Source organism: Jaculus jaculus, unplaced genomic scaffold (assembly GCF_020740685.1).
Source record: "Jaculus jaculus isolate mJacJac1 unplaced genomic scaffold, mJacJac1.mat.Y.cur u25, whole genome shotgun sequence".
Lineage (NCBI taxonomy): Eukaryota > Metazoa > Chordata > Mammalia > Rodentia > Dipodidae > Jaculus > Jaculus jaculus.
Genome location: NW_025423515.1, coordinates 6,136,226 through 6,208,314, shown reverse-complemented (window position 1 = coordinate 6,208,314; position 72,089 = coordinate 6,136,226). Strand labels below are relative to the sequence as shown.

The window sequence follows — 72,089 nt, the reverse complement described above, 5'->3', positions numbered from 1 at the left end:
CTCCAGCCACTACAAACAAACTCCAGACATGTGTGCCATATTGTGCATTTGGCTTATATGGATACTGGGGAATTGAACCTGGGTCCCTAGGCTTTGAACACAAGTGCTTTCACCACTAAGCTATCTCTCCAGCCTACTTAGGCATTTTGACATCTGTTTTATAGGTAGGAAAACCAAGCCCAATCATGGATAGATAGCATCAGTCAGCAAAGTTTTGTTTCTAGCCTACCATACTTCCAAATATCATGTACCTGACTCATGCAGAGGGTGCTGAAGCCATTGGCTTCCTTTAGTATATTGGTTCACATCAAATAATTTAAATATTATGAGGTAGCATCATCACAGTTAGAAATATGCAATGGCTTTCAGGAACTCTTCCAGTTGCAAATGAGTATGGCTGACAAATGAATCATTCATTTCAGAAGTTAGCATCAGAGCTGCATAGAACACATAGGTTGGAAGACTTAGAAAGTCTTTATTTGGAAGGGCAGATGGTGAGTGCTATTTTGATCTGGGCTAGAAAGGGATTCTTTTATTTATTTGTTTGGTTTTTGTTGTTTTGTAGTAGAATCTCCCTCTAACTTAGTCTGAACTGGGGTTGCTGAGATTTCCATGGAACCCATGGTCACAGACACCCTAGGCAAATGTTCTACAGCTCAACTCTCCACTACTCACAGGAGAATTTTACCCAGGTTCTTTACTACTGACTTGTATTCTTGCCCTTGGGTCTCACTACGTATCCCAGATTTGCCTTGAACTTTTCATCTTCATGTTCAGCCTCCTGAGCACCTGGGATGACAGATCTGAACCACAAGGCCTTGTTCTTGATGCCCTGCCATTTTCAATTGCATCTACCCAGCACTTCCCAGACTACAAGATTCCATGTGAGGCCAAAGGCATCATAGAAAACCCTTCCCATGATGAAGCCCCTTAAATCTTGGCTCCTCACAGTTTGGGACATGCATACTAGGATCTTTTTTAATCAATATAGAAACTGAGGCCAAAGGTGACTAAATGATGTACCTGTCAGAAGATGTAGCAGGATGGGACCTGTCCCCATGGAGTCAAAGAGAGTATCTGTTTCCAGGTATCAGAGCTGCCAGAATTAGGACCTACATTTGGTCCTGAGTGAAGGAAAATGATATCACCTGGAACTCTGGGGGAATTTGTGGGACTTAAGCAGGCTCAGTGATAAAGATAGGATCAGAGAGTTGAGCCACACTCCATGCACTTAGGGTATCCTTCAGTGCCAGTCATACAAGGTCCCACTAAGGCCTATGCACATTTCCCATTTTTTATGATACTGTGAGAACAACAAAATTTCCAGGTCCCCAGCTTTGCACAGATTCTGTTTTATCCAGAGTCTTCTTTGTGGTGCTATAACAAGCAGCCACATTTTTCAGGTCCTACAGTCCTGGGAAGTACCTTCTTTTCTCCAAATGGATCCCCTGTGGATGGTTTCCTTCTCACTCTTGCCCCATGATACTGTGAGATGAGTTGGTCTACGCCATTGTCAAGGGGGTGTCCCAGGTTCCAAAGATGCAGGTGGGAACCTCACACACTGACTGGGTGATTCTAGATTGAGATACTCTTGGCAGTGCCTCTGTAGGCCCAGAAGTCTGCATCACAGCCTTTGATAATATTATAGAAGAGGATATAGGCACATCCACTTTCACAAAGCTCCACCTGCCTTCTCCCACACCCTCATATGGGGAGGCTCTGAAAGGCTGTGGATCCATCCTCAAAACCTGAACAGAAACATCACTGTCCTTGGTCATCAGCCTGTTCCTGGGTGGGGAGGGAACATCTCATCACCCAGGGTCACCAAAAGCCCATGATGATTTGAAGGAATAGATTGAGCCTAGCTCGGGTGTTGAGCCAGTATCTAGGGTCCAAAGGAGGATTCCACTGGGCTCTCTGCTTCTCTGCTCTGCTAGAACATTCCCCCATTTTCACTTACATTAGGACACTGCCACAGGACTTGACCTCCATGGTCAGTCTAAGGGCCTGCACTATAACTAGCTATGGCCATGTCCCATTCAGACATCCCAAGCTAAGCTGGTCATTCCTGTTCCCAGACCTGCCGCCATCCATTCTGGTAACAACTGGCTTTGTTCTCTCCCCTCAACCTGGCTCTCATCAGCATTGTTGTCTCTATGCTGACCTGTTGTTCCCTCTCCTTCTCAGTACCCATGAGCCTCCTGGGGACTGCAGCCTTACCCTCATTCACCTTTCTTCCTCTCAGTTCTCCTCTCTTGCCCAATTCCTACTTCACTAGAGTGCTTGCTAGAATCCTCCACTGAGGGGATGCACGTTACTCAGTAGTAGAGCACCTGCCTAGACTCCCCCAGTGAGACATTGTGGACATGGCTCAGCAGTAGACTTCTTGCTTAGAATCCATCCATGAGAGGGTGAGGAGGTGTCTTAGCCTGCTTAGACTATCCAGTGAGGGGCTGGGGCATGGTAGAGTACTTGACTATTTGTGCAAGGCACTTGGCTCTATGCTCAACACAAGGAGAAGAAGACCAAATGGAGAATGAGGAAGAATAAAAGATTCTGATGTCCACCATGGGCCTTAATACCCAGGATCTTCCTTGTATTATTGGGGACACTGAGGCCCAGATAGAGGAAGGTGCATGTCCAAGGTTTCCTGGGATCTGTGCTGAAAGCAGGTGACCTAACAACTCTTATCCAGACTGCTTTCCTGGTTCTGCCGCTCCTCACCCACTCACTGTGGACCTGGGAAGACTCACCATGTCATAGAGTCAGAGGTGTGTGTTTTCCCACAGCATATAGGACCAGCTTGTTGATGGCCACTAATGGCTTGGGGTTTGTGTTTGTTTCTTAGTTTGGTTTGATTGAGAAAGAGTCTTATGTAGCCCTAGCTGACATCAAACTCAATATGTACCTGAGAATGACCTTGAATTCCTCAGCCACTTCCTGAGTCATAGGATTACACACGAGCCACCACACCTGGCTTAATGCCTAGGTTTTGATGAACATTAATGGATGAAGACTAAGAACCTATTTGAGTTCCCAGCTCCAGGTTGGCCTCATTCCCATTTGGTCCTCTTCAGACCCAGTGTACCCAGGTACTAGAAACAATACCTCAACTTATCACACACTTTCCATTCCTTGCCTGAGGCACCATTAATAAGAAAAACAGGATGTAACCATCCCCTGGACATCCAGGGTGTCCAGATCCTCACATGTGATTGAGTCTTGATGTCCCTGTCTCCTCCACGAGGCTGGGTCAAAGTCTTCTATGCCTCGCCCACCAGACTGGGTAGGTATGTCTCCTCTGTGTCTGCCTCATTACATTGGGTCAGGGCCCTCTGTGTCTCCCCCATCCAAATGGGAGCACAGCATTGGCTTCTCTGAGCAGGTGTTAGGAAGCTGTCCTCAGCCCTGCAGCTCAGGTCAGGTGGAGTTGGCCCAGGGCTCCAGGACCTCCCAGGTAGACCGAGCAGAAGAGTCCAGGCCTCTAACCCGGTGAAGCTGGAGTGGTGCACTGGTCTTGATCAAAACTGAGTGGGGTCTCTGCCTCCAAAGCCACAGTACCCCTGTTTTCATCAACTAGCTGAAAATTCCAGTTTCTGAAGAGGCCTTACTACTGTGGCTGGTTCCTCAGCTTCCTGAGGACCAGGTATCAGTCTCTAGCTCTGGCACAACTGTGGGACAGTCACCTCAGCCAGTCAAACCCTCCCTTCTCCCTCTTCTCTGAGCACTGTGAGTGTCATAAAATAGCGTGCATACCGTCTTCTTGCCATTGCAGGGCATCTCATGGCAACATTTCCTTATCCCAATTAGAGGGCAAGTCAGTGCCCACCTCCGGGCACCCCTGCTGCCCTCCTAGCTGCTAGCCTCTCCCACCAGCATCAAACACAACCCTGACCAAGTTTGTGTAACACGCTTAGCAGATTCCAGGTTGCATGTCCCTGAAAGACTAGAGAGAAGCTGCCATACTGTAGTCCTCACTAAGGCCCTGGGTCACTGCTCCAGCTTAGACAAGGCCTGAGCAGAGCATCATGAACGTTAAGCTTCTACTTTCCCGTCCACAAAACAGGCTCAGGGCCTTCAGAGATGGAAGGAAGGAAGGAAGGAAGGAAGGAAGGAAGGAAGGAAGGAAGGAAGGAAGGAAGGAAGGAAGGAGGGAAGGAGGGAAGGAGGGAGGGAGGGAGGGAGGGAGGGAGGGAGGGAGGGAGGGAGGGAGGGAGGGAGGGAAGGAGGGAGGGAGGGAGGGAGGGAGGGGGGGCGGGGGGGGGGGGGGGAGGGGGGGAGGGGGGGGGGGGGGGGGGGGGGGGGGGAGGGAGGGGGGGAGGGAGGGGGGGGAGGGAGGGAGGGGGGGAGGGAGGGAGGGGGGGAGGGAGGGGGAGGGGGGGGGGAGGGGGGAGGGAGGGGGGGGAGGGAGGGGGGGAGGGGGGGAGGGAGGGAGGGTGGGGAGGGAGGGAGGGGGGGAGGGAGGGGGGGGGGAGGGAGGGAGGGAGGGAGGGAGGGAGGGAGGGAGGGAACGAACTCTCCCCTTCCTATGAGTACCCCATAGGGTTTCAACTAACTCCTCTTCTCCACTGGTACACACTCACATTGGAGCAGCCGGAGGGCCCTCCTCACAGGCTATGCGCCCAGCTCCGCCCTGGGGGATTCTAGACAAAGTCTCCCTCTGAGCCCCACCCAGCGCTGAGCGCAGCAGTAACGGGAAGGGGCAAGCGTTCAGCCCCCGCCACGAGCAGGTGGAACCGACGTCACAGGGCTGCGCCAAAGGCAGAGCACGCTTAGGGGGGCTGTGAGCTTTAAAAAGGCAAAAGGCGGGAGCGCTGGTTTCTTCCTCCTGAGCGTCTCTGCAGCGGCTAGGCGCGGTGGGGGAGGCGGCGGCCGCGGCGTGTCCGAGGCCCGGGAAAGCACTCGGCAGACTGTAAACTGGAAGGCGGGCGGCGAGAGGCGTGCGGGCCGCCGCGGAGCTCCTTCTCCCGAGAGCGCACGGCGGAGGCGGCCATGGCGGGCCGGAGCGCGCGGGGCGGCCGGAGCCAGTGCGCTCCCGGGCAGGTAGGAGGACCGCGGGCCTCGGGCGGGCGGGCCGCGGCCCACGCCCGGCTCCAGAGCTCTGCCCTGGAGCATGAAGCCATCCACACGGACCACACACGCGCGCACACGCACACACACACACACACACACACGCACACCCTCGCCTCCTACCCCCAAAGCCGGGTGCGGTGCGCTCCTGTAACCCCAGTGGGAGGCTGAGGCAAGAGGGTTAAGGGTTCAAGGCAAGTCTGGATCATGTAGAGACCCTGTCTCAAAACACAAGAACAAGGGCTTGAGAGGTGGCTTGGCGGTCAAGACACATGCCTGCGAAGCCTAAGGACCCCCGTTCGATTCTCCAGGTTCCACGTTAGCCAGATGCACAAGGGGGCGCACGCGTCTGGAGTTCGTTTGCAGTGGCTGGAGGCCCTGGCACGCCCATTCTCTCTCTCCCTCTCTCCTTCTCTCTGTCTCTAATAAATAAATACAAGTAAAATCGTTTCAAAAAAAAAAATAACACAAGAGCAAAAAGGAAAAGAGAGGGAGATAAAGGGAAGAAGGGAAGGAAAGACTAAAGGGAGACAGGAAGAAAAACGGGCTAAAAGAAATTGTGAATAAAAGGAGAAAAGGAAGGAAGGAAAAGAGGGAGAATTGTGAAGAATGTAGGAAAGGAATGAAGGTGGGAAGGAAAAAGAAAGGAAGGGAGGAGAAGGAAAGAAGGGAAAGAGTAGCAAGGGAGAATAGAAGAAAGGTAGAATAGAAGAAAGGAAGGAAAAGGGAGAAGAATGGAAAGAAGAAAGTAAAGAAGGAACGTGGGAATGAAGGAGCGAAACAAGGAAGGATGGAAAGAGGAATGGAAGGAATGAGGCAGAGTGGAAGAGAAAGAAGGAACAGAGAAAAAAGGGAAATGGAAGATGAGGAAGGGAGGGTGAAAGGAAGGAAGAGCAAGGGAAGCAGGGCAGGGCTGCAGAACCCAGGCCTGAGTGCATCAGTCCCTGTGGGTTGACCATAGTGTTTGAGGCACACACAGTGGGCATGTGGAATCTTCTGGTCAGGAGTCACCTTGTCCCATGAGGCCTCCTCAGGCCCCGGGAATCCTGCATCTGCTCTGTGGCTAGGTGGAAAGAAAGAACCCTGTGAGCTGCTTCAGTACAGCGTCCCACTCTCTTCTGCAAGCCACCCTCCAATTAGGAATGGTGAATACATCTGCCTCCCTCCTCATGCCTGGGGCAGATGGAACAGCCTGTGATGTCACAACGTTGCAGCTCTACCAGAACATTGGGCAAATTGTAAACTTAAGTCGGGGAGATGCAAATGGTGTGGATGTAGTAGCAGAGTTCAAGTTCCTGGGCCTCTATTTGGTGAGATGATGGTGGAGGAGGCGAGCATGGTGATCTGCTTGCAAATCAGCATCAGGTAGGACGGTCAGGCCAGGTAGAGGGGCCATGTGGGCTCCCCAGTGGAGCTGTGAGGACCCCTGGTGATAGGCTTGGCCACAGTCCAAAGCCAGCTCCAGTGTCTTCACCTCTCCATGCCGATTTTCTAATAACAGTGTGGTGTGCTTACAGACGCTGCCTTCGTTTTCCTGTGAATATGGACAGAAAGTAAAAACAACTGTGTTAGATACTAAATGTTAGAAGGAAAAGCAAGAAGGAGAATAAGTGAAGTCTTGGCTTTACTAGCCTCTGGCCTTAACTCAAAAATTTAAAAGCTTTAAGGGTGTGAGAAATGAATATCCAACACTACTGAGTGAGGTTAAATAAATTTTGAAATGTCCTAAGTTTAGTAATCTCATTCTTATTTGGGAAAAGGTAGGTATGAGGTACATATGGTGATAGGCAGACAGAGAATGTTAGAGGAGTCACTAGACCTATGAACAGATGGTAGTTTGGGAGGGGCAGGCTGGTGTCAGGAAATTTCTGACACTTCATGAAGGAAAGGGTAGGTTAGGTACTTAATCTAAAAGAAGAACAGGGTATTCCAGGCACAGAGATGCTTAAGCTGTTATTTGAGTGAGATCTTCAGATTGGTTGGTTCATATGATACTTAGGCTGTATATAAGAATTTGGAAGAAGATGACATTAAAGAAAGAAGTGACATGATTCAAGTATCTTGTGTATGTGTGGACATGTGCATGCCAAAGAGTACATGTGGAGGTCTGCGGACAAGTTCCACTTTGCTGGACACAAGGTTTTACTTATATTACTAGGTATGCTGTTTGTTTTTTGCTGCTTCATGTGAACCATGTTCATTGACGTACAAGTGTCTGGGTTCTCCTGTCTCCACTTCTGATTGCCTTGTAGTTGGTGTGCTGTGTGCATGTGCCTTTATTTGGATGGTGGGAAATTGAAATGAAACTTAGAAGCTTGCAAGGAAGTACCTTAAACCATCTCCTTACCCTCCTCATTTGGTATGTGGATATATGAGATCTATTCAACGTCCTGAAATGGCACATATCAAATCTCCCTGGACAAGGATATTTTCTGTGATACAGTCTATAATGTGGCCTGAATAATATAGCCCAAGTATTGATCAGATTGCCCAGGCATTTGTCAGTCTTGTTTATAATTTAAAAAAAAAAAAAAAAAAACAGATGTTTGTCTCATCAATTTAAAAAATTTTTTTTTTAGTTTCCAATTCATCAATTTATTCTCTAATCTTGATTATTTCTTTCTGTCTGGACCTCTTTGAGATGGATTCTCCTTGTTATTCCAGTGCATCTAGGTGGACAGTCAGGTTATTAATTTGGTTTCTCTCTGTCATTGTAATTGTGGTGGTTTGATTCAGTTGTCCCCCATAAACTTAGGTGTTCTGAATGCTAGGTTCCTAGCTGATGGAGATTTGGGAATTAATGCTTCCTGGAGGCAGTGTATTGTTGGGGGCTGGCTTATGGGTGTTATAGCCAGCTTCCCCATGCCAGTGTTTAGCACACTCTCCTGTTGCTATTATCCACCTTATGTTGGCCAAGGTGAGATGTCCACCCTCTGCTCATGTCATTGTTTCCCCCTGCAATCACAGAGCTTCCCCTCAAGCCTGTAAGCCAAAATAAACCTCTTTTTCATAGAAGCTGCTCTTGGTCAGGTGATTTCTACCAGCAATGTGAACCTGACTGCAACAGTAATGAAGGCACATAGGGCTATGAATTTTCCCCCTTATAAGTGTCTTCATTGTGTCCCATAGTTTTGGTAAGTTTTGCTTTTTTTAATTATCCTTCAATTCTAGGAATTTTACAATTTCTTTTTTCTTCCATGACTCATTCATTGTTTGAAAGTAAGTTGTTTAGTCTCCAAGAGCATGTGGGGTTCTTGGTGTGTCTCTTGTTTTTAATTTCTAGGTTTAAAGCATTGTGATCTTACATGATGCAGGAAGTTACTTCAGTTTTCCTGTATTTATGAAGGTATGTGTTATGACCTAATATATGGTCAATTTTGGAGAAGGTTCCTCATGGGCTGCTGAGAAGAATGTGTATACTGTAGAGTTGGGTGGAAAGTTCTGTAGATATCCATTAGGTCTAGATGATCTATGATGTTAAACTCTATTATTTCCCTGTTGATTTTCTGCTTACATGATCTGTCTATTGATAGTAGAGTATTGAAGTCTCCAAATATGATGGTGTTGGCATTTATTTCTGTTTTATTGTCGAGTAAATTTAGTTTTATAAACTCTCCTGCATGTGTGTTTTGTGCATATATATTTATGATTGTGATATGAGATTGTCTTTGATTGTTGTGAGTTGTTTCTCTCTTGCTGCTTTTTACTTTTTACTTGCTGCTTTGTTTTTGTTGTAAAGAGTTTTAACTGTGATGTGTCTTGGAGAATTTCTTCTTTGGTCCTGTTTATTTGGTGTTCTGTGGTCTTCTTGTATCTGGATGTGCTGCTTTATGAGAGAGTTGGAAGATTTTCTTCAATAATTTTGTTGATCATGTTCTCTATTCCTTTGGCCTGGATTCCCTCTCCTTCTGATATACCCATGATCTGGATGTTTGCTCGTTTTAAGGTATCCTACTGTTCCCTTGTATTCTCTTCACTTGATTTTTTTTTTTTTCTATTGAAGTTGAACTTTTATTCCAAATGACTGTAATGTCTAGAAAGACGACAGCTAACACTCAAAACAATGTGCTTAGTTGAAAATGAAAATCAGGGCTGGAGAGATGGCTTAGCGGTTAAGCGCTTGCCTGAGAAGCCTAAGGACCCTGGTTCGAGGCTCGGTTCCCCAGGTCCCACGTTAGCCAGATGCACAAGGGGGCGCACGCGTCTGGAGTTCATTTGCAGAGGCTGGAAGCCCTGGCGCCCATTCTCTCTCTCTCCCTGTGTCTGTCATTCTCAAATAAATAAATAAATAATTTAAAAAAAAAGAAAATGAAAATCAGTTGATTTGCAGCAGAGGGAGCAACAGGGTGCTAGCCTAGCTTACTGCTGCTCTGGTTCTGCCCAAGAAAGCTAAAAATGACCTTCATCTTTCGGACACACAATCTGGATGCACAGCATTTACCGTGAGTGACATAAAGAGCTGGAAAGACAGGAAAGGGAAAGAAAGAAGAAAACATACCACAAAATCCCAAGCCTCAGAAATCAATATACACTGAAGGACAGTGGTAAAGGCCCACAGTAGCAAAAATCTCACAATTCTTAAAATGGGAGTTGTCAAAAGTTCTTTAGGTTCAGAAGCTACAAGAGAAGCGAAGGGGGCGGTCACACTGGCTCGGAAGAGCTGCTGCCTGCGGCGAGCACGCAGTCAGTCCTACTTCCAAGACAGCGGGGGGCTGCTGAGCCTGGTGCCCCTGAAGGAAGAGACGGGAGGCTGACACCCCTGCGCGCAGGAGCACGCTGGGCCACGTCGTCCTGAGCCGCGTGAGCCGCACCCACTGCTGCTCCTGGCTGATGCCGAGGCTGCCTTTCTGCACCTCCAGCTCCTCCGCACTGACCATGGACCGCTCGATGGCGGCATATTTGGTTCCGTGGAATTGCAGCAACTGTATCTGCACATAAAGGTTGGCCTCCGCACTTCTGCACAGGTAGGGGAAGTTGCCTCCTGTCTTGAGGTGAGCTCTCCGGGCATTAGGGTACAGTTTGTACATTTCTTCCTTGGCTTCCGTTGAAAGTGCGCTCTGGTCAAACACATCCATAATTGTTACAGGGATGTCCCGAATTTTTTGAGGCTCCACATAAGAATTCTGACAGTTCAGGGTTAGTCTTGAAGCCAGTTCACTCTGACCCAAACTTTCCAGCCTGTCCACCATGAAATCAATGGCATCAGCCATCATAGGGTCCACAGGGCCAGAGGAAAAGTTTCCAAGAACTATTTTTTTGAGCATAAATGATGGCATCTACCAAAAGCTGTTTGCAGTCCACGTTTGGTTGAAGATGAAGGTGTCACTGAAGGCAGAGGATGAGGGAGTGCACTCTGGGAGATTTGTGAGTGTACTCAGCAAATTTCTGAGCCAAAAAGCCGCCCAAAGAAGCCCCAAATGGATGGACTTTATCTACCTGTAAGGGGTCTAAAAGTTTTCTGAATCCATCACAGAATTCAAGGTGGTCCCAATAAGCTGGATCCTGCAAAGCTATGACCCGGAAACCCCATCCAGTCAAAGCCAAGGTCTGCTGGAAGAATGCATCTGCAGTTCCACTGACGGGGGAAGAAATATGAGAGGACATCTGATACTTCTGGGGCCCGCATCCTAGAGCGACCAGATCTGACTGTCATCCTCATCTACGATACTCTTCTTAAGGGGAACTGTACTTCTGAACCAGTTATAATCAGGAGAGACTTTGATCTCTCCCATGATTAGCTCAAGTGGAGGTTAACCCTGCCATGGCTCTGGCGGCTCGCCTTCGCTAGGGGCCGGCCGCGGGCGCTGGAGGCGCTGGGCACGGGTGGACCAGGGCCACTGCCCACGGGCGCTGGGGGGGGGGGGACGCTGAAGGAGGGGCTGCCGAACCAGCAGGGGTCGCTGCCTCTCTTCTCCCCCTCCCCCTCCCCCTCCTCCCCCCTCCCCCTCCTCCTCCCCCTCCCCCTCCACAGTGCGCAGCGCCTGCCTCTTCACTTGATTTTTACAACTCAGCAAAAGTTTTTTGCCCCTGATCAATCTCTTCTGTCTCGTCTTCCAGGTCAGATGTTTATCTTACACATGAGTCAGGGCTTCTAAACATGCTTTTATGATTTCTACTTGATTTTGGTTTTCTGTTGTGTTTGTTTGCATTATGTGCATCTATTTTTTGAGGTACAATTTCCATTCAAGTTCTGATTTTCTTTTTTTTTTATTTTTGGTTGATTTGTATTTATGTATTTGAGAGCAACAGAGAGAAGGGGGGGGGAGAGAGAGGAGAGGGGAGAGAGAGGACACCAGGGCCACCAGCCACTGCAAATGAACTCCACATGCATGCACTCCCTTGTGCATCTGGCTAATGTGGGTCCTGGGGAAATGAGCCTTGAACCAGGGTACTTAGGCGTCACAGGCAAGGGCTTAACCACTAAGCCACCTCTCTGGCCCAAATTCTGATTTTCTTGATGAAGACTCTTTATTCTGTTGAGGAGGAAGCAAGTATTGTATGTCTACAATAATTTTTATTTACAACCACAGTGCCAGGGAATGTGCATGCATATCATACATAGGAGCCATGAGAGGCAGCCTGCAGAGAGGATGGAGGATTGAGGAAAAGGACCGGAATATGAGAAGAGTGCCCAGGAGGAACAGTACATTCACTGATCACTTATGATTTGACAACATAATCTGTAAATAGTCATCCTTGCTTTAACAGATAATGAAGATTTGAGATGTGCCTCAGTTGGTCAAGTGCTGGAGTAACATACACAAAACTCTGTAATGTAGTCACTGGCTGGCCTTGGACTCACATCAATCCTTGTATCTCTGCTTCCCAAGTGCTGGGATTAAAGTTGTGTACCACCATCCCTGGGTATTTATTTTTTAAATATATTTTAAAATGTTTATTTATTTATTTGCAAGCAGAGAGATATAGAGAGGGGGGAGACAGAAAGAGACAATGGACACACCAGGGCCTCCATACACTACCAACCAACTCCAGATGCATGCACACCTTAAAAGAGTTGGGCATTTTCATCCCTGTCTCCCTTCCCTGCCTCTAATTCCCTCCATCTTAAACACACTGAGGTTGGGACCCAAATGCCATTTAGAGGAATGGTGCACATGCTTTCACAAAGTATGCAGAATCTTCGGGTGTTTTGTTTCTTCTTTCTTTATTTCCTTCTTTCTTTCTTCCTTTTTTGGAGACAGGGTATCAGGTAGGGCAGGCTCAAGCTCACTATGTATCCAAGGATTGCTTTGAGCTTTATTTTATTTTTTAAAATATTTTACCTATGACAGAGAAAAAAACAGAGAGAATGGGTACGCCAGGGTCTCTAGCCACTGCAAGCAAACTCTGGATGCATGTGCCACCTTGTGCATATGGATTTACATGAGTACTGGGGAATCAAATCTGTTGTTAGGCTATGAGGGCAAGTGGCTTAACTGCTGAGCCATCTCTAGCCCCCCTACCATCATGTTAATTGTTTACATGTGGAATTACACTGAAAGCATTTCAATTGTCTCCGTAAGAGGTGTTTTTTTTTTTCTCCTCTTAAAAAAAAAAAAAAAAAAAAAAAACATGGGCTAGAGAGATGGCTTAGCGGTTAAGCGCTTGCCTGTGAAGCTTAAGGACCCCAGTTCAAGGCTCGGTTCCCAAGGTCCCACGTTAGCCAGATGCACATGGGGGCGCACACATCTGGAGTTCGTTTGGAGAGGCTGGAAGCCCTGGAGCGCCCATTCTCTCTCTCTCTCTCTCCCTCTCTCTCTCTCTCTCTCTCTCTCCCCCCCTCCCTCCCTCCCTCCCTCCCTCTCTCTCTCTCTCTCTCCCTCTCTCTCTCTCCCTCTATCTGTCTTTCTCTCTGTGCCTGTCACTCTCAAATAAATTAAAAAAAAAAAAAACAGCAAAAATCCACTTTTGTGTCTTTGTCCTTGTATTGATGTCTGTGTGTAGAGTGTGAAGGTTGAGATGTTTGTGTCATGCCACAGATGTGCAGGCTATCAGACATCTCCATATTTCTGTTTTCAATATTAATTAATTAATTTCCAAACAGAGAGAGATACAAGAGAGACAGATAGAGAAAATGGTCACAGCCATGCCTCCAGACACTGCAAATGGTCTCCCGACACATGTCCCACTTTGTGCATCTCACTTTACATAGGGGCTGGGGAATTGAACTTCAGTTGTTAGGCTCTGGAGGCAAGCATCTTAACTTCTGAGCCATCATGTCTCCAGCCCTAGTCATCTCTGTTTTGAGCCAGGACATCCCTTGTTATTTTTCCTGTAGGATAAGCCAGTCTAGCAGGTCCCTGCGCTTCTGGATTCTCTTGGGTGTGTCCCACTGCCATGGGAATCTTGTGTTTACATATGAATGTTCCATTGAATACAGGATCTCAAGGTTCCCACAAGTAACTGTAATCTTTGAGCTATCTCCCTAGCCATAAGATTTTTTTTTTCAAGGTAGGGTTTCACCTTTGCTCAGGCTGACCTGGAATTCACTACGAGTCTCAGGGTGGCCTCAAACTAATCATGATCCTCTCACCTTTGCCTCCCAAGTGCTGTGATTAAAGGTGTGTGCCACCATGCCTGGCAAGAAATTCTTAAATAAGGAAAATGGCTCCAAAAACTATGTTTCCATAGATAGGAAGATGGAAGAGGGGTTAAAATTTTTTTATGGAAAAGCCTGGATGGCTTTCAGGTCTTACGCCACTAAAATAAGCTAGATATAAAAAGTGATACAAGGGAATGGAGAGATGGTTTAGCAGTTAATGTGCTTGCTTGCCTGCAAAGCCAGAGGACACAGGTTAAATTTTCCAGAACCTACATAAGCCATATCCACAAGGTGGCACATGGCTTTGGAGTTCATTTGCAGTGTCTGGAGGCTCTGATTCACTGATTTCCTTTTCTCACTCTCTCTTTCTGTCTCTCTCTCAAACAAATAAACGAAAATGAAAATTTAACAAGTGACACAAGTTTTTACTGTTCATTTCCAGCTGTAAGAACCCCTAGCATGCAGACACACACACATATACACACAATGTTTTATATGCCAGTTCCAAGCTAGCCTTTGGCAGACATGGAGCAGTATTTGGGGAAGCGAAGAGCACCCAGTGAGTCTTGGTGGGGCACTTCCTGCAGAACCTGCACCTGTAGAACATGACCACAACGAGCTGCCAAACTTACCTATCTGACTGACAAGACACCCCTGTATATTTAAGGTTCACAGAAGTGGAAACAGAGAAAATTGGAGGAGGTTGTCAGGGAAGTATTGAAATAAGTGGATGTGTAATGTTAGGAAAGAATAATAAGCCTCTTGTTCAGTCCACTTCAACAGTAGCTTCACAAATGTGAAGCCCTTTCCAAGATGTCAGTTTTAAAGTGCTTGAGAGAGAATATCTGTGGTATATAGTACTGTATTACTACTTTCAGTGTGAATATAAACTAATAATGGTTCAAAAGTGGAAAATTAGCAGGTACATGTTAATGTTAATAAACAAGTGTGTATTCATTGCCAGATGACCAGAGATATTCTATTTTTTATGATTTTTTTTTTAAAATGTTTTTGAGGTAGGGTCACATTCTAGCCTATGTTGACCTGGAACTCACTCTGTAGTCCCAGGCTGGCCTTGAATTCACAACCATCTTCTTACCTCTGCTTTCTGAGTCCTGGGATTAAAGGTATGTGCCACCATGCCCTGCTTGCAATTAATTTTACAGATAAAAAATGTAGCACTTTTACATCATAACTTTTCTATTATGGAGATTATTTAAAGCAGAATTTTTTAAATTAATTTTTATTTTATTTATTCAGTTTGGGTGAGAAAGTGTATATGTGTGAGAGAGAGGGATGGAGAGAGAGGGGGGAGGGAGGATGGGTACACCAGGGCATCTAGCCACTGCAAACAAACTCTAGACATATGAACCCCTTTGTGCCTTTGGATTATGTGAATACTGTGTCCTTAGGCTTTGCAGGCAAGTGCCTTAACTGCTAAGTCATCTTTCCAGCCTTGAAGCAGAATTTCTTTGAATGAAACATGATAGGTTATGATGTGTTTGCAAGAGACATTTTCCCTGACATGTCCTGTGTAGACATGAAAGCTGTAGTGTCTCATTCTTTTTCAACTAGACTTTTTGAAACCCCAGAGCAATCTTGACTCTATTACATCAGTTGCCACTAGTCATATAGTAAGTCTACTTTTTTCCTGTCTCATGAGCCTCTGCACTGCTTTTCACAATGGCTGTACAGTTTATATTTCCATCAATAATTGAGGAGAATTCTTCTTTCCCCATACCAACATTTGTTTTCTTTAATTTCTTTCTTTGCTTTTTTTTTTTTTTTAACCCCAAGGTAGGGTCTTACTCTAGCCAAGGTGGACCTAGAACTAATTCCACAGTCCCAGGCTGGCCTTGAACTCATGGCAATTCTCCTACCTCTACCTGCCAAGTACTGGAATTAAAGGCACATGCCACCATGTCTGGCCAGTCATTTGATTTTTTTTTTCTCTTTTTTTTTTGTATTTTATTTATTTATTTATTTGCTTATTTATTTATTTATTTGAGTGAGGCAGAGAGCAAGAGAATGAATGAATGGGCATGCAAGAGCCTACAGCCACTGCAAACAAACTCCACACACATGCAACCCCTGTGCATCTGTCTTGCATGGGTCCAGAGGAATCAAACCTGGGTCCTTTGCCTTTGCAGGTAAACACCTTAACCACTAAGCCATCTCCCAAGCCCTCTCTTTGGTTTTTTGAAGTAGGGTCTTGCTCTATCCCAGGCTGACCTGGAATTCACTATGGGGTCTCAAGTTGGCCTTGAACTCACAGTGATCTTTCTACCTCTGTCTTGTGGCACTGGGATTAAAGGTCTGTGCTATTGGGAGCTGTAGCTTCTCTTTGACTGTGAGAACTGCAGCTGGTCTTGGATCTCTGGGCACAGAGGCCTTATTGTATGGCCTTGGTAAACAGTCTGTAGACACAGAGGCATTTGTGGAGCAGACTTTAGGCACGTAGACATTGTTGAGAAAGTTTTATTTTCTGTATATAAGCTTGTGCCCCACGTTGGGCGCCATTTGCCCCAGCCAGCGGGGAGTTAAACAAGGACCTGAGAGGAAATTAACCTGGATTAGAGACAAGAGACACAAAGTAGGAGAACAAGTCTAGAGTCTGATCAAGGTCTCAAATTTATTCAGGCAAGCACAAGCTTATATACAGAAAATACAACTTTGTTAACAATGCCTACTTGCCTAAAGTCTGCTCCACAAATGCCTCTGTGTCTGAACACTGTTTATCAAGGCTGTACGATAAGGCCTCTGTGCCCAGAGATCCAAGACCAGCTGCAGTTCCCACGGTCAAAGAGCAGCTACAGCTCCCAACACTGTGCTACCACACCATGGTCATTTGATTTATTGATCAAAGCCATTTTGAGAAAGGTAGGATGTAATCTCAGAATTAAGTTGCATTTTCCTTATTGATAAATATGTAGCACATGTTTTCTTTACATATTCATTGGCTTTTTGTTTCTGTTTTTCTTAAAAAAATGTTTAATTATTTGCAAGAAGGGAGAAAGGGGGGATAGGCATCCAAGGTCCTGTAGCTACTACAAACAAACTCCAGGTGCATATGACACCTTGTGCATTTGGATTTACAAAGGCATTATGGAGTTGACTGCAGGTCATTGGGATTTCAGGTTTAACAAGCAAGCAATCTCCTTTAAATGCTGAGTGATTTCTCTATATCATATGCTATATTTTAGCTGGATTATCCTCAATATTTAAAACTATATACTACTATTCCCCCTATTTCAGGTTCTGCCCATCAATACCACGTCTGATATTGCAGCAAGTCTGTTCACACACTGAATGTTTGGTTTGGTTTTTTAAAGTTGGCTTTAACATTTTGTTATATGAAAATTGTATAGTTTAATCACTTTTTATGTACTAAATGTAGCTTGCTTTCCATAACTGAAGAATATCTGCCTAGCAACAATTCAGGTAAAGTTTCTGTGTGCTCCTTTCACAGAAGAGGCTCCCACTTCAGGATCTTCTTTACTCTGTGGGACTGAGGAGAACATCAACTCCAAGACCTCAAGGGTCCAGATTTGAGGGCTGGTGGGTGGGGCGAGAGGGTGACTTACCTGGCACGAGAGTCTCAGTGTATACACCGAGGGCATGATCTGGAGAGATGGCTCCACAGATAGGAGTATTTTCTGTGGACGCATGAGGATCTGAGGCTGCACAAGAGACCATTTGAGTTTGATTCAGGTGTCCCCCATAAACTTAGGTATTCTGAATGCTTGTCTCCCCAGCTGGTGGCAGTTGGAAATTAAAGCGTACGGAGGTGGTATATTGTTAGGGGTGGGCTTATGGGTGTTATAGCAGTTTCCTGATGCTATGGTCCACCTTATGTTGGCCGGGGGTGATATCCACCCTCTGCTTATGCCATTGTTGCCCCCCCTGCCATCAGGGATCTTCCCCTTGAGTCTGTAAGCCAAAATAAACCCTTTTATACCAAAAGCTGCTCTTGGTCAGATGACTTTATGCCAGAAATATGAACCTGACTACAACAGTAACATTGGTACTGAGGAGTGGAGTCATTTGCTGCTGGACACTTGCATGTGTGGCTTTGTCCTTTTGGAGCTGATTTTCAAGAGGAGTGTGGAAGGAATTGAGACCTTGGCCTGACAGATGCCCTGCAGTGCTGTAGGTGCAGCTTGATGGACTCTTCTGGTCACCGTTGAAAGACCTGAGTGTGGTAAGAACTATGGACTGGGAGATGTGGCTTATGTGGGGGAGAAAGAGCTCTGTGTGGACTAGGTTAAAAGCAGTTTGTGTGAGAAACTTGCTGTTATGCCCTTGTCCTGAGAATTTGTGCAGAGTTGTTTTGCATAGAAATGGACTGGCATTACTAGAGGGATATGGCAGAGAAATGAAACCTTTTTGTGGAAGCTTCTGCCTGTTCAGCTGCAATTATGCAAGATTACAATTGTTGAGATTGTGCCAGCTGACCTGCACTGGGGCAACAGGAAGAATGTAGACTGTTTTGAAGGGAACTGAGTGCTCAAGAAGTGTCCTGTTCTTCAAAGTCTGCTTTATTCTCCCCTGGATTAACAAATTAGAACTCTACCTGATATTATGGAGTATAAGAAATGCAGGAAACAGAGGGACATTGAATTTGGAACATGGTCTTGTGTTTTAGAAATGGCCATAGTAGTGTGAAGCAGGATTGTCTGCATGGAGACACAATAAAGCCATGAGGATGGACTGTGCATTGTAGTGGAGACCAAGTACAGATGCCAGGACTATGAGATGGATGCTAAGGAAAGCTTCTGGTCCCAGATGAAGTTTTCGAGGACTGTGAGGAGCCTAGCTGGAGGGGCTGAATTGGAACTCCAGAGACTTGTTGCTGGTTAGAGTTATTGGACTTGGAGATTTGTCGCTGACTAGAGGTGTTGCACTTAGAGCTACAGAGTTTGATGTTTGCCCTGGCTATTTTAAATCTTGTACTGGTTGAATATTTCTCTGTTATGCCCAGTGTCATCTTTTGCAGTGTGAGTGTTCATTCTGTGTCATTATGGGTTCTCTGTGTGTGTGTGTGTGTGTGTGTGTGTGTGTGTGTTGGCTCACTTAAAAGACCTTGGACTATGGGGACATTTGAACATCATTAAGATTGGGGACTTTTAAAGTTGGACTGAATGCATTGCATTTTACATCATGTATGGTAATCAGTTTATGATGGCCAGGGGCAGAATGTGGTGGTTTGATTCAGGTGTTCCCCCATAAACTTAGGTGTTCTGAATGCTAGTCTTCCCAGCTGATGGAAATTGGAAATTAAAGTCTCCTGGAGGTGGTGTATTGTTGGGGGTGAGCCTATGGATATTATGGCCAGGTTCCCTATGCCAGTGTTTGGCACACTCTCCTATTACTACTGTCCCCCTCACGTGGGCCTGGTTGTCATGTCCACCTTCTCCTCATGGCATTCGCCCCCCCCCACTATCATGAAGCTTCCAGAGTCTGTAAGCCATATTAGCCCCCCCCTTTTTTTTCTCCAAATGCTGCTGTTGGTGGGGTGGTTTATGATAGCAATGCGAACCTGACTACAAGTTCAATTCCCAGAACTAACATAAACACATTACCATGGCCATGGCCATCCTTAACTCTAGTTCTGTGCAAAGCAGAGACTGGGGAAACACATTAAATAGTTGCAAATTCTTGGATCAGTAATAGACTCCAGGTCAAGTCAGAATGTGTGGAAAAATAATGGATGGGGACACATAACCATTCCACTGGTGACCACTGGGTATACTCCAGCACCCATCATGCCTCATGGGCACGTACACATGCATAAAATCAACCCATCACATACCACACAAAGCAAACTACATTACAAAATTAAACACACAGACACACACAGACACACACACACACACACACGGGTCCTTAGAGTAAAAGATGATAGCTGGCTGAAAAGGAACCTAGGCAGATTCAAGGGCTCCATCCAAATGCATTGCAACACTGGAGGATCAGGAGGGAGCCCTGCAACTGTTTTCTTCTTTCTTCCTGACCCTACTCCAAATTTGTTCTCTTAGTTGAGAATGATGCCTTTATGTTTATAATCTCAGCACTTGGGAGTCGCAGACAGAAGGATGACCCCTAAGCTACAGAAATATTGTTTCTTTTTTTTTTTTTAACTATTTGAGTAGTTTTATTATTTTTTTAAATTTAATTTATTAGTTTTCTTTTCAGTAAATACAGACAGTTTGGTACCATTGTTTAGGCTCATCTGTGATCTACCCCCTCCCATTAGACCCTCCTTGTTGATGTAAATGGGTCGTGCATTGTGGAGTTAGCCCCCAGTTATTGGTATGATAAATGTCTCTGCAAATCATGACCCAACATGTGACTCTGGCATTCTTTCCGCCCTCTCTTCCGCAAAATTCCCTGAGCCATGTTGGGTTCATTTTTGGTCTGCTTCAGTGCTGAGGTGTTGGGGGCCTCTGAGGCTCTGGCTCTCTGATTTGGTAGGAGTTGATTTTTCCCTGCGTTGGTCTCCTTCCCCTTTGTGCTGGCATCTGGTTCACAGGAAAACATCACCCTTGCTTGTTTCGCCAATTGTCCTTAATTTCAGTCGGGTCCCTTTTGAGGTATGTTGGGGCAGCTCTCTCCTTAGTATCTGCATCTATCTGAAAAAGAGAAGCAGACTCTCCAATGGAGAGTAAGTTAGTTAGTTGTTAGTAAGTTAGTAAGTTGTTTCAACAAGCAAACAACAATAACAAGAAAATTAAGTCAGTGCATTAGAGGCCATTAAGGTGTTTCCAGTGTGGTACTGGAATGACAAATGACACTTTCCATGCTTTTTTCCCTTGTTTATAATTTGCTTCTTGTGATAAGATCTCTAGATATCCAAGACTCACATCAAAGTCTTCATTCTCCTATTTCATCTTCCTGAATAGATCCCATTTTGTTTTGTTTTCCGTATTATTTAATGTTGATAGATACATAACCACGGGCATATTTGGGGCACAATGTGGTGTCAGAGTAAATCTTTGTAAGAGCATAGCCATGATAGTGGAATTCTCTTGTCAATGGCTGTGTGCACGTTGCTGTGACTGAGCTGCCTGTGCGCTTTTAGCAGGGCATGCATGGTCTGTACTTCCTACGTCTGCCAACCCTAGATTTGGAGAAGCTACAAGAAGGCTTCAAATTTAGCAACTTATAAATCCTAAAGTGAATATCCAGATGTTTCTATGCAACACAAGTGCTCACACTCTGGGACAGAAAGAGACCATGGAAGCTGGAGCACTTCTTATCTCTGTACCCTTTGGAGCTTCTCAGCTGTGTCATGGTGTTCCCAGTGCATTCAGTACTTTTAAAACTCTTCATAATTAATTTATACCTGTGTACCAGGAAGGATCACATGTATGAAGCAGTTCATCCTGCAACCGTTTTTCAAATGGTTCAGATGTGGGGGAGAGGTTTGCAGTGCCAGACACAGCTCAGCCTCCCATTTGGCTCCAGGTGTCCTCCTTCATCCCTCTGTTCAGAGGCTGGCCACCATTTCCCCAGTGCACTTGTGTCCTGAGGTACTAGGGTGAACAGGGCTAGACAGTTCATTCTGTGTATCAGTCTCACTCCCTTCTTAAATGTTTGGCAGGAGCTGGAGAGATTGCCTAGTAGTTAAGGCACTTGGCTGCATAGCCTAATGACCCAGGTCCAATTTCCCCATTCCACACAGTGATCCTGCTTCCTGTGCCTGCAGAGCACTGGGATTAAAGGTGTGGGCCATCATGCTCAGTAATATGTGGGATTTTGTAAATATACATCCATATCTGTATCGATCTGTCTGTCTCTCTCTTTCTCTATCTATCTGTCTAATTTGTTGTTTATCTAGGGTCACATAGAGCCAAGGCTGGCTTTGAACTGCTGATTGTGATACCTCTGCCTCCCAAATGCTGAGATTTTAGCAGTGAGCCTGATCCTGTCACCAACGAAGCTGTTGTAGGTTAATTCCCTCATCATTTCCTACTATCTTCTGTCAGGACCCAAGTAGGTGAGACTTGAAGCACTGTGCAATGACCTGCATTGTGTCCAGTCAGACACTCAGAAAGCAAGACATAGGTTTCTGCAGTCCAGGACCTCTTTGCCTGATCACACTACATGTCTGCCACCTGGGTTCTACCTCTAGAATCATTTACTTTCCTGGAGTTTGGGGATTTGGGCTCCTAGCCTCTGAGATGTGACACCCTGCTTCAGAGCAGAAGAATGTTCAGGAAGCCAGAAATGGTGAGTGTACTGAGTGTACTGTCATGATCCAGGGCATGGAATCCGAGGAGATGATCATGATGGGTGGCATCAGCTCCCCATTTTTCCACTCCTGAATCCCCAGGCCCAAATGCCTCACTAGGGTCACCCTGTCCTTGTCCCTCTGGCTGTGTGGCAGGGACTGGGCTGTCCAACAACCTGGCTCATGTCTTGCCTTATGTGGGGACCCCAGTCCTGGATGGAGCACTCTCTGTGTGGCTTTTTCTTAGAGTGGTGTGTGGGCCTTTGAGCCAAGGGAGGGAAGTTTTCCACCTGTGTCTGCACCATGTTTGTTCCTAGGCCTGCAGCCCACTGTGTGCAGCCAGCTTCATGTGGGAGCCTTGAGGGCTGTCAGCTTTGCAGTGTTTCTGAATTGTCGGGGCTCCAGGTAAAGCCTCCCAAGATGCTTGTGGAAGGGCTGCCCGGTGCCTGTAATGCTGTGTTGTTGGGCAGGGTGCTCAGGGTCAAAGGACCATGTCTATTGATCTTGGGGGCCATTGGGGCCATGGAGCTGCCAGAAAGGGTGGTTTGGCCAGTGCTCTACTCCTCCTGAGTTAAAGGGACTTTGGTCAGCCAGGTGAACAAGTGTCTTAGTAGTCTGGACCTCTCCTATACATTTTGTATGCTTGCCTAGAAGTCAAGCCTATTAGCAGAGTAGCCTCTACTATTATACAAGAATTTTAAATTTCGCCTGTAGTCAGAAATGGAAAATGCAGAGCCAGGCATGGTGGTGCACTCTTTCAATCCCAGCACTTGGGAGGCAGAGGTATGAGGATCACCATGAGTTCAGGGCCACTCTGAAATTATGAAATGAATTCCAGTTCAGCCTGGGTTAGAGCTAGACCTTACCTCAAAAAAAAAAAAAAAAAAAAAAAGGCAGTTTGGTTTTTGATATGATTACTTTTTCTGATCAATTTCATCTGTCAATTTTGTTTTTAAAACTAAAAGAAAATATTTAAATATTGAACTTTTAATTTACTTGGACAGGACTGGGACTGCTGAGGCATCCAGCCTCATGCACTAGGCAGCAGCTGAGTTCTCAGACCCTCCAATGTGAAGACAGTCATTGTTGGACTGCCTGTAAGCCAATCTCACAAATAAGTGCCCCTTGTAATATGTACTCATTGCATTGATTCCCTTCCGTATGGAACTCTGACTAATACTGAGTGTGGTGCTAGCAGAGGTTCTAGAAAACAATTTCAAGCTTGAACTTCATGAGTGGGCTCAGAGTTAACTGTGTCTGGCATTCCAACTGTAATGCTACTAACGACTCCCTCCTGCCTCATCTTGCTAACATGGGGATTCATATACATTGGCCACTTACCTGCAGACATGTGTCCACTTTTGTCTCCTTGTCTGTGACACTGTTTCTATGGCTTCAATGGACTAGCATTAAAAGAGAATGCTGAACCAAATCTGTCCCTTGGACAGTATTTTCAATTCTGTCTGCCAGCTACCCACACTATTCATCTAGTTGAGTTCTGAACTCTGCCTGTGGACTCTGGCTTCATATTTAGCCCCAATCAAACCCTGACTCTAAGGCAGTCAGAGTCTCTGAGACAGCAAGCCTGCCCTCAAACTGAGCACCATCAGCAAGTTTTAGCTGCCAGACAGAGGTTCAGGAAGACATCAGGTTGGTTAGTGCCATGGTTGTCTTTAGGCTCGACTGAGGCTGGGCCTAATGGATCACTGAAGGAGCGACAATGTCATACTGGGAGCTGTGGTGTTGTCTTGATGGGCAGGCACTAAAGACCATGTAAACCATCCATCCATGTGGACTATGGGGAAGGGTGTGATGGGAGATGGAGACTGTACACATAGTGTGTTGGGGCACAGGAAGGTGATTTCTCCAAGTACATCTAGGTAAGTTGAACTGAAGAAACTTTTGTCCCGCTGTTAGGAGTTCCCTCTCCCACCTGCCTCAATGTTTCCTGGACTGAAGCCCTGAGTGTGGAGTCAGGGATCTTAGCCCACCCAGCCTCAGGCTCCCTGTGCAGCTGTGTCAACTCTGGACTTGTGTCATATGTACAAATCTCTGTGAGCTCTCTCTTTCTGAATCTTTATGACCATATGTGCCTGGTCAAACCTAACTGTTCGTGCTCTACTGTCCTTTGTTTCTGCTGTCACTGCCCATTCTTCCTCTTGTGACTTTCATGCAGTGGTATTTGTGGAGAGGTGGCTTATGTAGAAGCACTGAATGTGTCTCTCCTTTTGGGATTCTTATTCACAGCCTGAGCCTTCGAGCATAGGTGGTGGCTGATAAATTCCAGATGCATATAACCACAGTCTTGGAGCAAGAGGTGCAGAGAAGGCAAGAAACAGAGGGAAACAGATAAGAGGCACAGACAGACCAGAAGACCATGATTAGAGCCCGAATCACCTAGCACTTTGAGTGTTTATGCCTTCTCCCCCAGATAGTCTGCTACATTGAGGAAGGTAACAAGTCATCAGTTATGGGGATATGAATCAAGTGTCCTGTAGCTAGGGAGGTGGAGCAGAAGCACCCTGGCACTCTCCTCCTGCCTCCAACATTAAGTGGGGTACTCACAACACCAGGTTTTCAAGATTTTTCTTGATTTGCATCTCTTAAGAATCTGTTTATTTTGGGCAGGAGAGATGGCTTAGCAGTTAAGTCAGTTGCTTTGAAGCCTAATAATCCAGTTTCAATTTCTCAATACCCACATAAATCAGATCATATGGTGGTACATATGTCTGGTGTTTGTTTGCAGTGGCTCAAGGCCCTGGTATACCCATTTCCTCTCTACCTACTTTTCTGTCTCTCAAATAAATACATAAATTAAGTAAAATAAAACATAAGTTTATTTAATTCCCAGTGTGTGACAGTGAGTGTGTGTGTTTGCACACACATGCACATGTGCATGTGGAGGCCAGAAGACCTCAAAGTAGCTGTGTTCCACTTTGAGTGACCTTCTCAAGGACTTTGGATTCTCCTGGTTCTGTTTCCCATTGACTGAGGCCCAGTGAGATATTGGAAACACAAGCAACTTTGTATCCAGCTGTATGTGGGTGCTGGGGAATCAAACCTGGGCCTATAGACTTGATAACACTGATGCATCTACCCAGTCCTTGTGGTTCAGTTTTGTTAACTGAGTCCAAGATTGGACAAGGAGTGCAAAAGTTAGCATGTATGTTTGGAGTTCATTGGCAATAAGAAAAGGTCATCGTTCTCTCTCTCAGATAACAAAATATGAAGAAAATGAAGTTATAAAGATTAAAATAAAAACCAGGAAGTTGTTCTGAAGGAATTGCTCAGTGGTTAAAGGTGTATTCTTCCAAAACCTGCTAACCCAGGTTCAATTTCATAGACTATGTGAAGCCAAATTCACAAAGTGGTGCATGGATGTGGAGTTTGTGGAAGCAAGAATCCCTGGTGCTCCCATACACACAAACACTCATTGTCTCTCTTCAAAGGAAGAAACACAGGAAGAATGCAAAGAAAAGAGGGAGTGACAGGGCAAAAAAAAAAGGAAATGGAGAAGTTAATTTGGGGTTTATCAAAGACGAGAAACAGAACAAAAGAAGTGAAAGGCAGGATCATAGTAATTATCCAGCTTAATGGAAAGTGTACAAAATATTTGCAGAAAAATGAGCATTGCCTTAGAGGAATATAGATTAAATCCTAAAAGGGAGAGTAGAGGCAGAAACAAGAATTGTTCAAAAAACAGCTGAACCCAGAGGGCAGAGAAAGCATAGAGGAGCCCACCAGTTTCCTGGACCTGTGTCAGCGTGTATTCCAGAAGGTCAAGCCTCTGCAGCCTAGGTGTGCCTGTGGGGGTTTGTGTCTCTGACTGTCAATATCTGAATCTGCCATCTTTCTCTTCCTGACTGTGTGACCTTCTGTGACAGACTGGATATAGTTGTGAATGTGTCTTATCCCCTGTGTCTGTGATGTCACTGGGTCATCTTCCCTAATGTCTCTGTGTGTTTCAACACTTCTTTCCAATGAGGCATTGTGTTGGGACTTGGTTTATACTTCTTTTTTGAGTGACCATTGTGGATACAAAATACATAGCTGTCACCTCAAAGGGAATAACAGACAACTTATTCTAGAGCCAAATATGAGTGACCATGACCGAGGAACACAGATTTACATTACCCTAGATTCCGTGTTCCAATGTGTTAACAATTTCATGAAGGTTTTATAGTTACAGATCAAAAGAAAGTCATAAATAAAGGCACTTTTCACATACATTGGCTGACCATTGTGGTTCCTGGCAGCCTTGGGGCCACTGCACATTAGCTTTACCGGGGTGTCCAGGCAACTGAGGAGCAGGGTCTTCAGTGGCCATGAGTGTGATGGGAAGAAACACCTGAGAGACTGGGTAAAGGACTGCTCATTTATTTGTTAGGGGAAATGGGCTTTTAGGTGTTCATGCAGTGGTGGGACAAGGTATGGTATGGTTCACAGGGTATTGGCTGTGTGAGGGCTTCTGGCCGATACCTCATTAACATATAGGGACCTTCTGGGTGAGAGGTAAATGATCACATGACTATGGGGAACCGGAAACCTAAGTGTTATCATGAGTCTAGGTGCCTGAGGCAGGGGGAGGGAGTGGCCATACTCCTGCTGGTCTGGAGGTGAGATTATCAGGGTCTAGGTCTGCTGCAACCTCCTGTGGCCTGGAGCCCTCAATCCTGCATGACAGCTCAGGCCTGCCTAAACTTCCAGTAACCCAGACCCCTCAACTGTGCCTGACCACTCCCCCTTTGTTTTTATAATGGGGCAGATTCATCATATTGAGTGATATTTCTTTTAGTCTATTACAGTTTCTGGATAGAGCTAGATGGTGCAGGAGGACCTGATTGGTAGCAACCTTAGCAATAGTCATTATTTGTTGTCTGAAAAATTTGGCGAGGCAGGAGGCCACAGTAACAGGGTTCCTACAGCAAAGAGGGGGCAAAGGAAGGAGAGAAGCCATGTGACTAAGGGGTTAGAGAACCAGGTGGCGGGGTTGTCAGGTTTATAGTGGTCAAGTAGCTCCTTGCAGGGTTGTTTTGTTTTTTTTTGAAAGTTTTAACATGTTTTTCAGCAGCATTTAATTCATCGACAAACAAACAAACAAAAAACTCCCAAGACCATACATGTCCCCCCATTTTCAGCAGTGATGGGGTCTAAAGCTCTACAGTTTTGGTGTACCACACCTGTGAGAGAGTTTAATTGTCTCTGAAGAGAGTTGAGGCTGTTGGTAGTTGATATTGTGGCCTGGTCCGGCTTGTCTCAGAAGTCCCCTGTGAGGTGGTGGTTTTGCACAAGGGTGGAGCACTGGAGGCTACAAGGGATAGCATCGTGCTGAAGCCCACGAGTAGGGGATGAATGAATATGTGTTGTTTGACATGGGTGGAGTTTGTAGGCTGCTTATTCTTCCTCATAGAGATACACCTGTGGAACAATCAAGACTGGGGAACAATAAGTGGGAGAGGAAACATTTATGCATGGAATGATTATCCCTTTGTACTGTAGGAGAGCATGTGTTTTGATCTTTCTTATGGAAATATGGAGGAGGCATTCTGGTCTGATCAGCTTGGAGCTGGACAGGCAAAGGGGCATACCTTGACCATCACCAAAGAGGGGAATATCAGTAAGGTGGGGTTGGGAATTGTTCACTCTAGATGTGGGGTATTCAAGGGTGGCATTAACAGAAATTGAAGTTAGCATGGGGCAGGTAATGGATGCACAAAAGGCACATTTAGAAGCATTTGGGTGGTTAGTAAAGGGTAGAAGGTCAGCCACACCTTGGATGTATTGTGTCCAGATTGTGGTGGCTTGTATTTTTCCATGACTTGTTTTTCCTGTGAAAGAATGTGGTGGTGAGCAAGAACTGGGAGGGAAGTCGGTACAAGCTGTCTAGGGATATGAAGTCCAGTGGAGGGAGATAGTGAGAGGCCATGAGCATACAGTTTTCCTGTCAACCCCACCTGCCAGCGTTCGTCCCAGGAGTCTAATATGGAGAGTATACATCGTATCCACTGGCAGTCGGTGAAAAGAGTATCATCTCCTCCCATACACCAGTTATTTTCAATGACACAGTGTTTGTATCGGCATCCCCTATAATCTTCCTGGTTTGCAAGGCTCTATTTTCTCTCTTGATGATAGGTGAAACATGGAGAAGCTTGATGAGCACACGGTGTAGAGTTAAGATAGACAGGAAAGCTGACAGTGGCCTGGCAGCCCTGAATGGGGCAATATCCTATGCCGGTGATTTTATTTACCCCTTGGTAGGTCTCTCATGCCTCAAAGTACCATTGAAAAGTATTAGGGGGAGGAACAGCGAAAGAGGCATTTGCATTGGAATGTAAGATTGCAAAAGCCACCAACAAAATGGCAGAGAGGGATGCCTGTGGTGGGCACATGACTTTGGCTGTGTCCATGAGCTCATTAATGTCTCTCCGTTTTTCTGGCTCAGGTGATATCAGTGGTAGTGGTGTTTCCTCCATCCTTGATAATCAACATCAGACGGGCCATCTTTTTGGTTGCTGGGATTGAATCAGACTTTGGACAGGTTCCCAAATAGGGTTGGGTGGGCTTTGTGGGAAGAAACAAGCAAATTCCCTTCCCATAGCGAGGATGGGGTCTGGTCCCTTCCATATTATGTCTGAAGGATCTTGCCACCACACCAGGATGGGAGGGGCAGTCTCTGGTGTATGCCAGTGGAGGGTGATGGGGGATATTGGGGGGTTTTGTATATATTGAAAATGCTTAAGGTAGTCAGGGCCATGGTCAAATGAAAATTGGGTGGGTAGGTATTGGGCTTTTTCTTTCTAAGTTGGGCTTTTAAGGTTTAGTGTGTCATTTCTATTACACCTTGGCCTTGGGGGTTACGTGGGATTCCTATATGGTGAGCAATCTTCCATTGTATGCAAATGGCTTTGAATGAGGAGCTAGTAAAGGCTAGGCTATTATCGGTTTTTATGTGATGAGGGAGGCACATGATGGCATGGGTGGAGAGCATATCATGCATGAGGTTTTTTGTTTTTTTTTTTCACCCTTTCCTGTTTGTGCCATGGCCCATATAAGGTGGGAGTATGTATCTATTGTTACAAAGACATATTTTTGATGGCTGTATTTGGAGATGTAGGTGACATCAATCTTCCAAAGGGTATTAGGCCTTGAGACCTCGGGGGTTCATGCCCATTGTTTGAAGGGCAGGTATTGTTATATGTGAAGCACAAGAGTGGCAAGTTTTTAATATGCATTGGAGTTGATTTTTAGGGATTAGAGGGAAGCATGATTGTGATCCCTTAAGGTTTACATGGGTGTTAGCATGGAATTTTTTAGCTTCCTCAAAGGTGGCCATGAAGATGTCTGCTGAGTCTCCATAGGAGGCCAGCCTGTCTGCTAATGTGTTCCCCTCAGTGAGGCAGCCAGGTAAGGGGCTGTGAGGTCTTATACGTTGTACAAACAGGGTGGGGGCCCTGAGATCTTGTAGTAACCTCCATCCGCCTGAGCCCTTTTGAATTATGAACACAGGAGTATTCCATGGGCTCCGCCAGGGGTGGATGTGTTTAAGTTGGAGGTATTCTGTTACTAACCAATTTAAGATTTCAAGTTTCTCCCTTGACAGAGACCACTGTTTGACCCAGGTTGGCTCATCAGAGAGCCATTGTAGTGAGGTTTGTATTAACAGGCCTTGAGGATTGGAGGTGATACCAGTGAAGGTAGTTCTCATAGTCTCCTATCTCAATGCACTTGCCCTCTATATTGCTGGCAGAGACTATATCTAGGGCCTCAAGGATGTTTCCCCTTCCCCTTCCCCTCCACCCCAGCAGGTTAGTCATTAAATTAGCCATTACAGGTCTAATAAGACTGGTGGTTCCATCCAGGTCCTTCCATTTGACTACCTCCTTGATCTTATCTGTTCGAGGAATCCATCTCTATAGAGGGCTTCCCATTGAAGGAGTAGGGGGCTAGGCAACAAAGACCAGCGCATATCACACCAGTCCTGGGGGGTGTTAAGGGAGCCCATAGGCTCTGGAGGAGGGATGTAGTCCATGGCACATGGATCCTATCCTCCCTGACTGCCTGTCTGAGTTCTTTTAGGTCCTTGACCTGATATGCATACCATTGTAGGGGCTGATCCCATGTTGTTTGGGCATTAACAGGAAAAGCTCTGACCTCTTGGTTATATGTATTTGTACTGTTATCTTAGAGCTTGCATAGTAGTTGTGTGATTGTCAGTGAGGGGGCAAATAGAGAAGGGTCTTGGTCAGGGGAATTTATCATGTTGGGATTTTTTGGCCAGTGTAACATGAGTTCAGAGGGGGGCAATCAAGATTGGAGGTGGGTGGTAGGGTGACAGGGATGGATAAAGAGGGGTGGGCATAGAGGAATCTGGGGTAATTTTCTTTCTAATTTATTTTACAGCCTTTTCAAGGGTACTGAGGTCTGCCACTGGCAGGTCCTTGGGACCCTCCTCATTAGAGTCATCATTCAATTTGGGCATGGTGGTGGTTTTAGAAGGACCAATATATTGTCTAATAGCTTCTATAATTGGAAGAAAAGAGAAAGGAGGGGATTCCTTTCTGAACTTCCCATATCCTGGCTAGATAAGCTGTGCAGATCCACATGTCTGGGTTATATGGGTCCCCAGAAATCATCCAGGGTGCTATCTGGAGGACTTCCTCCCAAAAGGAAATGGCTTTCCTTCTAGGAAAGCTTGATGCTTCTAGCCATGAGAAGTGTTCATAAACCTCAAATTTGTGACTTCTTTTGGTGGGTGGTGACATTAGAGAAAGAGTGGACATGCCAAAACCAGAAGGCAATGTTCCTGAGGGCTGGACAGCACCAGGGGTATTCATCAAAGGTCCGGATGCAAGCCTGCCCACAAGTGTAAGACCAGTGACTGCCCTACAGGCTTTTAAGAGGTTGTTGCATTATTGGTTTTTTGTGTTGGAGAGAAACAGATATGATGGGGCTCTTGCCAACACCCATGTGGGCTGTCAGGGCCCAGCCAGAGGGCTAGGGGCCTTCAGTCAATGCTGAAGTGTGGCCTCAGCCAGTAGATATCAGTTGCCCATCTGCTGCATTTGGTCCCTCATGATAGTGTGAACCGAAAGTAAAGGAGGAAAGGGAGAAACCTGCCAGCCCTCTGTCATAGAGGCAAGGCCACAAGGGGCCCATGTTCCTAAGGGGGAGCACTCACCTATCCTGGCACGTCTCAGAGGGTTTCTATTTAGGCACCAGCTGTGGTTCCTGGCCACTCTAGGGCTGCTGTACATCGGTTTCCCAGGGGCATCCAGGCAACTGTGGCACAGGGTCTTATGAGTGTTATGGGAAGAAATACCCACGATACTGTGTCAGAAGACAGCTTGTTTATTTGTTAGAGGAATGGGCTTATAAGTGGCCATGCAGTGGCTGGAAAAGGTACAGGGTACGGATTACAGGGGCACTGGCTGCATGAGGGCTGCGGGCTGATACCTCATTAACATAGAGGGCCCTTCTGGGTGAGTGGTAAATGGTCACATGGCCACGAGAAAACTGAAACCTAAGTCTGTCTTTGAAAATATTTTACTTATTTATTTATTTATTTATTTATTTATTTATTTATTTATTTGAGAGAGAGAAAGACACAGGGAGGGAGACAGAGAGAGAAAAAGAGAGAATGAAACCTAAGTCTTATCAGGAAGTCCATGTGCACCAGGCAGGGCAAGGGAGTGGGCTCACTCCTGCTGGTCTTGAGGTGAGATTAATAGGGTCTAGGCCTGCTACAATCTCTGTAGCCTAGAAAAAGGTATGGGGTATGGGTCACAGGTGTATTAGGTGCATGAGGGCTGCCAGCTGATACAACATTAAAATATAGGTACCTTCCAGGTGAGTGGTAAATTGTTGCATGGCCACAAGGAAACCCAAACCTAAGTTTTTGAAAAAAATATTAATTTATTAAATATTTTATTTATTTATTTATTTGAAAAAGAGAAAGACATAGGGAGAGAGAGAATGAAATTTATGTCTTATCAGTACGTCCACATGCCCCAGGCAGGGGTAAGGAAGGGCCTCACTCCTGCTGGTCTTGAGGTGAGATTATCGGTGTCTAGGCCTGCTACAACCTCCTGTAGGCTGGGGCACTTAGCCCTGCCTGACAGCTTAGGCCTGCTTAAATGTCCAATGGTGGTCCTGGGCCCTTAACTGTGCCAAACAGACCATCAGGTAAGCAGGTTATAGTAAATGGGGAAATCTCCACCAAAGCCTAAGATGCTATCTGATGACATTCTTAGCCCTTGGTTTGATAGAAGCTGGCGTCTGTTCTTGCATTCCCAAAAGGACTGCACCTGATCAATTGATCGTCACCAGGATGTTAGTTCAGACACTGAAGAGGGCAAGGAATTGGTAAATAGAGTTAAACCAAGGTAATTTGGCTCTGACTTGTCACATTTCTTCTCTCTGTGATCACAGAAGTTGGATCAGATCTTTCAACCTTGCTGGATGTAGATGTAGCATCTTCAGTGCTTTTCTGGGAGCTCTCGTTCACACCTTGACAGGCACTTGTCTTTCTCACTCATTTCCTGTGTCAAGAATACTGGAAACTGGAAATTTTTGCATATTTTAAAAGCACTTTGCCTTAAGCAACACTGCAGTGTTATTATTTCTTAAATGTCTCTTTTTGCCAGACAGGATTTCACTCTGTAGCCCAGTCTGAATTGTAAGTATTTTGATTTATAGTCCTTTACTATCAGTGCCAGCTCTGTAGTCTTTGGGGAAGTGAACTGACAAGCTCAGGCTGAGGCTGGCACTTGTCATGAGCCAAAGAAATATCTGCAATTCTGCCTTCCTTACTCCACCTTGTCCTCTTGTACATAACTCTCAGTGACCAATCTTGAGAGCATGCACAATATTGCTTAGTGGGTGTCCCATTTTAGGGTCCTTGCATGCATCCAGAGTCCCAGAGGACAAATGAGGAATTCCCAGGGAGAAAGAGAGACTTATAGACTGAGGTTCAGAGTTGGTAAGAGATATGGATAATAAGACACAGTTGATAAAACGGCGTTCTCAGTGGCAGGGAAAGAGAGGACAGCCATGGGAGGGAGGCAAGAATGAGAGCCAGTTGGCTCAGGGAAATGAGAGGGGTGCATGGCCTGGATCCTTGGAGCCTGCACATAGCACAGGAGCAAACCTCATCCATGACGTGGTGGCTGGTGCAGTGGTTTGGTCTGCTGCTTGAGGGGTTTGGGGGAATGGTGGTTACTCGAGCATGTGGGAATCAGTGGATTCCCTGCCGTATCCCTGTGCCTGCCCACTAGAAGTCTGCTGTGACCTGTTGACTCTAAAACCCCACAGATCTTGCCTGTTATTTCTTGAGAATACATTCCTAGTGGTTACTTGGATGAGCTTTTCTGTAACTTTGACTGTGGTTATGCCTCATGGGTAATTTCTTTGAAATGTTCTTCTTTCTCTTTCAGTGTGTGTGTGTCTCTGTGTGTGTGTGTGTGTGTGTGTATGCACACCCACAGATGTGGACATCAGAGGACTACCTCAGATGTGGGTCTTCACTTTCCATCATGTTGGAGGCAGGATCTCCTTTCACCCCTGTGACTGCCAAGTGAGCTGGCCTGTAAGCTTTTGAGAGATTCCGTTGTGCATGCCACACATTTTGTATAGCCACAGTGTGAATACAGACACCAGCTGCAGCATTTGGCTTTTTATTTGAGTTCTAAGGATCCAACATCACTTACTCAAACTCCTCCCCACTTCTTTTGCACATGGTCTTATCATGCAACCTCAAACTTGTCTTCCTGCCTCAGCCTACTAAGTTCTTTTCTATAGGCATGCACATTTACTCAAATTCTTATAAGTATTTTTACTAGTATTTTGAATATATATATTCTTCCCTCTTTGTTTACTTCACAATTTCTTGTGGGTGCTTGACCTTTTTAGGTCATGCTTAGCAGCATCTATGTGCTCCAATTCTAAGCTGGGAGTGTAGATCTGTAACAAAGCTTTCTGGGTATGTGTAAAATCCTGGGTTCAATCCTCAGCAAAAAGGAAAGAAGAATATATTGAAAGCCGGGCGTGGTGGCGCACACCTTTAATCCCAGCACTCAGGAGGCAGAGGTAGGAGGATCGCCGAGAGTTCAAGGCCACCCTGAGACTACATAGTGAATTCCAGGTCAGCCTGAGCCAGAGTGAGACCCTACCTCGGAAAACAAACAAACAAACAAAAGACAAATATATTGATATTGCCCTGTACATTCATGTATTATTTTTAATTTATATACATTTTGTATTTTTTGAGATTAATCTCTAACTTTTGAGATTGTATTGTTTCATCAAGGATATTCATTTTAAGAAATAGTTGTGGGGGGGCGTTGGATAGGCACACCTGAGTTTTTGCCACGCCAGTGGAAATGGAAACCCAGATACTTGTGCCACTTTTTGTATCAGGATGGAGATTTGAGTCTTGGCCAGAAGGCTTTGCAAGCATGTGCCTTTAACCACTGAGCTATCTCCCTAGCCCCTTCATCATGAAGATCCTTTAGTATAACTGTCTTTCTCTACAAGCATGTGGTGTTTCACAGTGCAGTGACAGTACAGTTTGGTCCTTTTACCTTGTGTGTTATGGAGATATTAGCAGTGTTACCAACTGTAGGTTTTGAAAATTTCTCAGCCGGACGTGGTGGCACACACCTTTAATCCCAGCACTCAGGAGGCAGAAGTAGGAGGATCACCATGAGTTCAAGGCCACCCTGAGACTCCATAGTGAATTCCAGATCAGCCTAGGCTAGAGTGAGACCCTACCTCGAAAAAACCAAAAAATAAAAATAAAAAAGAAAGAAAATGTCTCACAATCTCTTTTTTACTACTCGATCCCCATTCTAATTTTGTGACCTATACAAATACCACTTACACCCACACATGTACACAGGTACAAAGAATAAAATAATCTAGGATCCACATTTTGGCAAGCATTAGTTCTTTGAGTCTGAGCTACATCACTTTATATGAAAAGTTCCAGATCAACACATTTTTCTGTCATCTTCTTAACTTATCTATTTTTAATTTTTGTATTTCTCTTTTTAAAATCTCAGTTTTAATCATAGGCAAATAATCTTTGATAGCACATCATCAAAGTAAATATACACATAATAAAAATCCCAACATTCCAGAGGCTGCGAAAGAGATTAGCATGCTCAAGGGCAGCCTGAGCTACATAGCAAGACCTTGTCTTTAAATAAAAGTGAAAACCAAAGTAGATGTACTAACAACAGTAAACATGTAAAACTGTTTTTTATCACTTGCATAATAGGAGCAGGGGAATCATAGCAGCAATCCAGAAGAGAGACTAATTTGAAAGAAGGAATTCAGTGGACAGTGGACTTGGGAAGGAGAAAAGGAGAGTACTGGATTATGGTCATGGTCTATTGTTTATATTTATGGAAGTTGTTAATAAAAAGTTAAAACATTATTTGTTTTTAGACAAATATATAAAAAATACTGCTGCATGGTCACTAGCATAATTAAAATGTGAAAGATAGATGTTAAGTACTGGCATGGGTATGCAGTAGTGTAACTTCCCATATACTGGGGGAGTGCAAAATGGTGAAGCTAGTTTGGAAAAGTTTACAGTTTATTGAAACATGAACTTAGTTTGTGACCCAGAAATTACATTTATAGGTACTCTTGTAAATATGCAAGCCCTTCCCCTTCCACCAAAAAAAAAAAAAAAAAAAAGTGTATTTCCACAGTAACACCCGGAAGTATTTTGTTTAGACCATATTCCTAGATGCCCCAAAAGGAGGCAACACAAATGTCCACAAACCTAGTTTACCATCTCTTGGTCCCAGGTTCTTTCCTGCTCTGTTCTCAAGGAAAAGGCCAGACAAGAACCACTCAGGGTCCCTAGGTTTAAATGAGAACTTTGGCTACTTATACAGTTATCAATATAGATAACTCCTTTAAAAAAAATCACTTTTAGGTCTTTAATTTTTATTTATTTATTAATAACTTCCATAATTATAGACAATAAACCCTGGTAATTCCCTCCACTCCATTTTCCCCTTTGCAACTCTACTTTCCATTATATCCCCTCCCCCTCTCACTTAGTCTCTCTTTTATTTTGATGTTATCATCTTTTTACATTATGCTGGTCTTTTGTTGGTAGTGTCAGGCACTATGAGGTTATGGATATTTAGGCCATTTTGTGTCTGGAAGAATGCATTGTAAAGAGTCCTACCCTTCTTTGGGCTCTTATATTCTTTCTTCCACCTCTTCCACAATGGACCATGATCACTGGAAGTTGTGATTGAGGTATTTCAGTGCTGAGCACTCCTCTGTACCTTTTTTCTAAATACATTTTTAATTTTGTTTTGTATTTTTATTCATTTATCAGATAGAGGGAGAGAAAGATAGAATGAGCATGCCAGGGTCTTTGGCCACTGCAAACGAAGTACAGATGCATATGCCATGATGTGCATCTGGTTAATGTGGGACCTGGAGAATCAAACCTGGTTCCTTAGGCTTTATAGACAAGCATCTCTCCAGCCCCTCTGTACCTTTTGAGTCATCCTACATGTCACTGCCATCTGAAAATCAAGCTTTTCTCACCAAAATGAAAGTAGGTAGAGAAGTGCCTTAGCAGTTAAGGCACTTGCCTGCAAATCCTAAGGATCCAGGTTCAATTCTCCAGATCCCACATAAGCCAGACACACAAGGTGGCACATGCATCTGGAGTTAGCTTGTAGTGTCTAGAGGTCCTGGCATGCCCATTCTCTCTCATGCTTTCTCTAATAAATAAATAAAAAGAAAATATTCAAAAAAAGTGAGAGTAATATTAATATATGGGTCTAAACATTAAGAGAAGAGTTTACCAGGAGGTTTGGTGACAACTGCATATACATTTAGCCAGACACAAATGGGTGTTATACCCCTAGAGCTCATGACTTTCCCTGTCATAGGTTTTCAGTATCAGGCATGTTCCCTCCCATGGAGGAGGCCTCCAGTCCAATTAGAAAGCAGTTGGTTACCCCCTTAACAGACATGCCACTGTTGCACCTCTTGGCTCATTTGACTTGCCTAGCCAAATGTAAATCTTGGATTGTCCACTGTAGTTTACTTCCACTGGTGACTTCTCTGTCTCCCATGGTGGAGCTGCATGCAGCATAGCTTTTTCCAGCTTTATGTCAGCTGGTTTACATGGAAGAGGATTTCAGCTAAGCTTCAGCAGGATGGCTCAGTGACTTTGCAGCCCAAGCATGTGGCGTCCTCAACAATAAGATCTCACCATCAACTTATGATGGGAAACTAAGATCCTTGGCAATGGCCTGTAATGTTTTGGGGGGCATAGGTTTCCACCCTGCCTAACAACTCACTGCATGGTATCTGTTCCCTGACACTGAAATAATTCTAGTAACACTCTATGGCTTCTGGGTGTGACATTGTCCCAACAAGTAGGTTTCCATATGACTTACTCATACCCTTTAAGGTTTTGATTAACCATCACCTTTCCTTTACTCAGTTACTTCCCTTGACATCAATTAGGCCTTTTCAACCCCCATTAGGCTGTTCTTCCACTTACGTATATACAGTATCATCCACTTAAGTCCTGCTCTTTTATATCTTCTTTCTGCCTAAATGGCCTCTGCTACTGAATTTTATTGCAACTCACAGACAAGTCCAAACATTTCTAGCTAGGAACCCCATATGAAAGAGAACATGTGGCACTTGGCTTTCTGGGCCTGGTTGCCTCACTTAATATAATTCTTTCAGATCCACCCATTTCTCTGCAAATTTCATTTTTCTTTACTGCTGAATCAAACTCCATTGTATGAAGGTAGTACATCTTCATTATCCAGTTACCAGTAGAGGGCCATCATGGCTGGTTCCATTTCCTACCTATTGTGACTAGGGTTGTAATAAACATGGATGTGCAAGTAGCTCTAAGGTAGAGCAGCGAGTCCTTAAGGTAAATGCTTAGGGTGGTACAGCTGACTCATATGGTAAGTCTATTTTTAGCTGCCTCAGGAACCTGCCCACATATTTCTACAATGGTTGTACCAGACTACATTCCCACCAACAGTATATAAGGGTTCCTCTTTCCCCATATCCTTGCCAGCATTTATTGTAATTTGTTTGTTTTCTATCTTTTTAAAAGTATTTCTAAATATTTATTTTATTTGTTTGAGAGAGAGAGAGAATGTGTGTGCCAGTGCATTCATCTGCTATAAACAAACTCCAGATGGCTTATATGGGTCCTTGGGAATCAAGCCTTGGTCCTTTGGCTTCACATGGAAATACCTTAACTTCTAAGCCATCTCTCCAGCTCCAGCCCTCATTTGTTTTCTTTTTCTATTTCCTTCCTTCCTTTTTTTTTTTCTTTTGTTTTTTTGAGGTAGGGGCTCACTGTGGTCTAGGCTGACCTAGATTTCACTATTAGTCTCAAGATAGCCTTGAACTCATGGTGATCCTCCTAGCTATGCTTCCCAAATGCTGGGATTAAAGGCTACACCACCACGTCCAGCTCATTTGTTTTCTTGATTGTAGCCATTCTGATAAGAGTGAGATAGAATCTCCTAGTAGTTTTAATTTGCATTATTCTGATGGCTAAGGATGTAGAACATCTTTTTAGATGGTTATATGCCACCTGTATTTCTTCTTTTAAGAACTCTCTACTTAAGCTCCATAACCAATTTTTAATTGGGTTGTTTGATTTCTTATTATTTAATTTTTTGACTCCTTTGTATAGCTTGGATATCAATCCTCTGTCAGATGTATAGATGGCAAAGATTTTCTCCCATTCTGTAGGTTTCATTTTTGCACTACTCACAGTGCTCTTTGTGTTCGAAAGTTTTGTAAATCATGGGAATCCCAGTTTTTAGTTAGTGGTTTTATTTTCTGAGCAATTGGGGTTATATTCAGAAAGTTATTGCCTATGCCAATATGTTGAAGGGTTTCCCCTATTTTTTTCTCTAACACTTTCAGTTTTGAGTGTGATATTTGATCCATTTGGCTATAGGTTTGATATAAATAGCCTTTATTACGTTGAGATATGTTCATTCTGTTTCCAGTTTCTGTAGAACTTTTGTCATAAAGGGACATTGGATTTTGTCAAATGCCCTTTCTGCATCTCTTGAGATGATCATGTGATTTTTGTCCTTTAGTCCATTTATATAGTGTATTGCATTTATCATTTTGCCTATATTGAACCATCCCTGCATCTGTGGATCTCTGGAATAATGTCTTCTTGGTGGGGGAATGATCTTTTTGTTTTTCAAGGTAGGGTCTCACTCTGGCCCAGGCTGTCCTGCAATTCAGTCCGTATTCTCAGGGTGGCCTCAACCTCATGGTGATCCTCCTACTACCTCTGCCTCCCAAGTGCTGGGATTAAAGGCATGCACCACTACACCCGGCATGAAGGATCTTGTTTGTTTGTTTGTTTTTTAGAGGTAGAGTCTCACTCTAGCCCAGGCTGACCTGAAATTCACTCTGTAGTCTCAGAGTGGCCTTGAACTCACAGTGATCCTCCTACCTCTGCCTCCTGAGTGCTGGGATTAAAGGCGTGCTCTATCACACCCAGCTTGAAGGATCTTTTTGATATAATCCTGTCTTCTGTCTGCCAATATCTTTTTGAGAATTTTTGCATCTATATTCATGAAGCAGATTGGTCTGTAATTTGTTTTGTTGTTGTTCTGTGTTTGTCTGGCTTCAGTATCAGGGTGATGCTGGCTTTGTAGAAGTTTGGTGCAGTTCCTTCCTTTTCTGTTTTATGGAAAAGCTTCCAAAGCATTGGTCTTAGTTCTTCTGTGAAGGTCTGGTAAAATTCAGGAGAGAATCTGACTGGGCCTGAATTGTTAGTTTAGTTTTTTTTTTTTTTTTTTTTTTTTTTTAATAACTGCTTATACATCCATACTTATAAGGGGTCTATTTAAGTGGTTTAACTCATCCTGATTTAATTTTCAGAGGTCATATAGATCAAGGAGATCATACATTTATTTTAGATTATCAAACTTAGTTGAGTATATATTCTTTCTTTACATTATTTATTTATTTGTTTATTTGAGAGAAAGACAGATAGATAGAGAATGGGCATGCCAGGGCCTCCAGCCACTGCAAACAAACTCCAGACATGTGAGCCCCCTTGTGCATCTGGCTAAAGTGGATCTTGGGGAATCAAACCAGGGTTCTTAGATTTCACAGGCAAGTGCTTAACTGCTAAGCCATCTCTCCAGCCCTACGGTATATATTCTTAAAGTATGTCCTTATAATTTTCTGAATTTCTGTATTTTGTACTGGTGCTTTTTCATCTCTAATTTTATAAATTTGTGTCTCTTCTTTCCCTTGGTCAGATTTGCTAAGTGTTTATTCTTTCAAAGGATCAACTTTTTGTTTCATTGATGCTTTAGATTTCTTTCTTTTTTTTTTTTTTGGTTTCTATTTCATTAATTTTTGCGCCAATCTTCATTATTTCTTCCCAATGACTGATTTTTGGTTTACCTTGTTCTTTGTCTAAGGCCTTAAGGAAAAGCATTAAGTTGTTTACTTGTGACCTATCCAATTTCTTAGTATAGACATTTAAAGTAATTAATTTCCATCTTAGGACTTCATTGTGTCCCAAAGGTTTTGATATGTTATATTCTCATTGTCATTTGATTCTGTGAATGTTTTGATTTTTCTCTTTTTTTAATTTTTTAAAAAAAAATTTTTTTAAATTTATTTATTTGAGAGCGACAGACACAGAGAGAAAGACAGATAGAGGGAGAGAGAGAATGGGCGTGCCAGGCCTTCCAGCCTCTGCAAACGAACTCCAGACGCATGCACCCCCTTGTGCATCTGGCTAACGTGGGACCTGGGGAACCGAGCCTCAAACCAGGGTCCTTAGGCTTCACAGGCAAGCGCTTAACCGCTAAGCCATCTCTCCAGCCCTTGATTTTTCTCTTAATTGACTCATTCATCATTTAAATGTATTGTTTGGTTTCCACAATCTTGTGTATGCTCTATAGTTTTTTTCTTGCTTTTTATTTTTTTTTATTTTTTGTTCATTTTTTATTTATTTATTTGAGAGCGACAGACACAGAGAGAAAGACAGATAGAGGGAGAGAGAGAGAATGGGCGTGCCAGGGCTTCCAGCCTCTGCAAACGAACTCCAGACGCGTGCGCCCCCTTGTGCATCTGGCTAACGTGGGACCTGGGGAACCGAGCCTCGAACCGGGGTCCTTAGGCTTCACAGGCAAGCGCTTAACAGCTAGGCCATCTCTCCAGCCCTTGCTTTTGATTTATAATTTACTCCCTTTATGATCAGATAGAGTGCAAAGGATTTTTCAATTTTCCTATATTTGTTAAGGTTTTCTTTGTGTCCTCATATATGGTCTATTTTAGAGGATGTTCCATGTGCTGCTAAAAGAAAATCTGTATTCTGCAGCATTTGGGTGAAATCTTCTGTAGATATCTGTTAGGTCCTTTTGTTCTATGACCCCATTTAATCCATCTGTTTATTTTTTGCCTAGATGAATGGTCAGTTAATGAGTGTGGTGTTTAAGTTACCCACTACAACTGTGGCTGAGGTTATCTGTGACCTGAATTCTAATAATGTTTGTTTGATAAAATTGAGAGCCCCCATGATAGGTGTTGATATGTTTAGGATTGTAATGGATATAAAGCGACTTTCATTATCTTTCCTAACTGATGTTGGTTTGAAGTCTACCCTGTTAGACATTAGGATAGTGATACCTGCTTATTTTCTAGGCCCATTTGCTTGACATGCCATTTTCCAACCTTTTACCCTAAGATAGGATTTTCCTTATAGAAAAGTGGGTTTCTTGGAGGCAACAAATAAAAGGATCCTACTTTTTAACCCAATCTGCAAACATGTATCTTGTGGTTTGATCATTGAGACCATTGATAGAGTTATGATTGAAAGGTGTATATTTATTCTTGCCATTCATCTTGTTTTGTAGTTTCTGGTTTTCCCTTTACTCTTTTGTATTAACTATTATTTGGGTATGGTTTATTTATTCCTCTTTCCTTGTGTATGGGCTTTTCTTTCTCTTCCTCATGGAGGATCCTTTCAAGTATTTTCTATAGGGCTGGTTTAATGTACATATATTCCTTTAGCCTGGATTTTTATTCTTTCTTTTTTTTTTTTTTTTTTGGTGGAATGTCCTTATTTCTCCATCTATTGAGATGTATAGTTTCTCAGGATAAAGTAATCTTGTTTGGCAGTTGTTGTTTTTCAGAACTTGGAATACATTGTTCCAAGCCCTTCTGTATTTTAAAGTTTGTGTTGTGTAATCTGGTTGTTCTGATGGGCTTGAATTTGTATGTGACTTAATTTTGCTCTCTAATGACTTTCAACATATTATGTTTGGTTTGTGTGTTTTGTAGTTTAATTATAATATGGTTGTCAGGGGTTCTTTCTGGATGTTGTCTGTTTAGTATTCTAAAGGCTTCCTACATCTGCATTGCCATTACCTTCCCAATTTGGGGAAGTTTCCTTCTGTGATTTTGTTGAAAATAAATCCTATGCATTGGGAATGAAATGTTTCTCCTTCTACTATGCTGAGAAAGATCTCTGTATAGTGTCCCTAATGTCTTGAAATTCCCATTCATGCCTTCCCATTAGTTTGTCTTTCTCTTTGGTGCTCTAGTTTAGAGATTTTGTCCTCTCCTTGATCCATTCTACTGGATATTCTACAGGGTTTTCTCTTTGATTTATTGAGTTTTTCATTTCTAATATTTTTATTGGTATTTTCTCTTCATTTCTATATCCTTACTCGTGTCTTGTATTGACTTATTTCATTAAGTTGGTTTCCTGCATTCTTCAGGAGATCATTTGTTTCTTCTTTGAATTCTTGAATATAGTTATAATCAATTTAAAAAAAAAATCTTTGTCAGGAAATTCATCTAAAATCTCACTGGATGTCATTTCTGATGGACTTATAATTTTTTTTTCTTTTTAAGTTTTTATTAGCATTTTCCATGATTATAAAAAAATATCCCATGGTAATTCCCTCCTTTCCCTCCCCACACTTTCCCCTTTGAAATTCCATTCTCCATAATATTACCTCCCCATCACAATCATTGTACTTACATATAAACAATATCAACTTATTAAGTACCCTCCTCCCTTCCTTACTCTTCCCTTTATGTCTCCTTTTAAACTTACTGGCCTCTGCTACTAAGTATTTTCATTCTCACGCAGAAGCCCAGTCATCTGTAGCTAGGACCCACATATGAGAAAGAACATGTGGTGCTTGGCTTTCTGGGCCTGGGTTACCTCACTTAGTATAATCCTTTCCAGGTCCATCCTATTTCTGCAAATTTGATAACTTCATTTTTCTTTACTGCTGAGTAGAACTCCATTGTATAAATGTCCACATCTTCATTATCCATTCATCTGTTGAGGGACATCTAGGCTGGTTCCATTTCCCAGCTATTATAAATTGAGCAGCAATAAACATGGTTGAGCATGTACTTCTAAGGAAATGAGATGAGTCCTTTGGATATATGCCTAGGAGTGCTATAGCTGGGTCATAAGGTAGAAAAATATTTAGCTGTTTCAGGAACCTCCACACTGTTTTCCACAATGGCTGGACCAGATTGCATTCCCACCAGCAGTGTAGAAGGGTTCCTTTTTTTCCACATCCCCGCCAACATTTATGATCATTTGTTTTCATGATGGTGGCCAATCTGACAGGAGTGAGATGGAATCTCAGTGTAGTTTTAATCTGCATTTCCCTGATGGCTAGTGACGTGGAACATTTTTTTAGATGCTTATATGCCATTCGTATTTCTTCCTTTGAGAACTCTCTATTTAGCTCCATAGCCCATTTTTTGATTGGCTTGTTTCTGTGTATTTATTTTGTATCCTGCTACATGGCTGTAGGTTTTGATCAGCTCTAACAGTTTGCTAGTAGAGTTTTTAGGGTCCCTTATGTATAGAATCATGTCATCTGCAAATAATGATAACTTGATCTCTTCCTTTCCAATTTGTATCCCTTTTATGTGTGTCTCTTGCCTTATTGCTATGGCTAAGACTTCCAGAACTTTATTAAATTACAGTGGGGACAGTGGACACCCTTGTCTTGTTCCTGATTTTAGTGGAACAGCTTCCATTTTTCTCCATTTAGTAATATGTTGGCTGTAGGCCTGCCTTTATTATATTGAGATATGTTTCTTCTATTCCCAGTCTCTGTAGGACTTTTATCATGAAGGGATGTTGGATTTTGTCAAATGCTTTCTCTGCGTCTAATGAGATGATCATGTGATTTTTGTCCTTCAACCCATTTATGTAATGTATTACATTTATAGATTTGCGTATGTTGAACCATCCCTGCATCTCTGGGATAAAGCCTACTTGGTCAGGGTGAATGATCTTTTTGATATACTCTTGTATTCTGTTTGCCAGTATTTTGTGGAGAATTTTTGCATCTATGTTCATGAGGGAGATTGGTCTGTAATTTTCTTTTTTTGTTCTATCTTTGCCTGGTTTTGGTATCAGGGTGATGCTGGCCTCATAGAAGGACTTTGGTAGAATTCCTTCTTTTTCTATTTCCTGGAAAGCTTTAAGAAGCAATGGTGTTAGCTTTTCCTTAAAGGTCTGGTAAAATTCAGCAGTGAATCCATGTGGGCCTGGGCTTTTTTTAGTTTTGTTTGGATCTCCATGTTTGTTATAGGTCTATTTAAGTGATTAATCTCATTTTGATTTAAATTTGTAGGTCATGTAAATCAAGGAAATCATCCATTTCTTTCAGATATTCACTCTTTGTGGAGTATATGCTTTTATAGTATGTCCCTATGATTTTTTGAATTTCTCTGGAATCTGTTGTGATGTTACCTTGTTCATCTCTGATTTTATTAATTTGTGTCTCCTCTCTCTTTCTGTTGGTCAGATTTGCTAAGGGTTTATCAATCTTGTTTATCCTTTCAAAGAACCAAGTCTTTGTTTCATTAATTCTTTGGATTGTTTGTTTTTGTTGTTGTTTGTTTGTTTCTATTTCATTAATTTCTTCCCTAATCTTTATTATTTCTTCCCACGTATTGATATTTGGTTTGCCTTGTTCTTCTTTTTCCAAGGCTTTATGGTGAAGCATTAGGTCGTTTACTTGTGACCTTTCTAATTTCGTTTTTTTTTTAATTTTATTTATTTATTTATTTGAGAGCGACAGACACAGAGAGAAAGACAGATAGAGGGAGAGAGAGAGGATGGGTGCACCAGGGCCGCCAGCCACTGCAAACGAACTCCAGATGCGTGCGCCCCCTTGTGCATCTGTCTCATGTGGGACCTGGGGAACCAAGCCTCGAACCGGGGTCCTTAGGCTACACAGGCAAGCGCTTAACCACTAAGCCATTTCTCCAGACCTCTAATTTCTTTATTTCATTTTATTTTTTTTAAATTTATTTATTTGAGAGCGACAGACACAGAGAGAAAGACAGATAGAGGGAGAGAGAGAGGATGGGTGCACCAGGGCTTCTAGCCTCTGCAAACAAACTCCAGACATGTGTACCCCCTTGTGCATCTGGCTAACGTGGGTCCTGGGGAACCGAGCCTTGAACCGGGGTCCTTAGGCTTCACAGGCAAGCGCTTGACCACTAAGCCATCTCTCCAGCCCTCTAATTTCTTAATATAGGCACTTAAGGCTATAAATTTACCTCTTAGAACTGCCTTCATTGTGTCCCAGAGATTTTGATATGTTGTGTTCTCATTATCGTTTGACTCTATAAATTTTTTGATTTCCTTCTTGATTTCTTCATTGACCCATTCATCATTTAGTAGTGTATTGTTTAGGTTCCATGTTTCTGTGTATACTCTGTAGCCTTTCTTGGTACTGATTTGTAGTTTAATTCCATTGTGGTCAGATAAAATGCAAGGAATTATTTCAATTTTCCTGAATTTGTTAAGATTTGCTTTGTGTCCTAGTATATGGTCTATTTTAGAGAATGTTCCATGTGCTGCTGAAAAGCATGTATATTCTGTAGCCTTTGGATGAAATGTCCTGTATATATCTGTTAGGTCCATTCCTTCTATGACCCCATTTAGTCCAGATGCCTCTCTGTTTTTGTTTTGTTTTGTTTTTTCCCGGGATGACCTGTCAATTGATGAGAGTGGGGTGGTAAAGTCACCCACTACCACTGTTTTTGGTGTTATCTGTGACCTTAGTTCTAATAGTGTTTTTTTAATGAATTTGGGAGCCCCCATGTTAGGTGCATATATGTTTAGGATTGTAATGTCCTCCTGTTGGAGTGTGCCCTTAATCAATATAAAGTGACCTTCCTTATCTTTCTTGACTTACGTTGGAATAAAGTCTACCTTGTCAGATATTAGGATAACAACCGCTGCTTATTTTCTAGGCCCATTTGCTTGAAACACCGTCTTCCAGCCTTTCACCCTAAAATAATGTCTGTCCTTTGTAGAAAGGTGAGTTTCTTGGAGACAACAAATTGAAGGATCCTGCTTTTTAACCCAGTCTGCAAACCTAAGTCTTTTCGTTAGGGCATTGAGGCCATTGATATTGAGATATTATTGAAAGGTGTGTATTTATGTTTGCCTTTTTTTTTTTTTTTTGTGGTTCCAGTTTTACCTGTACTCTCTTGTGTTAACTAGTATTTGAATATTGCTTGTTTTTTCTAGGTTCCTTATATGTGTGCTTTCCTTTTCTTCAGCATGGAGGATTCTATCAAGTATTTTCTGTAGACCTGGTTTTGTCTTCAAATACTCATTTAACCTGCTTTTGTCATGGAATGGCCTTATTTCTCCATATATTAGAATGGATAACTTTGCAGGATAAAGTCACCTGGGTTGACAGTTGTTATCTTTCAGAACTTGGAATACATCACTCCAAGCCCTTCGGGCTTTAAAATTTTGTGTTGAATAATCTGCTGTAATCCTGATGGGCTTACTTTTGTAGGTAACTTGATTTTTCTCTCTAACTGCTTTCAATATTTTTTCTTTGGTGTGTGTGTTTGGAAGTTTGATTATAATATTGCGAGGAGTGTTTCTTTCCAGGTTTTGTCTGGCTGGGGTTCTAAAGGCTTCCTGTATCTGCATTGGCACCTCTTTCCCAATTTGGGGGAAATTTTCTTCTATGATTTTGTTGCAGACACCTACTATGCCTTTTGAGTGGAATTCTTCTCCTTCTACTGTGCCCTGAATTCTTATATTTGATCTTTTCATAGTGTCCTGAATATCTTGAAATTCCCACTCATACTTTTCTATAAGTTTGTCTTTCTCATTGTTTTACTGTATTAGATCTGCCACCCGGCTTTCTAGCTTAGATATTCTGTCTTCTCCTTCATCCATTCTACTGATGAGACTTTCTACAGAGTTTTTTATTTCATTAACTGTGTTCTTCATTGCTAGTAATTCTGACTGGTCTTTCTTTATTACTTCTATTTCCTTAGTTATGTCTTGTATTGCTTTCTTTATTTCATGAAATTGGTGTCCTGCATCTTCTTTGATTCCTTTGATTTACTCTTTGACTTCCTCTTTGATTCCTTTGATTTGTTGTCTGACTTCTTTGAACATATTACAGTCATTCTTTTGAAATCTTTCTCAGGCATTTCCTCTAACTCATTCTCACTGGGGGTCATTTCTGATGCATTAATACTTTTAGGTGGATTTATATCATCTTGCTTTTTAGTGTTTCTTGTGTTATAATGTATATATTTTTGCATCTTGGATTAAGTTAATGCTTGGATTTTCCAGCTAGCTGGGTATTCTTAGCTGTATCAATTGATTTGATGTTATATGTTTTCAGGGTAAGAGCTTAAGGTGTTAAGTGTGGCTCTTAAGACTCTGAGAGTATCTACAAAGGTGCTCCTAGGGGTTGAGTTTCCCTGCTATGGGAGTATTCAAGTAGGCTGAGTGGAATAAAATACAGGTAGATTCTAAAAGTTAACTAAACACTGTACCCATTTAATCAAAAACAGCCCTAAGTATGTATGCCAGAGTAGTTACTATAACAACCAGATCCTCTATCAACATAGAGTTTAAGATTTCTGGTCTGTTGAGGGATCCAAGTCAGCTTGTGACCAAGTGAGACCTTCCCCTGGTACAATCCCAGTTACCTTGGATGGTTTTGGTCTCATTCAAGTTGCTGCCTGGTCGTTGGGGTGCTGCTGCTGCCACTGAAGCTGCTGCTGCTGGGTCTGCCGCTGCTGCCACTGCTGTATCTGCTGCTGCTGCTGGGTCCGCTGTTACTGGTGCCGGAGCCACTGATATTGCTGCCAGACTCTGCTCCTGCTTAGGTCCCACTGTCAGCTCAAGTTGGCGTGGCTGGGTTCTGGGACTATTGCTCTGTTTGCTGGAGCTGGGCTCAGGCAGTGGGGGGGAGGGAGGGAGCCGCAGCTGCTCTGGTTCTCTCGCTGTTCCACGTGTTCTTCTACCTTGTGGTGTGCTCCTCCTTTGCTCACTGTCACTCTTCCTTCACGTTTCCTAAGTTGCGGAGAGCTCCGTTGTGAGGGGAAGCTCCCTGCACCTGGCTTTTCCTGTGGCCGGAGCCGAGCCAGGCGGCTTCTGGTGCCTGCCACCACCGCGGTTGGCAGAGCTGCCGGGGCCGCTTTTGCCGGCCTGTGCAAGCTCTAGATGCTCTGGATCTCTTCTACTTCTCTGCTGCTGCTTCAATTTCCTATACACCTCACTTTTTAGTAAAAGTGTGTATTTTGATGAGATATTTTGGTCTTCCCCCCCCCCCAGGCTGCTTTGGCGTGGTACCTACGCTGCCATCTTAACCAGAAGTCTCCCTATTTTCAAATAGATGTTTTGTTGACACATTTCTTCAGAAAGGAAGGATGGGCATGCATGTGGCTTTAAGTCGGTACTGGAGGAATCAAACCCAGGCTGTCAGGCTTCATAAGCAAATGTGTTGAACTACTAGAGTAATCTCTCCCATACCCCTGCATACCATTTTGATGCTTTTTTTTTATCCTCCTTTACCATTTTATACAGAAAGTTGGTAGGCCCAATTTTGAGCAGCTCCTATTCAGATAACATTAGTCTCTGCAGGGTCATGAATGCAGTGGCCATGTCCTGTCTCGAAAAGAATGGTCCACCTTATTCTGAACCTCCTTTGTGCCTTGCTGTCTTTCTACCCCCTAACTTGCTAATATGAATGATGGATTTCTAGGGTGTAGATAAAGTATATCCTTTTTTCTTGGAAAAAAAATTATTGTGATTACCAGCAATGCAGTTAAGTTCACTTCAATATTGAAAAAAGTGCCTCACATTCATTTGGAATGTCAAGGCAATAGGGTCAGTATTTCCATGTGAGTCTCTCATGTAGGTCTGTTGTCATTCTTCTTATAATTCATGTGAGTAGTCTAGTCTTTTCTGTCAATTAGATATAACCATTGTAGACCCCCTCTCTTAATAAATATAATTTTGAAAAGAGTTGTTTGTATAGTAAAAAGAAATTTTATTCCTATAATTCTTAAAATGTTTTTTGCAGTATACCTGTATGTTGTAACATGTTAACTGTTAACTTTACTGCTGGGCTTTCCCTCACCTCCAGTGTTTATCTGTGCCATTTAAGTTAACCAACTTGGGGCTGGAATGATGGCTTAACAAGTAAGATGCTAGCCTGTGAAACATAAGGACCCAGGTTCAATTTCCCATTACCCATGTAATCCAGATGCACAAGGTGGTACATACTTCTGGAGTTTGTTGGCAGTGGCTACAGGCCCTGGCCAGACCATCCTCTATAATCTGCTTCTTTCTCTCTCATTCAAACAAAATAAAATATTTCAAATTAACCAACCTGTTATACATTGAAAAGCTAAACATCAGCCAATGAAATGATAATCAGGGCTCCTTTTCATTTGTGGTTAAAAGGTAGGTGGTCTTCCAGCATGGTATGCTTGCTTATATCTGCCTTTTGGTGTATACATATTGCTCTGTGCAGAAGTAAAGTTTGCCTTGACAAACCACCTGCATGTCAGTGTTTGTCTCTCAATTTGTGACCAAGTAAGTGCCTGTAATACTCATAACACTATACTTTGGAGTATATATGGGAATATGATGGACTCAGGGCAAAAATATATATAGATATCCCATTTTTTTGGCATTGTGGTTTGATTTAAGTTTTCAGGTAGAAGATAGCTGTAATTAACTACACATTTGCAAGATTTGTTCCTAGCTCATGGAAATGTGGGTGGTGGATAATTGCTGGAGGAGGTGTGTTGTTTTTATTGGTCTTGGGGCTATAATAGACTGTTCCAACTTAAGAAACTTGCCTCAGTCTCCTGGTGCTATTTTCCATCAGATGCTTACAAGAAGATGACATCCAGCCTCTGCTCTACTATCTTTTCCCTACTATCAGGAAGCTTCCCTTCAATACTGTCAGCCAAAATCAACCCTTTCTTTCCAAGATCTACTTTTAGTCTAATGCTTGATCCAAGAATCAAGAAGGTGACTACAACACAAACCTGGTGCCTGTTGGGCACTGCCAGGCACAGGCTAGAGCCTTCAGGAGATGGGCCTGAGCTGCCAGAAATGGCTAAGGATCCCTGGGCTACAGGAGGCCATTCTCTCTCTCCAAGACCAGCACACCTGAACTTAGGCTTTGCTGATAGCCCTGTGACTTTTGGCCACTTGCCTAGGAAACTCCTTATCAGCCAGCCGCCTTCACATGTCCCATCCCACTATGATCCTCTTCCTGCCACTATGTAGATCATCTGACTCTCTCCCTTCATGCTGGAATGAATATTCCTAGGCATTGGCTAGCAACCTTTAAAGCCACAATCCCTTTAGGATGATCTTCCTGCTCTCAACAGCTTATTAACCCATTTCCCTAACAATAAACTGAGCTGTTCACTGAGACTGCCTCCTCAAAGTTGCTCTTTCTGCATGTGCCTGGCCGGTCTCAAGACCCTGCTCTTCGTGGTTGCCTGGAGGATCCCAGGATCCAGAGCCAGTGCCTGAATAAGGACCCTCTGAGACAGGCCAGGATATGTGAATGCTCACCCAGAGTGACTGAGTGATATCAGTCCATGTGCCTTTCCTCCACATTTTTGAGTGCTGGCTGGATTCTCTTTTCCCTCCTTTATTTTCAGTGCACACCATTGCAAGGCAGCAGACACAACAAACTGGCCATTGTTGTCTCTTGGCCAAGGCCACTCTTTGGCATTTACTAAAGGCCAGCTGTTCTCTGCCTGGGCCCATTGGGTATTGGCAAAGACCTTCTATTTACTTCTTTCCAACACAAAAAGCCAGTAACACATATACCTCTTAAAAACCTGTAGGGCAGGTCGCTGGCCTCTTAAACTTGTAGAAAGGCTTATGTCCAGACCATTGGGAAATCCCCTGAAGTACTGTTCAGCCCTCAGGGATTTTGCCCTTTGATCGTGGCATTTCCACTCTTTTCCTGTCATGAATGTTACTGCCTCCCACCAAAAAAGAATTTATAGATCAGTAGTTCTCCTGAAAGGGGAATTAAGTTCTCCCAGAGGGAGGCTGCCTCCTTTGGGTAGTCAGTCACCCCTTGGATGATTGGGGAGATCCATGTGACCCAGACATATGGGCCTTCATAGCTTATCTGGTTAGAAAATGGAAAGTTCAGGAAGGAAATTTCTCCTCACTCCCTTGTCATCTCCTTTCAAGTTTCTCTGCTATGCAAGCACTACAAAGCAGCTCAGGACCACAGGCAGGCTCATGCACAATGAGATAATGGTGCTTTGGCCCATGAAGGCATAACCTTCCCTGGTGGTCTCAGGGACCCTGTCCCTTCCCAGCAGCCCCTGGTGGTCCTGGGGTCCCTCTCTTTTCCCAACTGCCCCTGGTTATCTCAGTGACCCCCTTCCTACCCAGGAGTTCCTTCTTTCCCCTTGTGAAGCTGGACCCAGATGAGAGCCAGGGAGCACAGCAAGGCTGATCCAAAGGTGCTGAGCATCAAGCCCCTGCCCTGTTCAGGCACTGCCTGCAGTATCAGCACCACAAAGCAACAGCAAAAGGGAAAAAAAAGGTCATGTTTATATAAAGCGTATGGTGAAATGAAGTTTTACATAAACAATGCCATTTGTTACTTGACATCATAGATAAAATTACTAAGTTTATGTCCTAGGTCAACCTTAACTTACATAGAGGATTATTGTAAACAACAAAATTCTCTCTGAGACGGCAACTCAGGGCCAGTCACAAGACCCTGCTCTCCATGGTTGTCTGGATGATCCAGGGACCCACAGGTGCCAGTAAGTTGTTACTGTTGGAAAATGACTGTGTGGCTTTGGGTCTTTTGGAACTGATTTGCAAAAGGAATTTGTAATGTTGGCCCAAAAGAAGCCATTCAGTGTTGTTAACGGTGTTTGATGGGCTGTTCTGGTCAGAGTTTAGAGATCTGAATGCAGTAAGATCTATGGACTCTGAGGTTTGGTTTATGATAAGAATTAAGAGCTTTGTCTGGGCTGGAGTAGAAGAAATTTATATGAAAGTCTTACTGAACTTTTCCTTTGTCTTAAAGACTTGTGCAGAGTTGTATTTATAAATAGACAGCTGTGAGAAGGAGGTGGCACAGAAACAAACAACCATTTCATCTTACAGACAGGTCCTGTTGAGCTGCAATTGCTTGAGAAACCAACATTGGGAATGAGCCAGCCGTTCTGTATTGGGACATCAGAATGAATGCTGTCTCTTTTAAAAGTCAGGGTGCCTGAATACTTAAGGAGTGTCCTGGTGTTCAAATCCATCTTCCAACAAATTTACAAATTTCATAGCCCATCCAGTACTATGAAGCCTATTAACTACAGGAATGAAATCATCATTGGATTTGCTGCATTTTTTGACATGGCCCCTAAGTAATGTGGAGCCCTAAATGTTGGCCATTGGGGCCATGGCATAGATAAACAATTAGTTGCATTAGAAAACCACAGGATTTTATTGATGCCCCAGGATTGTAAGAAAATTTGCAAGGGAAATTGATGCCTTGGATAGTTGTTCCCCAGACTGTGAGCAGCACAGATATAGGCAGAACTGGAATGCCATGAACTTCATCACTGGTTACACACGTCAGAGTTGGAGTTACTAACTGTTCAGACATTCTAGGTTGAATAATGAAAATTGCCCAATTAAAATGTTTGGCCAAGAGTTTATTGAGATTGTTGTTTGAAGGATGGTTCAAAAGATTGCCTACTGTGTATGACCCAGAGCTATCTGAGTTCCCATTGATTAAAGAAGAATACACTATTGTATACTTGTAGATGAATTTCATTATCTAACCACACTATGGAGCTATATAAATAACAGTTTCATATTTAAATGCTGAGTGATAGTGGGGAAAATACTACCTTTTAAAAACTTCGTTATTTGTAACTGCCCCAAATATATCCAGTGTACCATGATAAAATTTCTCCCCCACCACCCTCTATTTTCTTCCTCCAAAATCCAATCTGCATTGATTCCCTTCTTCTTTCCAAATAGTCTCTCTTCTATTTTAATGTCATTTATTTCCCACTTACATTGCAGATTTTGTGCAGATAGAATCAGCCACTATGAGGTTGTTAATGTCAAGAACAATTTTTATCTACAATTTTGTCACTTACAATTCTTTATTTTTTGGATTTTTTTAAAATTTTTTTGTTGTTGTTCATTTTTTATTTATTTATTTGAGAGCAACAGACACAGAGAGAAAGACAGATAGAGGGAGAGAGAGAGAATGGGCATGCCAGGGCTTTCCAGCCTCTGCAAACGAACTCCAGACACATGCGCCCCCTTGTGCATCTGGCTAACATGGGACCTGGGGAACCAAGCCTCAAACTGGGGTCCTCAGGCTTCACAGGCAAGCGCTTAACCGCTAAACCATCTCTCCAGCCCTATTTTTTGGATTTTAGATGTAGGTTCTCACTCTAGTCCCAGATAACCTGAAGTTCACTATGCATTCTCAGCAGGCCCTCAGACTGATGGTGATCCTTCTACATTTGCCTTCCTAGTTTTGGGATTAAAGGCATGTACCACTATGCCCAGCTCTCACAATCCCTCATCCACCTCTTCCACAGTGGTTCCTGAGCCTTGGAGTATGTGATAGTTGTGTCTCATTTAGTACCGAACATTCTACTGTCAATTATCAACAATTTCTTGTATAGTTAATCTACCCAGTGGTGACCACCATATGAAAAAGGAGGCATGAATAGATGGCAGGTTAGTGGGAATAATATATCATATTAACAATACAAGAGTAGTTCTATAAGAATTATGGCCTGCTGTGGTGGTATGATTCAAGTGTCTCCTATAAACTTAGGTGTTCTGAATGCTTGTATCCCCCACTGTTGGAAATTTGACAATTGAAGCTTCTGGAGCACTGTATTGTTATAGCCACCTTTCCTTTGGCAGTGTTTAGCAGATTCTCCTGTTAATTGTTTTGTGTCACGTGTTGTCCAGGAGGTGATGTCCACCTTCTGCTGGTTATATTATTTTCACCTGCCACTTTGGAGTTTCACCTCAAGCCTGTAAGCCAAAATAAACCCCCTTTTCCCCACAAAGTGATCTTGTTTGGCTGTTTCTGCCAGCAATGTGAAAGCAACAGCAACACCTCCCTAGCTAGGGGATCCTGATTAAGTATTCAGTACCAGGCAGAAATTCCCTCTTATGGAGAATGCCTCAAGTTTAATCACAGAACATTTGGTCTCCCCATAATGGACATAGCACTATTGTCCAATTGATACATTTGACCTGGTTTACCATCAAAAAAAACCTTGCATGGCCACCACAGGGTAACATCATTGATTACTTTTCTCTCCCAACAGGTTTCTTAGCTCTTCCTAGTACATTGATAGCCAGCTAACTGGGAGGAGGCTTCCATCTTTGCTGCAGCTTGATTTCCCAGAGCACTGCATCTCACACATGTGGAGTTTTAGCAATAGAGTCTTACCACCTGGTTCTGGAGGATAACTAAGGGTCTTTGCAATGCTTGAAGTATTCTCTGACATCAGTCGATTTTATGGCTGTCAGTGGAAGACAACCTACCTTGGCCCTGAACTTTTCTAATAACAATGCATTGCTTCTTGGTACAACAATACCTATCTCTAAAATACTTCTGCTTAAACTCTATTTTAACATATAAATTACTAGCTAGGAAATAAATAGTTTTTAAATACCATTTATCTGTTAGTAAACCATTAGGGCTCAAGAGAAGAGAAAAACTCCTACTTTATTAGCACTATTTGTGACATACATGTGAGCCAAGATGTTTCAGATTGTGTCTGTTCATTGGATTGGAGTTGCATGGCAGAGTGGCAAGCACAGTGCCGTGTATCTGTATGGATTTCCAACATAAACTGCGGTGAAACTGACTGATGCAACATGGTAGCTTGGTGGCAAAACACCTTTAATTTATTGTTTATAATATATGTGATTTTGAGTTAATATTTTGTTTTCATTTAATCAGAATCCTTTCAGTTTTGCCATATTTATTATGACCCCAACATTGATGATCAGACTCCATATGAATTCAGAATCCACAACTTTATTAAGAGCTTCTATTCCACTATCAGTGTCAAGAATTAAACCCAGGGCTGGAGAGATGGCTTAGCGGTTAAGCGCTTGCCTGTGAAGCCTAAGGACCCTGGTTCAAGACTCGGTTCCCCAGGTCCCACGTTAGCCAGATGCACAAGGGGCGCACACGTCTGGAGTTCGTTTGCAGAGGCTGGAAGCCCTGGTGCGCCCATTCTCTCTCTCTCCCTCTATCTGTCTTTCTCTCTGTGTCTGTCGCTCTCAAATAAATAAATAAATAATTTAAAAAAAAAAAGAATTAAACCCATGACCTTGTATCTTCGGGGCAGGCAGTGTACAATACAAGACCTAATATATGCGATTCCATTCCATTGTATTTTCATTTAATCATCATCATCATCTTACACCAGGCATGATGGCACAAGCCTCTAATCCCAGCACTTCAGTGGCTGAGGAAGGAGGATTGCTGTGAGTTCGAGGTAACCCTGAGATTACATAGTGAATTCCAGGTCACCCTGGGCTACATTTGAAACCCTAACTCAAGAAAACAAAACAAACAAACAACAACAAAACCCCTTATTTTACTGAATCACTTCAGCAATATACGGGAACAATATTAGTCTTGAGTCTTTTCTTCCATGGTACAGCATATAAGCTTTGTGCTTACTGAAAAAGTCCCTACCAAGAGACACATAGAAGCATGAAGTCCAGTTTACTAGTCCCTCTTTTGTAGTCTTGGATTGAAGAGAAATATCTCATTATAGCAACTGGTGTCATTTGAAGACGTCGCTGTGGACTTCACCTGGCAAGAGTGGCAGCACCTGGATGCTGTTCAGCGAAACCTCTACAGAGACGTGATGCTGGAGAACTATAGAAGCCTGATGTTCTTGGGTGAGCTAAACTCCCGTGAGTTTCTGAGTAGCAATGCTTTTCTTTTTGGTGGATAAGTATAGTCATTGCTAGTAACATTTGGTATTGTTTTGATATTTTACTCTTAAACTTACATACATAAAGGAACATATTATATAAAACAAAGTGGATTTACAGTACACGCATACATAATGACAAGAGTCTGTCAGATTAGGCATTAGTTGTATGGGGAACACTCAAAAATTCTAGTAGCTATTTTGAAATACTAATGTAAGTGTTGCTAGAAGCATGCTAAGTTACTTCTGTGCTATACAACGAATATATATGAAGTTATTTCTTCCCAATGCACCCAGTTAATTCTATCTATGCCCATTCTATCCCTTTTATTCTACTCATTTTCACTTTGTAATTACTTGTTATGTTTTCTACCTCTATTATGTTAACTTGGACTTGTAAGTATAATGAGAACATGAAGAATTTTTGTTTCTGTTATCATATTTTATTTATATACCATGAATTTTTTTGGGGGGGGGGACTGAAATCACATCTATTCACTCCAATTACAGAGGAATGTGATAGCCCAAGGGGGAAAAATATATAAATTCCCCTTTCTGGGTGAGCTTATTGAATTACTTAGAAAGCAAATGTTTCTTTCCACCACAAAGGAAGGGTAGGGTTCCTTACAATGTGCTCCCTCCAGACATAAAATGGCCTGGATATCCATGACCTCACAGTGCCTGATACAAGACCATCATAAGCAGAGGAAAAGATCATGACATCAAAATAAAAGAGAGACTGATTGAGATGAGGAGGGGATATGATGGAGAATGGAATTTCAAAGGGGAAAGCGGGGGAAAGGGGAGGGAGGGTATTACCATGGGATTTTTTTTTTTTTAATAATCATGGAAAATGTTTTAAAAAATTGAGATAAATAAATAAATAAAATGCAGAGCCAGCAAAAAAAAGGAAAGTAAATGTTTCTATAATACACATTTTTACTGCCAAAAAATCAAAACCCTAATATGTTTTTATCACTTATTTACACATTACCAATTGGAATATTTAGTGAAAATTTATAGCATTTATTTCTGGTTGTTGAGTGTTGATTGCCTATTTCCATTATCATAGACTTATGTAAGTGTTCTTGATTTCATTGATATTACTGTGTTGAAAAATCTCTTGGAGGTCAGTAGAGCTGCTTTAAGATGATGACAATCAATTCAGAACCAGAGAAAATAGTTTTATTACTTAATATGCTACCCTACAGTTATCTTCATACCACCATTGTTAATTTTTTTCTTTTTATTTGGAGACTGGATCTCACTCTACCCTAGGTTATCCTGGAGTGCACTGTGTCACCAAGTCTGTCCTCAAAATCTTAGTGATTTTCCTACCTTAGGTACCCAGTTGTTTGTGGTGAAGGTGTGTACCACCATACCTGGATACATTTCTCCTTAGAGTCCTTTTTCTTTATATCCATTTGACCTCCAGACAAAGACATTTTTCTATTCTCCCTTGTGATTTGTGCAGACTTTGTTCATTGCACTGATCATATATCTTAGGCTAAGGTTTTACCTTGTTTTTTTTTCCCTTTATGCTTTGAATTGAACTTAGCAGTTCATACATCCTAGAAAGGTGTTCTACTACTAAGGCATTTTTCATCACAATTGAGGCCCTCTGTTATATATAACATTAATTGTTACATTATAGTCCTGTGTTGATTTATGGAATTTTCATTTTTCTTTTGTGTGTGTGTGTGTGTGTGTGTGTGTGTGTGTGTGTAAGGACATTCACATGCTTTACTCAGTGGTACCCTTCAAATTATTTGTATTTCTTTTTTTTTTTTAATACTTTAGAACATGGTTATTATATACATGCACCTACTTAAGGGCAATTCTTATAAATCCAAGGCTATTGTTTCCTAATATTCCTTGTGGTTTATTCATTTGCCTAAGGTATTTTTTTTATTTTAATTTAATTTTTTTGTTGTTGTTGTTGTTTTTGAGGTAGGTTTTCACTCTGGTCCAGACTGACCTGGAATTAACTCTGTCATCTCAAGGTGGCCTTGAACTCATGGCAATCCTCCTACCTCTGCCTCCTGAGTGCTGGGATTAAAGGCGTGTGCCACCACGCCCGGCTTGCCTAAGGTATTTTTAAATAGTAATGCAATTTTTGTCTCAGCTTTAACAGTTTATTTCTTTTTTTTTTTAAATGTTTTATTTATTTGAGAGCAACAGACACAGAGAGAAAGACAGATAGAGGGAGAGAGAGAGAATGGGCGCGCCAGGGCTTCCAGCCTCTGCAAACGAACTCCAGACGCGTGCGCCCCCTTGTGCTTCTGGCTAATGTGGGACCTGGGGAGCCGAGCCTCTAACCGGGGTCCTTAGGCTTCACAGACATGCGCTTAACCGCTAAGCCATCTCTCCAGCCCTCAGCTTTAACAGTTTAGTTGTGAATACTCTTTTCTGTTTTACTTTTTAAAAAATATTTATTTATTTATTTGAGAGGGGGAAAGAGAGGATAAGGCAGATAGACAGAATCAGTGTGCCAGGGATTTCAGCCACTGCAAACAAACTCCAGGTGCATGCACTACCTTGGTCACCTGGCTTGTACTGGTACTGGGGAAATCAAGCCTAGTTCATTTGGCTTTACAGACAAGTGCCTTAACCACTAAGGCATCTCTCCAGCCCCTACTTTACTATTTTTTAAATATTAAATTCTTTAATTGAACTCTTTCCCCACAATATTTCTCTTTTCTTTTTATGACCACTTTCTCTTATTTCTACTTATCATTAATGTCATTTCTCATCTTTCTACTTTCATTATGTTCCCCTTCCATTATGCTCTATGCATTTTTTTTTATTTTTTAATCATTGTTTAAGATTTTTGTTCCTAAATGTGTGAGGTTGAGTTAGAAAGACCTCTGCAAGTATGAGGCCAGTCTCAGGCTACAGTATCTCTTCTTGGCCAACCTGGGCTAGAGTGAGTCCATATCTTATTAAAAAATATTGTATTACATATGCTGTTCAAAGTCACTTGAGGCAAATATTTTCAATGTCCCTTCAGGCAAGTATTCCAGTTAATGAACACCAGGAGTATAAACTTTCTCTAAGCTAACTTTGCAGTTCACCTAATAGACATTAGCTATAGAAATGCAGATTTTGTCTTACAGAAGTCCACCTACTATAACATATTGACACAATTTGTACATTATTTCCCAACAACAGGGAACTGTATGACCAAACCAGATTTAATCTTCAAGTTAGAGCATGGATATGCACCATGGAGTGTACTAGAAGGCTCAATTCAGAGGATTCCAGGCAAGTAAATGCATAATTTGTAAATAGGTCAATGAGATGAGAACTTATCAGAAATTGTCATGATAAGTGGTATTACTGGGAATCACCCACCTTTTATTACATGGAGAAGTTTCTACTCTTCTTCTGATATTGAAGAATGCTTTCTTATTTATTTATTTATTTATTTATTTATTTATTTATTTATTTGAGAGTGACAGACACAGAGAGAAAGACAGATAGAGGGAGAGAGAGAGAATGGGTGCGCCAGGGCTTCCAGCCTCTGCAAACGAACTCCAGACACGTGCGCCCCCTTGTGCATCTGGCTAACATGGGACCTGGGGAACTGAGCCTCGAACTGGGGTCCTTAATCTTCACAGGCAAGCGCTTAACCACTAAGCCATCTCTCCAGCCCGAAGAATGCTTTCTTTTGCATTCCAAAATATACCTCCCTATTTAAGTGGTTTGGTAAAATATGTGTTAGATATTGTACTATGTTGTTAACTGACCATTTTCTGTATGTTTCAGTATAATGCCATGAGCCACTTTCACTGCTGTGACAAAATCCTTAAAGAAACACCTTAAGGAAGAAAAATATTTATTCAAGAATACAATTCTATAATGGTGGTTTTTCTTACAATGTTGACACAAAGAAAGTATTGAACATAATTATATTTACTATTGCCTGTGAAATTTAGAAGTAGCTGAGAAAAGATAGCATCAGAGATTCCATGATAAGAAATTAGAACATGTCTGTGCAATGTGCATGAGAATCTAGGTAAAAAAATTGTATTTGATTTGTAAAATATAGTTAGTATATCAGGGATTTATAAATATGCATTTGGGACATTGAAGAAAGAAAATATAAATGACAGTACAAATAAAAGTAAGAAATAGTCCATTCTTATGTTCTATGTGAAAATAAAATGTAAAGCCACAGGTACAGACCAGATAGTACAAAGAGTTCTGTGTCAACAGTGGTATCTGTAGTGTTATTAGAAATATGTGTCTCATGCAGATGTTAATTCTAGAGATTCAGATCAGTATGGCTGTCATTCACTCTGTACCAGCAAACTCACATTAGAGCAATGCTAGAATTAACAATTTGAAATTTTTGAAACCTGAAAATATGGGTAATTCAGGGAGTCATTACACATTAAAAATTTATATGTGGGAGATGGACAAAAGACAAAACACTCGATCTGACAGGACCAAATGGAGAATTGCTGATCAAGTTTTGCATTAGAGAGGCCAAGGAGGGAAGTTTTGGTGTTCTCACCCTTCATGGTGAAGAGTCAATCATATTGCTTATTGATGTTCAAAGTATAGAGAATGATAAGCTATATTGATTATATTGTTTGGCCTGTAGGCATTCATTATAAGGTTACATATTTAGTTTTAAAATGACTCTGAAAATTATAAAACCACATCAATTATATGGGTGGATCCTTCCCCTTACCACATGTATGCCAATCTCAAGGTTTTCTAGTGGCTTGATTCTTGCTTGGGTACTTGCATTCCTGAATTGAACTAAGAGTCCTTGTTTTTGGTTTTTGACTGTCTGATAGACAATAGAGAGGCCTTGTATTTTTCCCTGTTTATGGAATAAATTCAGGGCTCTGCCTTTTATGTTAATCTCAATGTATTTTTAATGGCTTTTTATATGAAAATACAATTTTTTTTGCCTACGGACCTGCTATTGACATTACTTATGGGTCCATCCATCAATGCATATATACCATCACCATCAACAGTGAGCACAGAATGACTATATCAGTCTACAGATGAACCACCATTCTGCCAACAACCACTTGTAGAAACAATGTAGCTGTTTTTCAACTTGTTCTTTTCTCTTTATTTTTCAACTGTTTTTCTGCATTAATAGCTTTGTTTTCATTTTATTCATATTATGATACTTTTCATAATCATATTTTACTCTTTATTTTTATTTTAATTACTATTATTTTGCTTTCATGTCATAATATGGTTAGTTTTTCTTATTTTTCATGCAGACTTTTTTCTGTTTCTTCTTTCTCATTTTCTCTTTCATTCAGAACAATAATGATTGAAAACTATGTTCATCTACTAATAATTAGATATTAGTATTTAAGAAAATGTTTAAAATATCATATCCATAGTCACTATGAAATGCAATATTGGTTGGGAAGCTCACGCAGTGGGTTAATATGCTTTTGCATAATCATGAGTTCAGATCACCAGAATTAACCAGAATACTGAGAATTCCTCTAATCTCATAGGGCATAATATTGTATGCACAGCATTTTACAACATGAGGCACTGTTAAACAAAATTAAAGACAATGACGACCAAGCTTGACTTATTATCAGAAAGCATGCATTTGGTAACACATTTCTAAACTCACAAACAGGCATTCACATATAAACATAAAAAATAAAAAACCTATCATGAATATGTACCATGGAGAAAGGTGGTAATAGAGAGGCTAAAAACAAAAATACATTCCCTATGTTATTGTAGTAGAATTTGGCACTAGTTTTTGTACATAAACAAAATATTATAGAGAAAAACATCCAGTCCACATGTGCTAAAATGATGTGTAAACACTTAGGCAAGTAACTGCCAGAGGAAAATAAGAAAAACTTTTCTTCATATTTCACTGAAAATTAAATGGTTAAATAAACCTAACTGAAAGAATTGCTGTCTTCAAAAAAATTAGACCAGAACTTACTGAGGAGGAATGAAAACCCAACATAACAACAAAAAAGTCATCTCACTTAGAGGTCTCTAATAAATTCTGCTAAATAGGAAATTATTTGCTGAGTTTGCACTTTGTTGTGTAATTCATGCCCCATGTCAAGAAACTCTCTATAGAGAATAGTACAGAAGTCAGTTGAAAAGTAGCATTAATATAATTAATGTGAGCTGTCTTTTTGTAAATAATAATACTCTGCCAAATAGTAGGAAGCCCTTGTGAGTCAAATTTGTGTTTAGTATTTTGAATGGAATAACTTTGTTTTTATTTCTCAGAACTAAAAACTCAACAGAAAATGAATTGGACTGAGACTGATGATTTTAAACAATGCCAAAATATTGTTTACCAGAAGTTATATCAGAATTGTTATCAAGGAAGAAACACAGGTGACAAGCTGAATGAATGTAGGACCTTTATCTCCAAGTCACAGGTCAGTAATCATCAGAGAACTGATGCAGGTGAGAACCCTAATGACTGTAATGAATGTGGGAAAGCTTACATCACCCAGTCACATCTCGCTGTGTATCATCAAATACACAGAGGTGAAAAGCCATATGAATGTATTAAATGTGGGAAAGCTTTCACCTCCAAGTCACAACTGACGAATCATCAAATAATTCACACAGAAGAGAAGCCATATGAATGTATTAAATGTGGAAAAGGCTTCACCCGCAAGTTCCAGCTCAGTAATCATCATAGAACACACACAGGTGAGAAACCATATAAATGTATTGAATGTGGAAAAGGCTTCATCGGTAAGTCAGATCTTATTAGGCATAAGAGAAGGCACACAAGTGAAAAGCCATATGAATGTACTGACTGTGGGAAAGCCTTCATCTGCAAGTCAAATCTTATTAACCATCAGAGAATTCACACAGGTGAGGAGCCATATGAATGTACTGAATGTGGGAAAGCCTTCATCTTCAAGTCAAATCTTATGAACCATCAGAAAATTCATAAAGCTGAGGAACCATATAAATGTACTGAATGTGGGAAAGCCTTCATCTTCAAGTCAAATCTTATGAACCATCAGATAATTCATACAGGTGAGAAGCCATATGAATGTACTGAATGTGGGAAAGCCTTCATTTACAAGTCACATCTTATTAGACATCGGAGAACTCACAAAGGTAAGAAGCCGTTTGAATGTATAGAATGTGGAAAAGCTTTCATCTACAAGTCACAGCTCACAAATCATCAGAGGATTCACAAAGGTGAAAAGCCATATGAGTGTACTGAATGTGGGAAAGCCTTCACCTGTAAGTCAAATCTTACTACTCATCAGAGAATTCACACAGGTAAGAAGCCATATGAATGTACTGAATGTGGGAAAGCCTTCATCCGCAGGTCATATCTTATTAGGCATCAGAGAAATCACACAGCTGAGAAGCCATATGAATGCACTGAACATAGGAAAGATTTCATCTCCAAGTCACATCTCATTAATCATCAAAGTACTCACACTGGTGAAAAGCTATATGAGTGTACTGAGTGTCAGAAAGCTTACCTGTCCAAGTCATACCTAACAATTCATTGGAGAACTCATACAGGGGAAAAGCCATATGAATGTTCTGAATGTGGGAAAGCCTTCATCTCCAGTTCACATCTCATTAAACATCAGAGGACTCACACAGGTGGGAGACCATATAAATGTATTCAATGTGGAAAAGGCTTCACACGCCAGGCAAATCTCACAATTCATCAGAGAAGTCACACAGGTGAGAAGCCATATGAATGTAGTGAATTTGAGAAAGCTTTCATGTGCAAGTCATCAGAGAACTCACACAGTGGAAAAGCCATGTGAATGAACTGAATGTGGGAAAGCCTTCATCTCTGTCAAATCTCGCAGATCATTGGAAAACTTACACACGTGAGCAGCCATATGATGTACTGAATGTGGAAAAGCTTTCATCTCCAAGTCATGGCTAACCATTCATCAGAGAATTCATATAGATGAGAAGCATATAAAGGCAATGAATGAGAGAGCACTTTCCTTGCAAAGAAAGACCTTAGGAAATATCAAAGAATTCATATGAATGTATTAAATGTGGTAATATCTTCATCTTCAAGACACATCTCACTCTGCACTAGAGAATTCACACAGGTTTGAAGACATGAGTGAACTTAATGTGGGAGAGCTTTTCTTGCCAAGTCAGATCTTTGTAGTCACCTGAGAGTTCACAAAGGTGAGAAGCTATGTGAATATGATGAATGTCTGAAAACTTTTATTGCTGAGTCAAATATTATTAAACAATAGAAAACACCCAGGCAAGAATCCAGATGAATACAGTAGTGTGGGAAATGATTCATCCTCAAATCACAGCACACTATATGTCGCAGAACTCACATTGTAAATAAACCATATGTATGTAATGAATGTGGAAACACACTCAACTCCAAGTGAGTATTAATGGAAAAGATGTGAGAAAGCTTTCTGCCTGAAGTCACAACTCACTGTGCATCTTTAGATAGATGAAAAGCCAAATGAATATACTAAAAGTGAGAAAACCTTTTTTTTACTGAAGTCGTAAGTCATAAATTATAAGAGAACACACACGGGACAAGTCAGTTTAATATAAATTTTGTAAAGGTTTCTTGTAGAGGTCAAACAAAATTTTGTATTTGAGGATTAACATAGGAGAGAAAACAGAAACCATATAGCTGTAACTGTCAAAATACACTCATCTCCAAGTCAGAGGTCATGCATCAGTGAACACACACAGATGAAAAACCATGTAAGTGTAATGAATGTGTAAAACTTTTATCTGTTCACCATAGACTACTATGTATGAGGGAATTCATATAATTTACAAATCATATGAATATAATGAATGTTAAAAACTTGCAGATAATATTCATAAATCTGAAAAGATGCACTTTGTTCTTAAAGTCATACTTTAGTGAATATCTGAAAACATCTCAGTTTTCTTTTTTCATTTGGTTGGGGAAGGCATATGGATTGGTTTAGGAACTTGCACTTGAAGAGTCATGTAGTGATGTAAACAAAGCTTAATGGCCAATTGTGATATTTGGAATAGCTAAAAGCAGAATGAAGTGTGGGTATAAGAAATTTTGACAGTAGTATTTTGTGTGATGAGTACTTTCTATGTTTTGGGAATGTGAAGAATGTTCAATATAAAAGCAATCATCTGTTATCTTGCAGAGGAAATTTTTCAAAGTTTTGAATTTCAAGACAGAAACATCTTTGGTTGAACTGCAACTCTTTAAGAGATTTCCATCTTTGAGCATCCGAATACTGATATGTATTAGAACAGTATGAGTAGTCCTGAGCAGTCTGAAAATAGGAGAGGTCTGTAATGAAAATGCTAAAGGATATTACTGTTCTGTTTCAGTCACTCAACTTATATTGCTTTTGGAAGTAGAACAAAGGCAGGAAAGAGTGGTCAGGAAGAACACAAAGCCTTCACATTGCCATTATGCAATGAAGGGAAGTCTTTAAGTTCCTTTGTAAAAACCCTATGATGTCAAAAAATAGAGCTGTAAAGATGAAAACTGTTTCAGCATAGCTGCTTAGATTTTCTGGGAATTGCTGCTGAGGAATGCTGCTCATGCTGGCATAGTTTAATTTCCCCATAAAGCTAGCTTTCAGGGCTGGAGGGATTAAAATTTGATGCCAGGTGACTTTTTTTTTTTTCTTTTTCTTTTTTGCTTAGGTTCCTTGGGTAAAGCTGTAAGGTTTGAAGTTTGTCCTCTTTCTTTTCCCATTTATAATGCTTCACCATTTCCTTGCTGTAACTTCCTTTTGCAATGGAACTGTTTACTGTGTGTTGGAAATCATTAACTGTACTTTGAATTAACAAAGCTCAAAATTAATAGACTTTCTGGCTTCTCAGTTGAGATTTGGGGGTTTTTTTGTACCAGTTTTATATTTGATAAAGACTATGGATACTTTTACATAAGATTGAATGCATATGTAATCATAAAATAGTCATGGGTTTATGGGGTCTAAGAGCAAAATTTGGATATTTGAGTGGAAAATTTCTCCTCTATTCTCATGTTTCTTTTCAATTCATGCTGACCTGGAACTCATTATGTACTTTAAGGCCAGCCCCCAAAACACAGTGGTACATTTATCTCTGCTTTCTAAGTGGAATTAAAAGTATGTGTCGGGCTGGGGAGATGGCTTAGCGGTTAAGCGCTTGCCTGTGAAGCCTAAGGACCCTGGTTCGAGGCTCGGTTCCCCAGATCCCACGTTAGCCAGATGCACAAGGGGGCACACGCGTCTGGAGTTCATTTGCAGAGGCTGGAAGCCCTGGTGCGCCCATTCTCTATCTCTCCCTGTATCTGTCTTTCTCTCTGTGTCTGTTGCTCTCAAATAAATAAATAAATATTTTTTTTAAAAAAAGTATGTGCCACTATGCCCAGCTGTTATTCAAATTTTAGCGTATGTAATTGATACAAGATGTAATGAATGTAACTATCTGATATATGATTATCAAAAATATTTTAAATCGGGCTGGAGAGATGGCTTAGCGGTTAAGCGCTTGCCTGTGAAGCCTAAGGACCCCAGTTGGAGTCTTGGTTCCCCAGGTCCCACGTTAGCCAGATGCACAAGGGGATGCATGCATCTGGAGTTTGTTTGCAGAGGCTGGAAGCCCTGGCACGCCCATTCTCTCTCTCTCCCTCTGTCTTTCTGTCTGTGTCTGTCGCTCTCAAATAAATAAATTTTTAAAAAAAAGAGTTTGAGGCCACCCTGAGACTATGTAGTAAATTCCAGGTCAGCCTGAACTAGAGTGAGAACCTACCTTGAAAAACTAATAAAAATAAAATAAATAAAAAATATTTTAAATGACTTGGGAGATGGTTAATTGGGTAAAGTGCATAGCATGCAAGCATGAGAGAGTAACTTTCGATCCACAATACCCATCTAAAAATGCTAGTTGTGGGGTTGGCAAAATCACTCAGTGATTAATGCATTGCCTGCCCAGTGACCAATGTTTAATCCCCAGTACCTATATGAAGACATAAGGAGAGTGTCACATTCATCTTGAGTTCGTTTGCAGCAGGTAAAGACCCTAGCATTCATTATCTCTCTCTCCTTACAAATAAAAAATAAATGTATGAAATATTTTACAATACTGACTGTGGTTGTCCATGTTTGTAATTCCAGCAAAAGGAATCCCAGATCTATTTACATTGTTTAGCTGAATTGATGATTCAAGGCAAGACTTGATATATCTAACCACCCAGAGTCTAAAACAGAGATTGCTAATAATTTTAAACATGTCTATAACAAGCAGTAACATTTTATGGCCATTCTGTTAAACATAAAGTCAAAAGTGTTAAACAAAATCCTTACAAACAGATGCAAGAATACATCCAAAATATCACTTATGATAGCAGTATGGCTAGATTCTACAATTACAGGGATGATTCATAAGGTGTTATATTTTGAAACAATGTGCCTGTTGCAGTCAGGTTTGCATTGCTTGCAGAAATTACCTGACCAAGGCTGTAATACCCATAAGCCTGCCCCCAGCAATACACTGCTTCCAGGAGGCATTAATTCCCAAATCCCAGCTGGGAACCTAGCATTCTGAACTCATAAGTTTATGGGGGACACCTGAATCAAACCACCACATTCCACCCATAGCCCCCATAAACTGATAACCAAACATGATGTAAAATACAATGCATTTAGTCCAACTTTAAAAGTCCCTACAATTTTGTCAATTCCAATGATGTTCAAACATGCCCATGGACCAAAATCTGTTATCAGAGCTGTAATAGTTAATAAAAAAAGGGGGGGGGGGCTCCAAAAACATAATGTCACAGAATAAGGACTCACACTGCAAAAGGTAGCATTGAACATAACAAAGCATAATTCAGCCAATACAAGATTTAAACAAGGTGAATGTCAACCTCTATAGCTCCAGGTTGACCAACTCTGGTCCATGACTAAATCTCTAAATCCAATAATCCTATTCAGTAAAAAGTCTCTGGAGTTCCAATTCCACCCCTCCAGCTATGCTACTCACGGTCCTGTAAAACTTCATCCATGGCTAGCAGCTCTCCTTAGCACAACAACTTGTAGTCCAAGCATCTGTAGTGGGTTTCCACTGCGACCTATGGTCCTTGCTCACAGCTCCATTGTGTCTCCATGCAGGCATCCAGCAGGCCTGCTTCACACTGGCAAAAGTTGTTTCCAAACAAGACTGCATTGCAAATTCAAGAACCCTCTCTTTCCTGAATTCTCATACTCCACAATACCAGGTGAGGTGCCAGTTTGTTAATCAGGGGGATAATAAAGTAGACTTTGAAGAACAGGACATTCTTTGAGCATTCAGCCCCTTCAAAAGAGTCTACATTCTTCCTTTTTCCCAATGCTGTTGGCTAATCCAATCTCAAAAATTGTAATCTCTGATGTAATTACAGCTGAATGGGCAGAACTTTCAACCTAAAGGTTTCATATTCTGATGCCATATCCCTCTGCTCACAGAACTCCATTTCTGTGTAAAGTAACCCTGCTCAAGTTATTAGGATATGGGCATAATAGCAAGCCTCTCACACAAACTGTGTCTAGCCCATTCCAGGCATATCTTTTTCTCACTGTCACAAGCTAAAGCTCACAGTCTTTAGTTCTTACTGCATTCATGTATTTCAACTCTTACCAGAATATTCCATCAAGCTGTATCTATTGCATGTCAAGGCATCTCTTAGGACAAGGCTTCAAGTCATTCCACATTCCTTTTGAAAATCAGCTCCTAAAAGCCAAAGCCACACAGTCAAGTGTCTAGCAGCAATGGCATTCTCAGTACCAACTTTACTGTTGCAGTCATGTTCACATTGCTGACAGAAATCACCCAACCAAGAGCAGCTATTGGAAAAAAGTTTTTTTTTTTGAGATAGAAAGAGTGAGTATGTAGCAGATAAGAGAGGATGGGCACACCAGGGCCTCCAGCCTCTGCAAACAAGAACACAGACAGGAGGGATGAGAGACTATGACCTTGAAAGAAATGAAGAGCAGGACAAGATCAGGTACTTGGGGCAGAAATGTTGAAGAAAGCACACCATATCAAACCAACACACACAAGCTCAGAACAGTGCACAGGACAGAGAACTTAGTGACTAAATTAAATTACTAGAAAAGATTCTAAGGCTGGAACAGGGTGTGACTCAAAAAAGAAACTTGTTCAAGACCAGATTGTTTACAGTTCTGTTTTGTCTCTATTGACTCTTTAAACAAATATGGTATCTGTTTTCAATGGGGACAGTTTGGGAATAAGCCTTAGAAACCATTCTTAGAGCAGTGTAATGGGTAATGGTTCACATCTGTAATCCCACTTATTATTATTTTTTTTTTCTTTTTGGATAGGGTCTCACTCTAGTCCAGGCTGACAGGCTGACCTGAAATTCACTATGTAGTCTCAGGTGGCCTTGAACTCATGGCAATCCTCCTACCTCTGCCTCCCAAGTGTGCCCCACCACACCTGGCTGTAATCCCACCTTTTAAAAGGCATGAGGAGGACTGCCACTACTTCAATGCCATGCTAAATTACATAGTGTTTTCAAGGCCAAGCTAGGCTGAAAAATAAGACAGTGCATGAAGGGGTAATGGCTTTTCCTGAAAACCAGAGGGAGATAAAGGGGTAATGAGTATCCCTAAAACTAGAAGGCCTTGAGGAAACATCAGAAGCAATCAGTCCCAGACAACCCTTACAGCTCTCCTGACTGATGTATGTCTTTAACTCAGAAGGCCATGAAGGAACAGAAACCATCTGGAGTATTTTTCCTTAGACACTTCTGCCGAAAATGCTTATGGGAGCAAGGACACAAATAGCTACAATTTTTTTTATCGACTTCCCTTGGGCCTGCACCTGGTCCAGTCTGTTTTCCTCAGGATCCTCCTCATAAGCTTGCACCCTAGTGTATCTCAGGGCTTCAGCCTCCATCCTGGAGTAAGGTTGTAACTCTTCACTGTGCTTCAACAGTCTCAGTCTGTTGTGATCAAGTCCAGTGGTTTCCTTTGCTTTTCTCTTTCACTTTCCTTGTATTTCTGGTGCTGAGACTCAGATTGGAGCACTTGGGGGCTTTCGGTTTGCATGTCCTCCCCTCCTGTGTCCACCATCTCCTTTCTACCTCCCTACCAATATTTCACTCCCTGGGAAGAATAGAAGATTGCCATACTCTACTCACTATTCTGAACTAAACAGCCACCAGTTGTGACCTGCGACCTCCAGTCTTTTGTGGCCTTTGTCTACATAAGTGGCATAAGTTCTTTTCTACCTCATGGTTCAATGGGCTTTATTAGTGTTTTGTATAAACCCAACTTGATACCTGGCAGTCTTTTTTTCTCACACATTGACCCCTGGATTACATGAGCTTTGCAGCTCATTTGTGGAGAATGAGGAATTCTGACCAGGGCTACACCTTAATGAATGTCCAAACTACCTCTCTGAGTTCAGCTGAGTCTACAACAACCCTTTGGGTGATTCACCAGGTCTCTCCCTTCTCTGCCAAACTTTTGAATTCTAGACAGGAGGCACACACACTCATTGTGTGACAGTTCATCCACATTCTCATCAAATTACAACCTTTTGGGCAAGGTATTCACTCTTGGTCTGCAGTGGAGGCACCCCATCTCAGACATTGGAAACTACAGGAGTTTCTCACTGTTCAGTCTGTGGATGATTTGAGGTTTCAGGAACCGTAAGTGTTTCGTTCCACTGGACACTCCAAACATTATGAATGTGGGACACTCCCTAGTGCTTGAGATTTGTTGCCCTCCCTGAGCCTCAGAAACTTCCCTGGTGGCATCAGCCACTCCATAGTCCTTGTCCTCCAAAATGGGCTCTAAGTTACCTATTTCAAAAGACACCCTATGGGCATGATTGAAAACTAATTTAAAGGAAGTCATATTATCTGAGGCAATCACAGTATACAAAACCTTAACCATTAAATGACTAGAAAAAGCAGTGTTGGCCATAAAGCCAGATAAAATAAATAAACACAAATACCAAGGGAAATCCTATAACCTCAGACCAGTCACATGTGGCTAATGGCCACAGAAGTAAAAAAATAAATAAATAAATCATTTTTTAATTCAAACCACTGGCTCTTGCTCTCTTACAACTTAAGTCCTCACCAATTTAAAACATAACTAAAATCTTAAAAATTGACATCTCTCCATGTTTTGTGTTGTCATGTTTAATGCTGGCCAACAATGTCGTGTGATCTGTTCTGTTTCATGTAGTCTGTATTTATGTATGACTAAATTCATGGCCATTAATCTTTTCAATGCTTATTGTAATTGAATGTTCTGATGCTTATGTATTTCAAATGTTATAAAACTATTAAAATCAGTTTATGATATATTTCTCATTTTAAATTCTAAGGTTAACCTATCTATGAATTGTAAAACATGCTGCTTGACAAAATTATACATTTGATAAACCGAGTGCTTCAGTTTTGCATCATGGAACAGAAACATTAAAATGATGAGTGTTAACTGGTATATTCACAGATCGGATTTGTTTTATACAATTAGGAGAATATGAAAAGTTGTGCTTAAGACTGAATTGAATAGACAACTAAGGGAGAAATATAATTGGCTCTTTAAATATGTTCTTGTCTGGCTGGAGAGATGGCTTACAAGTTCAGCGCTTGCCCGTGAAGCCTAACGATCCTGGTTTGAGGCTCAATTCCCCAGGACCTACATTAGCCAGATGCACAAGGGGGCGCACATGTCTGAAGCTCATTTGCAGTGGCTAGAAACCCTAGTGTGCCCGTTATCTATCTGCCTCTCTCTCTCTTTGTCTGTTGCTTTCAAATAAATAAATATTTTTTTTAAAGTTTAAATATATTCTTGACAATAACAATAAAGATATCTTAAAAGTAAAAAAATATTCTAAGGTTTTCTGCTAAGGATGTTTCTCTACAGATTTTCAAAATTAGAATGATTAATTTTGTGATGCTGAACTACTTGCTTC

At 42.0% G+C, this 72,089-nt stretch overlaps 1 protein-coding gene and 1 pseudogene across 1 annotated transcript; one reads left to right on the top strand and one right to left on the bottom strand.

Annotated features, from left to right (window-relative positions):
- Nucleotides 1–9,680: 9,680 nt before the first annotated feature.
- On the bottom strand, nt 9,681–10,813 carry LOC101601218 (annotated as a pseudogene).
- A 19,807-nt stretch (nt 10,814–30,620) lies between these two features.
- Nucleotides 30,621–63,943, top strand: LOC123457524 (zinc finger protein OZF-like). Its single transcript, XM_045141406.1, has 4 exons — nt 30,621–30,707; nt 56,004–56,145; nt 62,415–63,605; nt 63,690–63,943. The coding sequence occupies exons 1-4, from the start codon at nt 30,621–30,623 to the stop codon at nt 63,941–63,943; spliced, it is 1,674 nt and encodes a 557-aa protein (XP_044997341.1).
- The last annotated feature ends 8,146 nt before the right edge of the window (nt 63,944–72,089 follow it).

What these genes read in the sequence shown, in the direction of transcription:
- LOC123457524 (XM_045141406.1), top strand. Translation starts at nt 30,621, where the DNA reads ATGCCAAAACCAGAAGGCAATGTTCCTGAGGGCTGGACAGCACCAGGG. An exon ending in ATGCAAGCCTGCCCACAAGT is followed by an intron (nt 30,708 to 56,003) that starts GTAAGACCAGTG and finishes ATCTCATTATAG; the next exon opens with CAACTGGTGTCATTTGAAGA. An exon ending in CTTGGGTGAGCTAAACTCCC is followed by an intron (nt 56,146 to 62,414) that starts GTGAGTTTCTGA and finishes TTTATTTCTCAG; the next exon opens with AACTAAAAACTCAACAGAAA.